General features: G+C 43.2%; 1 protein-coding gene across 6 annotated transcripts; it reads left to right on the plus strand.

Annotated features, from left to right (window-relative positions):
• Positions 1-1437: 1437 nt before the first annotated feature.
• Positions 1438-58873, plus strand: LOC141783830 (formin). 6 transcript variants are annotated; one of them, XM_074661378.1, is made up of 19 exons: positions 1438-1596; positions 2855-4470; positions 10833-11002; positions 16039-16159; positions 18251-18312; positions 20807-21573; positions 24127-24268; positions 30681-30768; positions 34178-34239; positions 34524-34612; positions 35681-35810; positions 35896-36042; positions 36169-36228; positions 36313-36433; positions 44057-44149; positions 49872-49923; positions 54722-54871; positions 56839-56920; positions 57014-58873. In XM_074661378.1, the coding sequence occupies exons 2-19, from the start codon at positions 2943-2945 to the stop codon at positions 57056-57058; spliced, it is 3909 nt and encodes a 1302-aa protein (XP_074517479.1). In that variant the 5' UTR covers positions 1438-1596; positions 2855-2942; the 3' UTR covers positions 57059-58873. The 6 variants fall into 6 exon arrangements, with proteins under 6 accessions (XP_074517479.1, XP_074517480.1, XP_074517475.1 ...); XM_074661379.1 differs by having other exon boundaries at positions 2855-4071; positions 4297-4470; positions 36169-36433; XM_074661374.1 differs by having other exon boundaries at positions 36169-36433.
• Positions 58874-59151: the final 278 nt, after the last annotated feature.

Consider the following 59151-nt stretch of genomic DNA (forward strand, 5'->3'; position numbering starts at 1 on the left):
CACAAAAATAAATCTAATTTTACAATAATATTGTGGAACAATGTGGAATTATATATTAATTCATATATTACAATTATTTTTATTTATATTTATATTATTTTTACAATTATATATTTCAATATTACAATTATATATATATACATACATACATGCAGGCATGCATACATACATATATACATGCATGCATACATACATACATACATACATACATACATACATACATACACGCACAACATACATGAATATAGTAATCTTAAGTAATTAAAATAATCCAAAAATATAATATGTACAGTAACTAAGGTTACAAAAGCAATTCCACAACCCTGCATAACTTTCCACCACATTTCATTGAAATCTCTGAAGTATAAATAAATTGTGTATCTCTGTATGTCCTTGAATATATGTATATGTTTTTTTTCTTAAACTATTTCCCTTTTTTTCTGTCTGAAATCTAGGTTAATATGACAGTATGCCACAGTATGTAAATAAGGACAAATTCAATAAAATATTATTCACCACAAAAAAAGTTTTTTTGAGATATCCTGCTCCCTGAAACACAAATATAACTGGCCTGATAAGATAACGTCCTATAGGCGGAGATTAATATATAATTCCAAAAAAATCCTGTTATGAATTGAAACAGTGTAGTGGTATACAGGGTCTGAAATAAAGTTTTTTCCTCACCTACCACTGTGGCAGGTCCCTGAACATTTCTACCGGCCACTCAATTTTCTACCACTTCTGAAATGTATGTAGAACGCTTTAGAATTGTATACACTGAATTAGTACCAGACAGTATAAATATGGAATATATCATGTAACTTTAATACCTGACTATTTCAAACGTAGGAATTGCTTTTTTTAAATAGTATTTCTTGATATAAGGAAAACATATCTGCCATGGTGGCAGGTGACCTGTAATTTCTACCTGCCACAACCAACATTTACCCTGTATTTGGCAGTTGGCAGGTGCTAATGTCATTCCCGCAGTATGTAAATAAGGACAAATTCAGTACAATATTGTATTGTATATCCTGCTCCCTGAAATGCAAATATAACTGATAACATAACGTCCTCTAGGCGGAGATTAATATATAATTCAAGAAAATCCTGTTATGCATTGAGACAGTGTAGTGGTATAACAGCAATGCACATGTTGGCCACTAGATGTCTCTGTTTCGTAGGAAATAGCACCACCTCGGGCCTTTAAAACAGCAGGTACTTTCACATGCACTTATCTCTCTGCTTGTACAACAATATGCTAATGTTTGCATGGGAAATACTGGAAACTGCTACGACTTGTTAAATTAAATTATTTTGAGCCATTACCTTCGCCCCCTCTCTTTAGGATGCACAGACTGAAACACCATCACATGGCCTACCTGCAAGCTGCAGCTGCACTGGCTCAAATATGTGGGCTGTGGATAAACACTAAGCAACCAATCAGAGAGCAGCAAGCCGGCGCTGAGTTCATCTATTGGACCAAACTCCTGTCAATCACGACAGACAAGCCCTGTGAAGCAGCTGTGAGCAGCACAGGCAGGCTGCAGCACAGAGAGAGATGTGAAGAATCATTTGCCAATGCCACTGAATCGGGTAAGTAACTGTTTATATTTTACAAAAGTCCTGCTGTGCTTTTTTACCTGCTGCAGGTGCAGTTGACTGTAACATAGTTTCAGCCTCCAATTAGATATATATGACATTGAAGTGAAGCTTGACATGATGCTAATGCGGAGTTTTATGCATTACATTTTAATTTATAATAGGATATTTCTTCAGTTGCAGTGGGCTGCATTAAACTCGCAGGATAGTGCAACTATGCTGCCATTTTAACATTGACAACTGTACTAGGGGCTTTGTTGCAAGGTGACAGTAACCCACGGGATTATGTTATGATGTAAACAGTTCAGACATGTCGCCAGATGAGGGAATCCATTGAAGCACAAGTAAAAAAATGTGTGCCTGTTTGTTTTGCTTGTAAACATCATCAAACTGCAGCCATGGCACTGGGCTCTCTGCATGTGTCGTCACCTTGTTTGACACACTCAAGGTTTTTATGCGGCAGCAGCTTGTGAAATGTTGATGAAATGCGGTTTAGAAATGTTTCATCTACTCATACAACAACGGCCAGAGAGGAGGATGAAGATGAGATACTGTTAGGAAGGTGAGTGTGTAATAGGATCACTGTGCCAGTGCTGCATTTTTGTTTAGCTTTTAATTAACAAATGGGTTTGACAGTGAAATATGGAGGGCCCATATAGGGATAGGAGCAGTTTGTATTGGTACTGTATGCTTCAAAAGTAGCTCTGCATTAGTATCCAAATACTATGTTGAAAATGTAAAGATTATATTTGATCTAAACCTTGAACTCATGCAACAATATAAACAGTCTGGCATCAGGAGTGCATTAAAGTTGCTGATTAAAGTTTGATGTATGTATGTGTGTATGTATATATATATATATGTATATATGTATGTATGTATGTGTGTGTATATAGATAGATAGATAGATAGATAAAGGATATGTGTGTATGTATTTTACCAGGAATATTTCAAACGAAACATGGGAAGGACCCCTGATTTGTCTTTGTGTTCAACTATTCGGCTTCTCTCCTGTGCTTGTTTTATGCATGTCAGTGCCCTAGATGATAGGGTGTATTGTCCTAGACCTCTAACAATTTATCATGATTTATGTTTATTTTATTTATTTATCTATTTATTTCTATTTATTTTTGTACACTTGTTTTTTTTGAGTGCCCTCTGGGTATTGTCATGGGTGGGGGGTGGGGGTGGGTGGGATATCTATTATGTTATTGGACGTGTCTTCAGCTGTTTGCTACTTTCTCTCTGACAGTGTTTGGACAGGCCAGGTGATGAATAGCCAGAGAACCTCCCCTGCAGTCCAAGCCCAGTCCCTCTGTCTGGGGGCTTGAGTGATTACCATGGCGCCCATCATGGAGGGCACCCACACCGTGCTGCTCCTATATGCACCCATCCGTGAGCTAAGCACCATCAGCCTGTATTTCCCCAAGAGGCGGGCCCCAGGGTTCAAATACAAGAGCCGCGCCCCTCATTCAGGAAGGGCCGGTAATGACCATGACCGGGGAAAGGAGGATCTCGCGGCGTCCGAACAAAGAGGCCAGTCTTCAGGCTCCTCGGGCGAACTCCTCATCTCCCAGCAGGCAACAAAGGAGGCAGTTGCAGAGCTCTGCTGGCTGGCGGCGGAGCACCACCAGTTGCTGGCGGACCTCTTATCGCTGTGTAGGGATTGCTCCGTCAAAGTCAGGATGGGTAACCAGGACGGGAAACTCCAGGATTACATGGAGGGTCAGGAGGTTCACCTTGGAGGTCAGGTTCTCAGCAGCAGCAGCAACAACTGTTCTCTCACTGTGTCTCCAGAGCAGAAGAGAGCTGCATCCAAGAGCAAAAAGCTGAAGAAGTCGGGAGGCAAGAAGCTCGACAGCGCCGAGGATTTCCTGCACAGCAAGATGAGGAAGAAGGTTACGAGTGGATCTACTCAGCATCCTGCTCGCAAAAATGCATCGTCATCTTCAGCCTCAGTAATGCAGCAGATCCCAGGTACCCCGGCCTCTGGCCATGTCACTGACAGCCCAGTCACCGGCTCCTATGTCAGTGCGGTCAGTAATCCCATCCTGCCCATGGAAGAACCCTTCCGTGAAGGTTGGGACTTCATGGAGGACAACCGGACATTCGACCCCGACAGTGATTTCTGCTTCTCCGAGTACGACGGTGAGCTGGGTTATGAGTCGTCATTCTGCAGCCTGATGGAGGGTCTGACCCGACGGGAAAGCGGCAGCAACCTTCGACCGGTCAAGAGGTCTGATTCCTTGGTTGAGACATTATCTGGGAACGTGTCAACGGTCAAATCCGCTCAACAGCTGTATGGTGAAGTCAGCCGGAGTAACACAGGGGTCAGGGTGGTGGCCAAAGTGCAGGATGTGGAAGGGAGAGTGCAACATGTCAACCATGCAAGCCAGGACAGGGCCGGGCTGCATCCTGGGACTAGCAGCTGCCAGCAAGGGTATGGAGAGTGGAAAGGACCAAAGACAGGTAACAAGCTTTCGGAGGGGCTCCGGTTGCCCCTATCCCACACCTCCACACCTTACCCCCCCGCCAAACCCCACACAAAGAGCCCTTCTTCACCATCCCTCGCCGTGGTCTTCAACACATCCTTCCCCGCCTCCAACAGTCTCCAGAGCATGTCCCCAATCCTGTCCCCTCTGTCCTCCAAGCAGGCAAGCCCACAGCTCAACCACCGCATTGTTCTGCTCTCAGATAAGGACGTGGACAACGAGCGAGACAGCTCCAGCAACACGGACGAGCCCAAGATCTTCACCGAGGTCATCGACAAGAACGGCAACAAGCGGACTGTCACCCGTCTGGATCTGAACCTCAGCAGGCGGCCCAGCAGCTGCAAGTGGAACTCCTCCAGCAACTCCACAACAACAGGTGACATTAGAAATCACATCGCTTCCTACTACTTTGAACACACTGATTCATGTTGCCTTGATGTAAAAGTTGACACAAGTGCTTTTATCATCTTAGTGGCATTTGCTGTTGCTGGATTTCAAAGAATAGAACAAGAAAGAGATGCCTTGAGAGAGATTCAAGTGCGTGTCAGCAATTACTCTGCAGGATTGTAACTGACAAACATTTTCTTTTACTTTGTCACCCAGGCTGTTATCTAATAACCTTGCTACTCTATTAAATAAGCATTGCTTTCCAGAATGTCCTCTGCTAGTCCTGTGCTGTTTAGTTTTTAATTGCCGTGTTCTCCTCTTGGCTTAGACGTGTGACCACAAATTAAAAAGTACCCAGCAGAGTTGTACAAGGGGCAAACAGGGCCTGAGAACACTCTCGCTGATGATCCACTTTAACCCTCTCAGCACCGCCGTCAGCCGGGGAAGGCAGAGATTAGTGGGAGTGTCCCAGATCAAAGGCTCAAAGTTGACACGGGGGTTCGACCTGACCAGGGTTCTCGTGAGCGCCGTGTTAACTGAAGCATTGCCAATTTGAGGGATCTGCTGTCTCTCCCCTTAAACCCCACATCCTCTCCAGTTCACAGGAAACTGACAAAAGGATCAGGGACACAGGGGTTACAGAGAAAAGGATTAGAGTTTCCTTATTTGCACAACTCTTTTCCTCTTTCCATAATCTGTACCATTGTATGCACATGTATGACAGAGTAAATGGTTTTAAATACTCATACAACATCCAGAATGTTTGCAAGTCACAAGCATTATTGCATTATCTACCTCTGTAGTGTAGTTAATCATCCCTTTCAGTCAGTGTGACACAATCTGTGCTTTAATTTGCCGCAGCAAACAGATGGCCCTCCATTGATTATGTAATTTACTAATAGACCGTGGATAATGGTTGGTGTAGTAGACAGTTTTACCGCTAACTCAGGAGCTGCGCGGCAATGAGTATTTGAGTTGTTACATCATAGACCAGCACGCCAGCTCAACCGATGCTCAGCTCAGCAGCAGCCGGAGGGAGGAGAGCCAAGCTAAACTAACTGGTGGCTAACCCAGCTTTACTCATGTGGAGATGATTTGGATCAATTCCCATTGAAATGACACTGTCTCTGACACAGATGCCACCATTAACATTTATGCACACACATCAGACCATGCCTCTTTTTATATTAATTTCAGTGTTCTTGTGAATGTCAAAAGTGACCATATGAGCACTGTTTGTTTTATTTCCTGAGCATGGGCCCGGGCAAATATCCCGAGTCCTCATCAGATGTAACTGCATGATATTATAACCCATAAACTGTCTATATGAGACTCTGACAGAGCAAAACACACTCACATTGTTGCCTTCATCATATTAACCAAATGCTTCTCAGTGAAGGCTTAAACCTTTAATCTTAAAACGGATCCTTTCTGTCGATTTTTCTGTTTAGTAGATGCCGCTTGATCATTGAATACACTTCAGATGTTAACACAGATAAATGAACATCACAGGGTCCGGCCGAAAGAGGCTAAGTGGGTCGGTGTGAAGCCCCGGCCCATCATGGTTTGCAAATGGCGAACTAATTATGATCCAGGCTCTTTAATCTGCGCTTTCTTATTGAAGCTCAGTGCTTATTAATGAGCGTGATTATGCAGACGGGGATGGTCATTTTAAAGTAACATATTCTCTTTGTTTGCTCCATGTGGAACAGAATACCCTGTGCATTTACTAAAGCGTGGATGTGGTTGTTTCATGTGTGTTTACACGATAATTTATGACCGTCAGCATTTGTGTTGCTTGTTCTCGTGCTTTTTTTAATTTGAAAGCCACACAAGAAACTTAAAACCTGCAATAATAGATTGGGGGTATGGCTGGATGATAAGGAGAAAATCAAATATCACAATATTTTTTCACCAAATACCTCTTTTTGATATTGCAACGATATTATAGGGTTGACTATAGATGCTTTCACAAAATCTTCACTTGATCTTCAATGAGATTTCTGATAAATTATTATTAGTAATGTGGGTAAGGGCAAATAATAGAACAGCTTGAACAGTCTGGTAAGTTCAAAAAATAACATCACTTTGTTGTCATACAGCCTTTAAAACCAGGAAAAGACACTTATGCGTTATTACAATATCCAAAATTGAAGACGATATCTAGATTCATATCACGATATCGATTTAATATCAATATGTTGCCCAGCCCTAATTGGGGACAGCGGAAACAAGCTGCAAATACACTGACATATTATCACCTTTTAAGTGGAATGCAACCTTGTTATTGCAATATTCACTTTCCTTTTAGCTCTGTTTTGGTCCTCACCAGTTCCTGATGGAACTGTTTGACTTTTAAGCAGCTAAATGCTCCTCTATGTTCACCAGCAAGCCACTAACTTTGCTATTTGGTGCTGAGCAGGTAGTGTAATGGGTTTATAGAACAATGGGTTTTTTAGAGCTTTTACGTTGGCCTGCGGCTGAAAATGATGATGAGAGCGGTGAGACTAAACCAAAACAGTAAAGTTGTGGGCCAGAAAACCAAAACAATAAGCTAAGAGACACTATAATGCTCTCTAGAGCTGAGTAAGGGCAGCGGCTGCTATCTGTGGGTTCTTCACTAAAAGCAACATTTTCACATCACTCTGATCCACTGTCATTTTAAAATATTGATTATAGCTGCTATTATAACATCACTTTTCAGTCCAATCAGCCATTAGTGTCTCTGTTTCTCTCTCTATTTATCCCCCCTCCCTTCATTCCCTACTTATTTTATTGTCCGACATATGGCAGGCGGGCAACACCATAATCAGATTACCCGATACGTTCCTGCAAGGTCATATGAAACTGATCAGTGCAGACTGCAGAGCAAGAAGAGTAGATCACCCCACTCTCCCTGCTAGCTGTCATTCAACACAAATTGCCCTGCCATGCAACATTGTTCCACCCGGTGAAGACAAGGGTCAGCTTCATCCAGATAATGAAGTGGATTCTGCATAAACAGGCTAAAATAGAGTGTCTCTCTCAGTCTGTTGCTCTGAGCTGCATACTGCATGCAGGGAAACAGGGCACAAAGGTCCTTCTCATATAACGCATAACTTGTTTACTTTAATAAATGACTGCTTGACCTCTTTGTCAAATGTTAGCTACGTTCCATCTCATGCGTTTCAGTATGAGCAGCTTTAAAAGGCTTCTATCCTCAGTGTCCCACTATTTTAAGCATGCACTAACCAGTGGACTGGAGTGAACTTAACCAAATTTTCTGTCTCCCAGTCGTTGGCCCGCCAGGCCCAATGAAAGCACTCTTCCCTCTTCCTCAGCTCCGTATATCCCATCAGCCTCCAGAACTGCATTTCAACTGAGTAATGATGACTCTGAGTCTGTGTCATGCTACCTTTACAGTGCATGGATCTTATCACTGCAAGCCAAACCAGTCAGTCAATCAGCCAGCCTGACAGTCGCACACGGCCCGACAAGCCAGCGTGGAAAAACGTCCGTGACAGGTGCAAAAGAAACGGGGTGATTTATAAATCCTGCTTTTTTAGTGATTTATATAAAAGTCTATGATCCTTCTTCTAGGCTAAAAGTGATGGAGGAGGGGGGGGGGTTGGAGGCTGCCAGATGCACTCAGCATGCCACATGGCCCAGTTCTTTTCCTTTGAATGATGAGGTTATGGATTTTTAGTGGATAAAATAGAGCAGACTAAAGCTGTTTGAGTGCCTGTAATAAGAATGACAGCCTGTACTGTGAGAGGAGATAGACTATAGTTCGATTTTGTGAATGTATTTATAGACATGCATATAGATATTTATGCTTTTTCTGGCCTACAGTAAGTATTGTATTGACATCAAAAATTCACTCGTGATCATTCCTGCTCATATTTGAAGAATAGCTTTGCTTTAAGTGATTTCATGTCTGCGTAGTTGTGTTCAATACATTCACCACACAGCGTTCTCTGACCACTGGATGAGTGATGACCAGCTGACACAGCGAAAGGTGGATTAATCAGCGCCGACAACGCCCACCTGTCAGGATCAGACATTAGACGGCCTCTGAGCCGTGCCAAAAACATACATACTTTATTGTTAAAAATCATAATGCTTACAGTAGCACAGAAACATCCATTGCTGTCTGACAGCTGCTCACTCACACACAGTGATATTCACTGTCAACACCTGCAGGCTTGCTCTAAGGAACCACCTGTATGAAAGTCTCTATTGAAGTACACTGTTAACTCTGCTAAAGGGCAGTGTATTATGTGTATATAGACTCAGACTGTATGACAAACACAATCCCATCTGCACCCTGTGCCCCCTCAGCTATGGACAATGTAATTCAGTCTCAGCTTTTAGAGCAGCAGGGGGGGGATTAAACGGTAATAACGCAGTTTTCCCAAGGGCCAGATAACTTAACCTCTGTCTGTGTGTGTGTGTACATGTAAGAGTGCAGTGTCTTCATTACCTAATGCATCTAAGAGTTCCTTCAACGTATCTATTTACTGCCATTACATTGCATTACTTACTTCACTACGTCTCATTACTAGCATACAGATCAGAGCTTCACTGCAGTGTGTTTGACTACAGGGAGAAACTTTTCCCCTCCCTGTCCAGATGGGGGCAGTGTGGGCCACCGTGCACTTATTTAATTAAGTGGCTGTCAGTCTGGGGAAGCATAGGCACACATGTGCAAGATCAAGACTGTTTAGCCATAAATGGGAGTCATGAAATGAATGAACATAGCAATCATAAATCAATAGGTGTTCATTGTTTGACTATTTCATATATTTAGTAGTTCAGTTTGAATTTTTTAGAGAGCTGTTTCTGATCACTAGTCTCTTTCCTTGGCCCGGTCTGGGCTTATCTCTGCATTTGGAAGCGTCCCAACTTACAGTCAGCAGTTCCCACTGCGGGAGCATGCAGCGCAGCATTATCATAATGAAAAGTTATTAATCTAATCCTTTCTCCCCCTGCTGTCCAAGTCCTAGATAACTGGAGGGACTCACTGCAGGCATTGCTGCTGTCTCATAATGACCGAGTGTGGTAGAGTACTGAAGCTGAATTTCAATGCTTCCATTTTTTAATGAAGACCCCACCCAGTTAGTTTTGTGTGTGTGGGCTCATAACTGAATTTGGCTGAGACTCAGACTCTGTGGAGCTATACAAGGGGACTTTAGAAGTGGCTGCTGGGCAGGGATACAGTAATACTGTATGTCCTCTTCAAGGATACCCATTACAAAGGGAGGTTATGGGATATGTTAGCAGCTTATCGAACAGGAAGTTATGTACTTTTCCTCAGTTTACGCCTCATAATTCAGCCCAAACAGGTCAAAGTGTTGTCTTACAGCTGGAGGAAATTGAGGTCAACAAGCTTCAAGATCTTTACCCTCCCCCCCTCTCACTCCACCTCCTCTTCTTCCTCCTTATTCTTTCACCTCACTGTCCCTGCCTTATATCTCCCGACTTGCACTTTCCCCCCTTTTTCTTGTATGACCGACTCTCTTTAGACAGTGAATGCATTCATCATGATGTATCATATTACTTACACGTGAGATGAATTTGAAATTGCATTTCAGCTTGTGCGACTCGACTGCCTCCTGTGTGAGGCACTAGCCTGGTTTCTGAAGTTAATACCATGTGACTTGTTCGGGGCATAGTGTAGCGCACGAAGGAGGTTCTGCAGATTGATGCTGAGTCTGCAGTGTGTCGCTGAGCAGTAAATATTAAAGGCCAGCTGCTCTGAAATGCACAGAATGAATCCAACCCTCCCCAGCATACTGCATCATAAACAGTACAGAGGGAGGGAGGGGATGTACTTTTACTCTGTTCTCGCAGTCTTCATCATTACAGTGCACTCATGGTCAGGAGAGGGCAGTCTTTCTCAATCTAAACTCCTATCTTTTCACTCCTTCAGGGCCTTTGGACAACTTAACACATCTGACCTTATTATAGTACATTGGTAGCGCTGAGCAGCGCCATGGTTCTGGTACAATGCACTGTCTTGAATGCAAATCAATAGTGGTATCTGCTTTTGAGGCCAGCGCTCTGCAGCCATTTTTCCTTATTGGATCAGTGTGATTTTCTGCTGGCGTTGACGATGGGAACGGGTACGGCTAAGTGCAGATAAAAATAGCCGTGCGCCCTCAAGCCTGCAGCGAAACAGTGGTCTCTCTTGGCTTGATGCTAAAAGATTCTGATGCCTGCTTTCTTACTGGTTCCACTTTTATTACCCATGCTGCTCGTTTAGCCCTGTCACACATGATCACACCTGTTATGCTGTTTTCCCATGCTAATGCTTCCTTGCACAACATGGAGTGCTAATTACCCTGTGGTGGTGGTGGTGTGTTTGTTTAGATGATTCCCTCTTGCGTCAGGATGACATCTGGATGCTGGATGGCGACGACCCTCAGGAGCCCCTTTCCCGCGTTCCACGCCCCGATCACCTCGACTTCCTACGCATCACGCCGCCCGAGGACGACATCCTCGGGGACACGCCCTACTACTGTCCCAAGCTGGATTGCACGGTGAGGGCCCTTAAGCAGCACAAACACAGCTGTAACGTGTATTATCACACTCAGATCAGTGTACCATAGCACTCTTTTTTTTTTTATCCCCCCTCGTGGATTTCTCTCCACTCGGGCATTTAACCACCTGATCATGAATTCTTAGAAATGGATTAGCAGGTCATGGATTCTAATCTTGTAGGCCGGGGTCTTAAGCCAAAACTGACTGAGATCACTCCACTCAAACCTCTTTCATTCAGAACAAAGACTTTCTCCTTCTCTTGTAACACTTTTTTTTAACCTTATTAGGAGTAATTAGCTTGATTTCTTTTTGTTTTTGAGTAGAAGAGAAGTTGCAACACAGGGTATTTTGCTTGCCACATAGCATGTGAGTGATGTAATCCTACTGTGTTGTGTACAGTGTGTGTGTCTCCTAAAAAAAAAAGCCTGCAGCAAACAATGTGTTGTGTGTTTGCAGGTGTTAATTATGCTAATAGTGTGACTAAAGAACTGCCAAACTATCAATCAAACTAAATCTATCAATGATGACGTGATAGAATGAAAAACTATTTCCAAGTCTTTCCACATTCCTTCATGCTGTGTGGCAAAGACATTCATTCCTGTGGCAGATGAGGCAGATCACCTGGGTGTGGTTTTTAGGTGGGTAGTGTATCAGCGCAAGCCACAAATTGTTTTCCCCAAGACACAATAACTGTAACCCTGTGAGCATGATCAGCTAAGATACCAGAACAAAGGCCATGCTGAACAGAATTAGACCCTCTGTATTGTTGTGAAAGTGACAGACGTCTCACACACGTCATTGTCACCGTCCTCTATTTTCATATCCTTAGAAAGACACAAATCTCTATTGTGCATGATGTGTTCTCAGTGTCTTACCAGCTGAACACACAAATAGAGGGTTGTGAGAATGACACAATCTGATTATGTGTGTTAGACTCTGTGTTTGCATGATTTGCAACTTGTAAATAAATTTCACCTCTATTTTGAGCTCAGATCTGTGTTCACATCATCAATCAATGGTACCTCTTTCTAGTACAACCACTGGGGGGGGGGATTTACTATGTGTGTATGAAACACCTATGCTCTTACGTAACTTAATTCCTCGACCACAGTAGCCCCCATTCTATTGGTGGCTTTCTTCAGATGAGGGGAAAAAAATAAACCCCAATCCTAGGAAAAATGCAATTATGATTATTTTTTTTCACTTGGGTTTTTATTGGCAAGACATTTCAGATGTGGAATTAAAACAGTGACAAAGAAATACTTGTTTTGGAAATACTTATAATAGTATTTACATTCATGCAGTTCTGTTGCTGGGTTCATTACGTCCATTTCACCATTTTGAATCTTGGAAAAATGTCAATTTCTCCTATTTGTCTTCCAGTTTTGTTTCTTATAGCGTCCTATTTAATTATCAGTCATTGGTCTTGTGTCGGGGGAGACAACATTTGAGAAGCAGGCCTGTAGAGGTGTGCCCTTTCATCCAGCTCAGTGCTCCATCAGGCATTCTGAAGGAATGCAGTCACAGAGGATGACCTTTGGTTGCTAAGGGCAACCACAGTTGGAAGAATGCTGTGTTTACCTAACCACTGTCTTGAGACATTGATTTAAAAATGCATCAAAGGTTAGCTAGAGCAAGTCAAATCAAGGATACGCTGTTTTCCCAAACAGACACACTGTATTGCATGTTGTTAGCTTGTAAACTTAAGCTAACGTTAGCTTGCAAACTTTTAAAAACTTTTTTCTGGAGAGAAATACTGTCTTCAAAACTAAGTTTGCGTATGGTAAGTGAATCAATATGTCTCTATGTATGTTTCTTTAAAACTGTTCTTTGTGCTTGTTCATGAGCTGCTAATCACACATTAGCCTCTTAGCATGTTGCTAAGGCCAGGCTGACTAATCAGCACCACTAAGCCCTGTATCACAGTAGCTCAGCGCTTAATGGTGCAATGCTGGGTCTAATGGACCTGAGCAGCTCTCCCCTTGACCACAGACCGACTCCCACTCTGTGTTTACCTCTCTGTTACCTCGGCAGCCATTTCACAGGAGTGAGCAGAGGTAATCAGACACCTGCGGTGCCGGGCTGTTCAGGTCCCCTCCCAGGAAGGGAGGAACCTGAAGGGAGGCGTCCTCAGACTGGGTAGACCAGTGAGACACATTTTTGTTTCCCACACAGCAGCACACAGGGATTTCCTGTAAACTGAGAGACACAAACAAGCCTAGTCATGGACTCCAGTATGTTTACCAGCACATAGAGAAGGATAACCGTCAACTTTATGGATACTATACCGCTCAACTTGTCGGAGCAGTTGGGAATGCTTTTGTGAAAGGCAGGTGAACTCTGCTCTCCCAGGGAGATTACATGCTTCCAGCCACTGAACAGCTTGACTTCACTTGCAGCGTCATGGGAATCTTGCTCGCACAGAGGGAGGCTGAACTGTACTGCTGACGACATACAGTCAGTAGTAGATATGATGTGATACTATGAAAGTACTACTACGTGGAACCTGTTTGCGTTTCACTAAACAGGAATCCAGGATAGTGGTAAGAGGAGCTGGGGGAGATTCGTCCATACAAAGACCTTTTTGTCCCCAGCCAGCGGTAGGTAGAGGTGGAATAGGAGCAGCTTGGATAACTGGAGGTGGGGACATTTTCGATGGACACTTTTTGCCGCTACCTGTTTTTCGCATTGCATCTCTTTGCTCTCAGTTGGTGTGACACTTTGAGCAAAAATGGACAGTGCGAGTAATAGCTCAGCTGGACCAGGGAAGTATCCCACTAGTTCCCTTTTGAGTGTCTTCAGCAGTTTATTCGGCCGAGAGAGACCTTCCTCTTCAGACACAAAGTCCGCCGTGCTGACGTCTTTCAAGGGGCTGCCGGATGAGAATCCTCTTCCTGAAGGCGGTCAAACTACTAAGAGTGAGAACAATGTGATTGTTTCCTCACTGGAAACCTGCAAGGAGTCTGACATCCAAGATAAAACAGCAGCGGGAGCCTCGGTTGACCTCGGCCTGGTCAAGGTCACTAAGGTGGAAACGTACAGTGACAATGAGGAGGATGAGGAGGCGGACCAAAGCAGCACTAGTCTGTCGGAGAAGCTTGCCAAGACCGAGGAGCCTACCCTACCTGAGAAGGATGATAATAAATTGGAGCATGGTGATGGAAATAAGCTCAAATATGCCAGTAAGGCGGAGTACAAAGCGCCTGCGGTCAAGACAAACAAATTTACGGAGCGATCCCGCATAGAAGCTATTCTATATTCAGACAGGTTCCTCGGCAGGACTAACTCTAAGACAGCTCTGGTCTCTTCAGTTTCCAAAAAAGGAGATGGCAGCAGTCCCAAGAAGAGCACCACCAGCACCACCAAGTCTTTGGATGTAGAAACATCTGGTGCTGGAGACAACAGTAAAGACAATGTTGGAACAGATGAGGGCGGACATCTGGCTTTGGAGGCCTCAGATCATAATGCTGCCACGGCCTCTTCTCTAAAGGAAGACTTGGATAGTATTCAGAAGGAGGACACACATGAGCAAAAGGCTAAGGAGGGGGCTGAGGAACCTCCCTCCATCCAGGTGTCCTCCTCTGTTCCCTCCAGCTCTAAGACTTCTGAAGTTTCAATGCAATCATCCTCCAGTCCAGAGGGACAGTCAGACTCTGCTGTTATCACAAATCAACCGACAAAGGTTAAAAAACCCACGTCGCTGTCATCTAGTCCTGAAAAGTCCCCAGGTGTCATCCAGCCGAGAACCAGTCCAGCCTCGCAGCGCACAACTGCTCCAAAGACACCAGGAACACCTCCATCTTCATCCACTGCACCCTCCTCCTCCACCTCATCTCCATCACGGGGCACGGCGCTCTCTTCGCCCCCTTCCTTCCAGATGCCGGCTCTCTTCAGCGGGTTGCGGGTGCTGAAGAAAGGAGCGGTGGGGGAGGACAGGGAGACGGTGTCGGAGATCAAGCAGAGTGAGAAGGATGCTGACCTGGCCCTGCTCAGCCTAAAGAAGACGGTGAACAAAGCCAAGCTCTTCCCCGAGCAGAAGGCAGCCACTCCAACTAAAAAACATGCAGATCCTAAACCCGTTTCGGAAACTAAAAGCGCCGTAATGGGAAACCTCAGTCAGCTGCTCAACCTAGACGACCAAGATGAGACCAAAAAGTCAGACGTCGGGCCGGATCCTGAACGCAGCAGAAAAGAGTCTGAGAATGGAGAGGAGGTTGCGGGAGAGAAAGTTCCAGACCCAGAAACCGCCACATCCCCAACGGAGATAAAGAAAACCACAGACCTGGCCTATGAAACCTTCAGGAGCATCTTTGGCCCCAAAACTGTCAAAAAGGACAGAACGGAGGAAGTGGATCTGGAGGCGGTGAAGAAGAAAATCAAGAATGACAAGGAAAATCTGAGGTCTATTTTTGAGAGAGTCTCCAAAACCCCTGTCAAGGAAACCAACGGCACCACAGAGGCTAATGTATGAAATCACAATTATTTTAAAGGGCCAGTGTAACATTTCGGGGCATCTGTTAGCAGAAATGGTAATATTCATAACGATGTTTTCATTAGTGTATAATCACCTGAAATTAAGAATTGTGTTTTCTTTAGCTTAGAATGAGCCCTTCATATCTACATAGGAAGCGGGTCCTCTTCACGGAGTCCGCCATGTTGCTCAGCCATGTTTCTACAGTAGCCCAGAACGGACAAACACTGTTTTTACGTTACCCGAAGGCCACCATAGTTCTCTGACATGAGTGCAAAACCGTGGTACTGCCAGCCGCCGTCTGACTTCCATTGCTCCTAAAGTAGTGTCATTACAGTAAGGACTCGGAGGGGTACTCAGTTGGTTGCATCTGAAACCACACTTTTAGATGCCACCAAATCCTACACCCTGTACCTTTAAATCTCATCTGTCTTTATTTATTGGAAATTTAAGTTGCACATGTGGTTTGTACAATGATAGGGGGAAATGATGAGATATGAAATGCTGTATCATTGCAATGCCACGGTCCACGCTGATGTTTTTGCATGTTTTTTCTCCCTGCAGACGGAGCTCACGTCTCCTACAGACAGCGAAGACCGGACCCCAGGGCGGCTCCAGGCTGTGTGGCCCCCGCCCAAACCTAAAGATGAGGAAGAGAAGGTGGGGCTCAAATACACCGAGGCAGGTAAGAACCGCACGCTTGTCGCTTTAAACCATGTTGTCTGTCTTTACATCTTAAGACCAGGAATGCTGACCGAGTATCACCAGCTTACACTGACACACGTCTCACCTGTTTGGCTTTGTGGATAACGCTGTGAATGGATCTCTATTGTGAACACAGAAACAAAAGTAGAGCCACCACTATCACAACTTTTAAGCACTCACACTTTGCTCTAAAACTCTGAGACAAATCATGTAATACATCCTTTAAATCCATTTAAGAACACAGCGAGGCTGTGTCTGCACCTTTAATGCTGCTGTTTGTGTGGTCGCTGTTTCGTGGCACCACAGGATTGCGTGTGTGGGCGTTAGAGGTTAAAACATTTAATGAAATCGAGTACACACTCTGGGCAGCACGCCATGTTTGGCCCCTCTTGTACTCTAAAGGTGTAATGACACACAGATACTGTAGGTTAAAAACACACACGGCTGTCAATGGGCTGATTGAATTACAATTTACTTTCATGTTCTGGGTACAGTGAAGTTGTTTTGTGTACATTGCATTATAGTAGCAGCAGTGAAACAGCTGTTGGATGTTCTGCGTGGTGCAGCGTCATCCCAGAGAATAGATTAAGACTAGCAAGTGTGGATTATTCTGGTGATTGGAGCGCCGCGATGGAGCTTTGCTCTTGTATAAGAGAAGAGTGTGTGGAACTTCAGAATCAGAGCAAAAGTCCAAGTGAGCCATATAGATAAACCAACACATTCATATCATCATAAGCATTTCTTTCAAACACTTACACGCTACAGTACAATGCTATTCATGACAGCAAATAGCTTATGTGTGGGTCTATGCATAGTCTATGCTAGTGAATCAGTCCCATCTTCCTCATGTGATCTTGATTTTAGTCTTAAAGCTGATGTAGGCGAGATTGGAGCAAATATAATTTTAAAAAGTTATTTTTATATTAATGGTCGTTATATCGTGACAGTAGTACATGAAACAGGTAACCTGAAAAAAATCATGTGCCTCTTTGTCCTCCGGTGCTCCTAATGGCATCTGCAAGATTTCACAGACCGGAGGAAATCAAGCAGTCAGATCTGATCTGAGGTCTGCTGTTTATGAGAGCGAACTACGGTCAAACGGTCAAACTAGGCAGCGCTGATCAAATATTAATCAATATTACGTTACATTAATGTCTATTTCTCACCTCAAATGTTTTCAGAATCATCTTGTAGTGCACGGTTTAGCTGTAAAATTAGAAAGTTTGTGACGCAGCCGCCATTGTAAAATCTGTTGAAGGAATGCCAAGTTCAGGTCACATGACCGGAGCACAGCCAATAGGAACACTCTCTCAATGACATAACCTGTGATTGGTGCAGAAGTCTAGTTTTCTCTCAGAACACCTGAATTACAATATGCTGAAAGGTTATTATGGAATTTTTGCCCAATGATGCCAAAAACATACTGCCTACTTCCACTTTAATTGTAAATAGGGATAAAGACTCAACAGTCTAGTCCTCAAATAAATTGCTTGACAGCAGGTGACAAACATTGTAATGAAGGCGATGTACTATATAACTTGGTAGTGAAGGATACCAAGTCACACAGGATAGGGTAGGGAACATGTTTTCCAAATACTACCGTACCATCATGGACGTTGGGTGAATTATGTTGTGGGTGATGCCGTCATCTTATCAGAACCAACACATCAGCATTCTTCAAGTGTTTTGGCCTGACACATTATTTTGTTTAGGCTTTCATTTGAGCCAGCTGTATAGTTTAAAACCGGTTGGTTGGGTTATAGATATGGCCCTTTCCTTTATTGAAAGTGACCCACCCTTCTTTAGAATCTCACTACTAACCACCAGTACATCTTGTTGATATGTCTCTTGTCTTGCATATTAGCTTGATAATGATTTACCAAACCAATCTTAGCTCAAGAAAACATAACTCTAACCTTGTTTTCTCAATCTATAAAGAATAAAGAACCAACTGTGAGCCGTGAACTGAGTATACACTCCAGTGTATATTTATAATAAATCAAAACTGTCAGCAGAATGAGTTTGATTGTGTCGTCAGTCATACAAGTGTTGTTGGTCTGCCTCCTTTCAGAGCACCAGGCTGCCCTCCTGCAGCTGAAGAGAGAGTGCAAGGAAGATCTGGAGAGGATGCATGTAAGTTATCATAAGACATGTGAATAACACGCTGACTGAAAAAAAATATTACACAGTGGAGAAAACTATCCCAGGAATCTCTGTGAGGGCACACTAGTTAAAGAAAGTTGAGTGAGGAAATTCTGACAAATATTAAAGGGACTATTTGTAACTTTGTACGCGCATAAATGTAGCGGGTCGCCACACATGCGCGTTCGCATATGCGCGCTTGCGTGTGGCTGGAGCCTCGTCTCCGCTGCATGCTCTCCTTCACTCAGAATGCGCGCGCGTCCTCGCTGTCTCGCTCCGCCTCTAGACGTGAACGCGCGCTCACTACACACTGCAGAAGAGTTTAGCTCTGAGAATATCTAGTGAATGCACATGGGACGTTTGTGCAGAAATAAATTCTGCAGTTCCTCCAGACCAACAGAGCTTTCCCGTGTCTTGTGAAGTGACGGAGCTCTTCAGAGACCCTCTCGTTACCGACCGGGTGCCGGTGTCTCCTCTGCTCTCTCCGGCTGCGGGCGGAGAGAGCAAGAGGAGACATGCTGCAGAGCCCCGCTGCATCAGCCTGCACTTAGGCAGGAAAAGCCAACACTAGGATCAGATCTAAATCATGTTCATGGAGAGACCTTCGTCTGGTCAGCTAACATTACTGCCAAGCAGCTGAAATATAGAGTGATATTGTGCTTTTAGCTGACGTGTGTAACCTCACTGTTTTGAGCGATGCTCGTTCAGGTATATTTAGAGCGAGCAAGCGCGAGCCCGACGCTGACTTTCGTTGATTTCACGGCCACAGGTGTCGCTGTTAAGAAGCATTTCTGAAAGTTACAAATAGTCCTTTTAAACAGACACAAACTAACATTTGTGAAATAAAATTTAGCAATAGATTTGTGACAATAATTAATGTGTGTGAGACATTTAGCTAAATGTATAAGGCACTTATAACTTAAATATGTTGAAATATCTAGTCTGACATAGTGTGGCAGTTGACTCTCCTGAACACAAGATGGCACTAAGTAAGCACGAAATACTTAAGTGCAGCAGCCGGACTGGTGCTGAGCATTTACTTACAGCAGTAGAAGCTTTGACGTCACAAGTTTTGAAGTTGCCCAGTATTGTGTATAAAATGTCTTTTGAATGTAAATTGTTAGTCAACCTGTCCATTGAGTTAGGTTAAGTTTTTAAGTTTATTTTGTATATTTACATTTCCAGAGAAACAGTATAAATAGGTTAGAATGAAAAAAAAAAAATTCTATTCGACTCAAATCCCTGTTAAATGTTGTGAGCATTAAGTTCAACAATTAGTGAGTAAACCATTAAAAACATAAAACCTTTGCATTATCAAACCATTTTTTCACAATGGCTTAATGTCCTAATCTGTGACTTTTATGTCCAAATGTGACTTTTTGCAGTTTTATACAAAAAGTGAAACTGAAGTTCATTAGTCATTCAGTGAAATAAAATATATAAATAGAGCCAAAATCTTACATAACATGTTAATTTAAAACTGCACTGTTTCAATTTAAAAAAAAATCTAAAAGAGACCAGAATTGCATGTGTTATGTATAATATGTCTTCCAAATGTCTTCCAAACACACAGATTTCTGGGATGGTCTCCAATACGATTGCTCATTTCAAAGGTGTCTGTTTCATTTATCAGAAGGTTACAGGAACAAGTTTCAAGTTATTTGTTATCAAATGCACAACAATTACAGAAGCAGTCGTCGATGAAAATCTCAAGCTCCTTCCAACCGTGCTAATGAAATTTATATTTAAAAAAATGCATAAGTAAGACATAAAATAGTGTGTAGCAGTTTTTCACAGGTGTTTTTCTTTCGTCTGTCAACTAAATCAAGAGTCAAACTAATTGTGTTCCCTCGGAAAACTAAAGGAACATAGTTGTGGCCGTGTTACATAATTTGTACCACTGATCATTTGCTTTATGGGCTGTTTCCTTGAGGAGTCTGACCTCAGAGTTGGTTTCTCAGCCTGTCTGCTTAAAGCCTTTAATTTGACGTCGACCCTTTTTAAAGGACTGATGCTGACACTGAGGAACACGCACCGCAGTCGGCCCACAAGAGAGGGAGGGAACGTGCTTAATGCTATTTCTAAACTGACACCAGCTAATAAGGAACATGTGTGAGATTTATTGCAAAACAATTTCCTTTCTGTATCAAATCAATACTTTGCTTTGGTGGGATTGTTTTCATTGTTATAAATGTCAAATGAAAGCTGGACCAGATTGTCGCTGTCAGATATTAATCTCTCCGATTTAAATGGGAAAATTTAATGGGCATGAAATTGAAAACAATGCTGGAAAAAAATAATGTTGTTATTTTTCAACCAGGAGTCACGTACATGTCTACGCCTTAAATCCAAGTTCATTCAAGGAAACGTATTGTCAGTCACCTAATATGATCTTATTATATTATATTATATGATGGGAAGTGACGGAAGTTTCTGATATTCTGCATTTGTTTTGTGCCTGGCATCCTGCTCTTGTTCCTCACAGTCTGACTTTGAGCTTCAAACCTTTCAACTGCGAGGTGAGCATGCCGTCTCGATGTCACACATGGAGGGAGTCATTGCTAAGATGCAAAGAGACAAGGGATATAATACAGGTCAAGAGCGGGGCGAGGTCCACGACGTTGCCGTGTCCACTGCAGATGACCTGACACCCAAGACCTTCCGCACCGTGAGCATCCAGACGGACAGGGAGACCTTCATCAAGACCTCCGAGGGCGACGATAGCGGGATAGCTCTGAGCCCCAACCAGAACGTGCCGAAAAAACTCAACTTGGACTCCATCGGACTAAATCTAAAAGCTGAAACAGCCCCAGGGCCCTCTGGACCACCCCCACCCCCGCCACCTGCTCCCCCTCTCCCACCAGGCCTCTTAGGACCACCACCCCCACCCCCGCCACCTCCTCCCCCTCTCCCACCAGGCCTCTTAGGACCACCACCACCTCCTCCTCCTCCTCCTCCTCCCCCTTTGCCAGGCAGCACTGGAATACCGCCAGCACCCCCTCCACCTCCAGCGCCTCCACTCCCTGGAGGTGGTCCGCCACCCCCACCACCTCCCCCTCCCCCTCCTGGCCTACCTGGAGCTGGTCCACCTCCTCCTCCACCTCCTCCAGGCGGTGGCCCGCCACCTCCTCCCCCTATGGGGGGCTTCAGTTTCGCCCAGAAGGTGGAGAAGGCCCCACGGAAACTTGCCATGGAGCCGGCCTGTCCCATGAAGCCTCTGTACTGGACCAGGATACAGATACAGGACAATAAGTACGTGGAACATTGTTTAAATTCACTCATAATGTGGTTGATTACAACATGGGTCTTATTTTCAGAGTTCTGGCCATCATTTCAGTTTGTAATAATAACATTATACTCAGCAAGTTAATGAGAAATTAAAGGATAAGTGTAAAATTGCTCCCCAAACTGTCGGTTGTAAACATGTATATCAGTTTACAGGCTTACTTCCTGGTTCGACTTTGACCTGCTGTGCTTACCATAATTTTATGCACACAATTTTCCTGCGCAATGAGGGATTATTACATTTTGGCAGTGCTCACTTTAATTTTTACCAACAAATCAAGTAGTTTAGATAATCTGGTGTAACTATTACAACCTCTCTAATCGTCTGACCACTCATTTCTTGCCCCACTGGACTTCAATGCAGAGATGTTGCTGCGTTCCCAGACATCAAGAATTACTCTGGTGAATACCATGTTGTTATAATTTATAGAAATGATGGCCAAATTCTACAAAACTAAGACTCAAATAGTGACGAACTGGAATTATCCTTTTTTAAATTCTTTACATTGCAGTGATTATGCAAAAATAGTTAGAATAGCACACAAAAAAATAATTTAACTAATTTAAACCCCAGTAGGGCTTGTTGTCATTAATCTGTCAATTATTTTCTCGATTAATCGATTAGTTGTTTGGTCTATAAAATGTCAGAAAAACATGAAAAATCTTGATCAGGGTTTCCCAAAGCACAAGATGACATCTCAAATGTCTTGTGAGTGATGAGTGAAAATAGTTGGTGATTAATATATAGTTGACAACTAATCGATTAATTGTTGTATCTCTAAACCCAAAGCTGCAGGAAGCCCAGAAAAGCCTCAGTTCACGTTTGTATTTATTATTTATTACCGTAATAATCGATTGAATAACTTGATTTTCATTAGTGATTATTGCAGAATGTCATCAAAGTGAGGTTTAGAAAGTCTAATGGTGCTCTGGACTTCACTGGCCCTGGTGTAATGGGGTTTTAGTTTAGCCCTGAACACTCCTATTCAGAGAGTCATCAAAGATACAGTTGGTTCACTCTCTCTTCTGCTTGCCTCATTGAGATACTCTGTAATTGTAAGTGGATTATCCAGCCCATTTACTACAGTGGCTGTGGTTGTTGCCTCTGAGTGCCAGGGTTCCAGCTTTATGGCCTTGTATTTCCATGGTTGGATTAGTGCGGGAAACTGACTGAAACGGACTCACTGACTACACTACAGCAGCTTCATGTCAGCTATAAATTTAACCGTAAAGGGCCAAGTTAAGGGGCATTAAATGGGTCAGATGTTTAACTGTAGCTGGATCAGCTGTGTGATCTCTGTTAATGGTGTGAGCTTCTGAGTTATGAGGGGGGGGGGGGGAACAGTGAAAGGATGCCAGGTGTCTAAATGTAAAGTACGGTTGGCAGCGCGCGGGGCAAACTTTCTTGGGAAGCTGCATAAAGTAAAGCACATTTATAGCCGTAATCCAGTCAATTAGAAAAAAGTTGTCCAGCATGGAAATATTCCTTGGGGTTTGGATGCTGTTTTCTTTTCCGAGCTAATTTCCTGCACAGTCGAAGGCTGTTCATTGGTCTTATTTTCCTCAGTCTCTCAGAAAAGAGTGTAAAATCAAAGGCGGATTTTGGGACAGTATCATTATGCCTTCAGCAGAAAAACCTCTTGGCTGCCTCAGATGAATACTCCCACCACCGCCAACTGCATGCAGAAACAATTGGACTTACTCGACCCTAATTGAGTCACTGGCAGTGCGGTTGATTGTTCTGGTATTTATGCTGCGATAAGTCTGCCAGCGCTTGTGTTAGTGTGCTGTGTCCGAGGTTCTCTTTCTCGCTGTAGATGGGCCTCGACTCGGGCGGATTGACCTGCCAGTCTCACAGATGAGATGTCATTAAACGATGACCTGTGACGTGTGAGAAGACAATAGGAAACCAGTAGTGAGGCATGATGGCATCATTCCTTTCTTTTGAATAAGTTTATTCGTTAGCAAGCCGTTTACTGCGTCTCTTGTTTTATTAATAGACTCAGGGAAGGAAAGCAGAGACAGATGTGATGGTAACAGCAACAGAGCGCTTAAATCCTGAACATCCTCTTGACTTCAGACACCTCTTGTTCCCTATTTCTGCCTCTGTTTGTTTTTTCCATGTTACTCAGCAACTTCTGTAACACAACATCGCCTCCCGTGTCCTCGTCCGTTTGCTGGAAATGGTCCTTTATTACAGAAACAAGCTTGTCTTAAACTTTAGTTATTTTTATCACCTAGCTCATAAACAGTGCTTTTTAAAGTCGAGATTGCGGCGACTCCTGCCAAGTTTTTGTGGGACGGCGAAATGGAAAATGAAAACCAGCGGGCAAGTTGAATAAACATCTAATCCACAAATAGAACACACGATTTGTTTAGCTCGAGGAAAGTGACCTCGATGTTTCTGGCCTGCCCTGCTGTGAGACGCTGTCATTGTGTGGCTCAGTCTTAATGCACAGATTTAAGTTTAAAACAGCATCAAATGAATCACAAATGAAAATCTTCACTTCTCTTTTCCAGCAACAACACACTGTGGGGTTCTCTGGAGGAGCCCAACATTGTCAACGCTAACGAGTTTGAGGATCTTTTCTCCAAGGCCACGCTGCAGCCCAAGAAGAAGCCGCTGTCGGACACCTTTGAGAAGAAAGCCAAAGCTAAGAAGGTACATTCTGTTGCTCCACTCACTCCTCCTCAGTTTGGATTATATCTTCTCAGTAGGGGTGGGGGAATAAATCGATACAGCATAGTATCGCGATATTTTGCGTGGAAATGTCGTAGCGATACACGGACGTCAAGTATCGGTCTTTTATTATATAAACTATTAACCTCTTAACAGTCCGGCCGCTATTCTGTCTTTCAGAGATTTAAGCGGGCTCAGTCTTAAGGCTAGAGTGAGGGTATTGGTATCATATGACACTAGTAAACCTAAGGAATCAATTGGTACCAACCATGTAATGTTAGCTTGTCGGAAAGAACGCTAAATAATACTCCAAAGTTATGAAAAATTTGGCGAGGAAAGATCTCTGACCTCAAGATGTGTGAATGAAAGCTCTGAGATGAACAGAGTGAAAACTGTATCTCATTAGATTAAACAGATGTTGACAAACTGAATCATTTGCAGTTGAAAAAATGTAATAAATCACAATATATCTTATCGCAAAACTCAGCATATCTCAAAATGTTTAAAATCTCAATAAGATTGTATCTTGACGATATCATATCGTGGGGCCTCTGGTGATGCCCACCCCTGCTTCTCAGTGTCTTGGTTTTTCCTTGACATTGGTTGGTTGGAAAGCGCAACCTTTTTTTTTGCATTTGATGGTTATCTTGTGCACTTTGTCTCTCGCTGCGGCCACCTGAGGGCGTCGTTAGAAGGCTTTTATATTAAGCTTTGTTTTAAAAAAGACATTTTGTATGCTGTCATGTTCAATCATAAATCAAAAAAAAGAAATAACAAGAGGTTGAACCGGGAAGAAATGGATTGCAACTCCAAACTGTTGCCTGCAGTTGCCAGGTCTTGCACTGGGCCAACGCCGGCTATCAGTTTATGAGTTCACTCCCTTGTTTTTCTTTCTGTGCAAGCCAAGCTCACTGTGCAAGATTGTAACGTCGGTAGGACTTCAGAAGTATGTTGTTGAAGCTTCAAAGTTTAGTTTTTATAGATGAAATCATTCGAGAAAAGTCAGCGAAGGGGTGCCAGATTGATCTACCGCCCCTCCCTAACTGCCTAAGACACACTTGTTGGGTGTCTTGTCAAATGCTGCAACGCTGCACCTCTGCTGCAGCCAGCGCCGTGTCAGCACCTTGGCCGCCTCGTGGTCCTCACTGTGGCGTCCAAGCGGTTAAAAATCGGCCACTGCCCCAGACTGTCCCCTCTAAATCCATACGCATCCCCTATTCTGATCAATTTGTGAAGGCTCCACTCCGCTCCAGAGGGCCACAATGTGTGTGTGGTTGTGTGTATGTGTGTGTGTGTGTTCTTCTGTCCTTGGTCTCCATCCTTAGGTCTCTCCGTTCAGTCTGGTCACTCTAAACTGTCCAACACTTGATCCAACTCAGACAGCCACATCCAGACATAAATCTTGCCAAGTGTCTCCTGTCTGGGGGCTTACATCAAAAAAAACTCCATCTCCAACATAGTATTTGGCTTTTCTTTTTTATTTGAGAGAATGACTCATATAGTTTAGATATTGTACACTGGCTGTGGTTGATATCTATGTTTAGACTTTTTGTGATTAGACAGGAGTCTCATATTTAATATAAAGGTCTGTGTTTAGAAGCCAGCGAGAGCATTCAGAGTCCAACTCCACGATTAAAGAGGGGAAGTGAACACGTGAAAGGCATGGTTGTTTTCAGCTCGCTCGCAAGTCCAACTCGCTGGAAAGGTCGTCAAAATAAAAGAAACTTGTTTACTTAATCATTTTTTATCCAAGTTGAAAGTTTATACTCTGGAGTTAAAGGGAAAGAAATCATCTGAATCATCAGCGGATGGTGGCTTCCAAGAAGCTCAGCTGGTCAACGGATGGGAAGGAAAAGAAGGGAAGCGTAGAACAAAGATTTTTTCGGAGGAAGGGACAAGAGCAGTAGGGTTAGAGACTTGTTGCTACGGAGTGGAGGAGGAATGGATCATAAAGGTGGACTGAATGAGGGGTAAAAAGCCAATAAGGACTAGTAGCTAATTGCTACTTGTTGTTAATTTTAGGGGAAACAATTATATTGATTAATCTAGAGGTTATTTTCTCAATTAATCAATTAATTATTTGTTCTATAGGATGTCAGCAAATAGTAAGAAAACAGCCAATCCCAAGTTCCCAGAGCCCATGGTGACAACTTGAAATGTATAGCTTTGTCGGACCAACAGTCTAAAACCCAAAGTTATTTTATTTACTATCATAGAAGACGAAGAAATAAACAGAATATTAAAAAAAAGACAATTCAGAAAATCAACTTCTTGATTAATTAACAGCTCAAGTTAATTTCTAGTGTTAATTGTCATTTGAGATATTGAATATTTAATATAGAGCTGCAACAATTAACTGATTAGTTTTCAACTATTGAATTAATCACCATCTATTTTGATAATCGGTTTGAGTAATTTTTAAGGGGAAAAAAAGTTTAAATTCTCTGATTCAAGCTTCTTAAATGACAATAGTTTCTGGTTTCTTTACTCCTCTATGACAGTAAACTGAATATCTTTGACTGTGGACAAAACAAGACTGGGCAAGCCAAAGTGGGGCCCATAAGGTTTGGTTTTTAGCACGCCAGATGTTTCTAGCAAAGATTTAAAAAAAGAATAATAATCATTTAAAAATATATAATATAAATCACTGTTTATGCTGTTTTATTTTTTTGTAAGGTAAAAATGCTCTTTAAATCATTTATTTTTCATAATCTGAGCACGGCGGAGCTGAGTGACACTTGGCACTTAAGGGAACTTGATATCCTAGTACCATGTTGAATCTTAACAATCCCTTGGTCCTCCAAGGGAAAACGTTTGGGCACCCCTGCTTTAGAGAGTCTTTACTCTGCACAATCTGACCAGACAGTGGTCTCTGTCCAATACCAGTGGACACTGATGCAGACTACCTGCCTGTCTCTGTCTCTGTCAGCACAGGATTCATTTATTATCTTGCCGTTAGATCTATGTATGTATCTGAGTGTGTTTCAGTTACCTTGTTTGTTTGTTCCTGCGTGTGTTTGTGTATGCACCAACATACGTTTCTGTGTGCGTGCGTCCCTTTGCTTGAACGCACGTGTGTGTGTGTGTGTGTGTGTGTGTGTGTGATGACGGCACGTCCTCCTCGCGAGTCATTATGCACTTGCTCAGAAAGTGTTGCCAGATCATGCTAACACCACGGCCCGGGGCCGTGTGCGCCGGCGAGAGGAGAGGAGATGAGTGGGAGAGAAAGGAATGTGTGTGTACATTATGCATATGAGCCACTTCCCCGCTTTTCCAACAACTCCACAAGGCAGAAGTTGAAACTAGTGAGGATGCAGCCGATGCCTACATGAGCAAGTTAATCTCTATCATGTGTGCCATAGAAAAATCAAAGCTCTTGTTTACTCTGGAGCCCTTTTCTCTCTCTCTCTGCGCTGATTAGCATATCAAAGCAGAGGAGATGACATGGAAGAGAGCTCTCCCACCCGAGCAGACCAGACCGGACCGGGCTGGACCCGGGGTGTAATTGCAGGCATGTGGCTCCGCTCGACTGGCGAGAGGAGGCAATGAAGACAGGGCACCTATAGGAGTGTGGGGGGGCGAGGATGGGCATGTCGGTGCATTCGTGATTGAGATGGATGAAGATGTGGAAATCAATCGAGCCAAATGTGCTGTTTGTGAGCAAATATGCAACACAAAAACAGCAATTTCCTCTCTCCACATAAATCAAACTTGTATCAAGTTTACACATAGCGGATCTCCTTAAACTAACAGCAGCTTTAACCAATTTCTGGGAATAACTTATGAGCAATCATATTGCGTTTATTAAAGACATATTTGGAGCTCTGGCTGTGACGTGGGAGAGTGGGTGTAAGATTAACACCACTGGGTGAGACTGAGGTTGCGGAGTGTGTCGTAGGTGGTTATTGATGGGAAGCCTTGATCCAGTTGTTATTGTAACATCTGCCTGGGTGACTCCAGACAGATAGTCAGACAGACAGTCTTCTCGGAGCAGGCTGGCCGCTCAGCCGTGGTTGTGTAAACTATCCGAACCGGCATCACCCTGCCCACCTCCTCGCCTAACATCAGCCACCTGCTTCGGCTCAAACCGCCGACTCTCACAGTGTCTCCCTCCATCATTGTGTTTATTTTCTTAGACCGCTTGCTTTTTCTTCTTTCTCCTCTTTCCTTTGACCCGACTGTGCTACTCCACAGCAGCTTCAAATGAGAGTTGTCCGTTTGTCCACAGGAGGGTGCCGTTAGCTATTGGTGTCTACCTGCCTCAGCATCAGCATCACGCGCTTTAACCCAAGCTGTTTGCGTGTCTGAAACCAAGCATCCAGCATCAGTTGTCTTTTCTCATTAACGTAACTGTTTAGGCTAATTGGCGAGTTCTGCAGCCAAGGTGCTGCTTTTAGTGTGGCCCGTCCAAAGTGGTTAATTAGAGGTGTTGGGAAAGCCTGGTGCTCAGCCGTCTCAAGTCCCCAGAGTGGGAGATCCCCAGTGATCCAGGTAATAGAGCTGGAAGCAGCATGGCACCCACTAACGCACTGTAATGCAATACCCACTTCTAAGGCTTCTGCTCTCCAGCTCCCACTGGACAGCCCAGTAGCCGACAACGCCATAATACCTAATGAAGAAGCCTGACACATTAAGTTTTAGAGCGGGGCTTTACCTTGCCAAAACTCTCTCTGGCTTTACGGCTAATTCAGCCATAAGTAATTGTGACCATGTGTAGGCACAAATAAAAATCCTGTGAATTTATAGTTTGTTATAAAAGCTTGCTCTTCTAGACTGTCCTTTTATGGTGCCACTTTTTGCCTTTGTACTTTCACTGCGACTTGATATTTTCTGATTATATCTCACACATGTTCTTCGGTAAACTGGAGGAGGAGCTTTTTTCTGTTCAGACTCTGCACCCTTCATTGATGTAACTTTGACAAAGTGCGTCCCGGCAACGTGTGTGCTTGCTCCGCATTTCACAGTCATTTGCGTCACGATAATGGGTTATGACAATGTGTGTTGATTAGTCTGGTCGTTTGGGTCAATCCAGATGATTCCCAGGCGGCTGCTTAGACAAAGTGGGAGCTTCAGGCGCTGTGTCTTGGCTCATCATCTATTGTCTGCTTCCAAGCCGGGGGAAGTGACTAAGTAGTTTTCACACGCAGAAATGAACTTTTTAATTCACCATCTGTTCCTCAGTTTGTTTTATGTCTGTGTTTGAATAATAGAATAGATGATTAACGTAGGTGTGAAGAAATCTGAGCAATAGCTTGGAGTCAAGATGTGAAGATTTTAAAGTAATTAACAGAATTTGAAACCAACGTCATACAATATATATACATACATACGTTATATATATATAAACCTGCAGGAGGCAGAATAATTTTGGCATCATTGGACAAAAATTCCATAATAACCTTTCAGCATATTGTAATTCAAGTGTTCTGAGAGAAAACTAGACTTCTGCACCTCCTCATGGCTCTGTTTTCAGGCCTTAAAACATCTAGCCCGTGACGGAAGACTTCGGCCAATCACAGGTCATTCCAGAGAAAGAGAGCGTTCCTATTGGCTGTTCATTCAAAGGCAGCTGTCAATCACTCACAACCTCTGATCAAACAGTCAAATTAGGCAGCACTGATCAAACATGAATCAATATTCTGTTACTCTAATGCCTATTTCTCTCCTTAAATGTTTTCAGAAACATCTTGTAGTGTATTATTTAGCTGTAAAATGAGAAAGTTTACTCCGGCTGGTGGGCGGTGCTTGGTATTTCCTCAACTGATCTCAACATGGCTGCCGGGTCACAAACTATCATTTTACAGCTAAACAGTACACTACAAGATGTTTCTGAAAACATTTGAGGAGAGAAATAGGCATTAACGGAACATAATATTGATTAATATTTGATCAGCGCTGCCTAGTTTATTTATTTATTTAAAAAGGATCCCCATTAGCTGATACCAATGGCACCAGCTAGTCTTCCTGAGTTTGATCGTTTGATCAGAGTTCGTGAGTGATTGACAGCTGCTCAGAAATGGCAAGGCTCCAATCCGGCTCTGATTTGGTTGTTTTCCTCCGGTTTGTGAAATCTTGCAGATGCCAGTAGGAGCACCGGAGGACACAGATGCACATGATTTTTTTTCAGATTACCTGTCTTATGCTCTTCTGTCAGGATATAGTGACAGTTTTATAAAAATAACTTTTTTAATCATATTTGCTCTAATTCTACCCACTGCTGCTTTAATGTACATACATTATGTTGTTCTCTTCTAAATAATGAGTCATATAATTAATTTATGATATGGCAATCAGTTTAAGCCTTATTAACTGAAATGCAGACCGTGGGTTTTACACTGAGTCCCACTAATATTCTTGCAGTTTAATAATATGAATTTGTTTTCTGTTTTTCCAGATTATCAAGCTGCTGGACGCGAAGCGTTCACAAGCAGTCGGCATCCTCCTATCAAGCCTGCATCTGGAGATGAAGGACATCCAGCAAGGTGAAAAATATTTTCTGATGCATGCACACGCTATGATATCATTTTAATCTCTTTCACCAAAGGAGCTCCTATTTATATTCAACATCAATAAACTGGATTTACAGTCCCGTTTAACCGTAAATTGAGGACGATTCCTGATGAAATGCAGATGGAGTTATTTTTAGAGATGAGATAGCGAGCCCTGCAGCAGAGGATAATTTCCAACCTCTTGACAGCTACTAATTTGTAACTAGAAACACTTTTTATTTGATTAATTTGCGTTTCAAGTGGATGATTTTTCCAGTTACCATGGTGGGAAGGAAAATGCCTCGATTTGTCAGAATGTGAGATGGCAACACTGGGATAAAAGCAGTCTTTAAGTTTTTCCGTCAGGCTGCCTGAAATCCCGCACTGGTTAAAATCAAATTGCCATCTAATTCATTTGAGTAGCCGCGTGGATTGATTGCATGCTTGGTTGTTCTGTGGAAAATGCAGATGTGTGTGTGTGGGTGTGTGTGTGTGTTAAAGTGTCTGTATGTGTGTGTAAACACATAATATGTGTGTTGGGGACAGCGTAGAACCGGTCCTGTCCTGGGACTGTGGCGGAGAGTGCCTGCCGCCTGCTAGTCTGAGCATGCGGCCAGCAGATCTGTTTATTGTAGCCAGTGACGGTTTCCACAAGCCTAATGGGACTGACACCCCACTAATGATCTAAGCATGTACAAAACCACCTTCCACAGTTAGCAGACACTGCGCTACCACATAAAACTACCTCAAACAGCACCAGGACGCCCATTTTGTTTGGATTTTTTTCCCTTTTCTCTCTGTTCTAGTGTCAGTTTGTAGAGGCGGTTTGGTAAAACACCCAGCGTGAGGCTGCTTTCTTGTGCCTTTTAATGGGGGTTGTATGTGAAATGGACAATTTGAATCTGACAATGAAGGACAGCACCTTAATAAGCAGTCCTAAGGGCTCCAGTCCCTGGACTCGCCTGCTTGCCTCCCCTTTGTTGCCAAATTAAAAGGACATGGGACATGTAATGTAATTAGAGCTACTAAGGAGGGAAGGTAGGACTCTGGTCGAGGGAGAGGGGGTCAACTGCACCCACCGGAGTGACTGGGGGACCTCAAGGGCCACCATGGTTCAAGGGCAAAGGGAGGCTCTCTCCCACACACCACCACACGCACACATACACATGTTCACACACCACACATGCCCTTCCACACCAAAGCCGATGAGTGAAAAGTGGAAGGAGAGGGTGTGAGGCGGTCGGGAGGCAGGCTTTGATCTGTCGGTGTGGAGAGATATCCGGCTCCCCTCGGATCAGAGTGCTCCTGTGCACACTGGAGCAGGCCCCCCTTTGGTGTGTGATTGACGGCTGCATGGCTGAGGGACTGAATAATCCACTCTAATAAGATGTAGGAAATGGACCTCCAGCGTTCTCTCTGATCCAGACATTGGGACCACATTGACAGCTTCTCTGCAACGGGAACAGCTAGGAACCAGAATGCAAAGTATTACCTTGTTAGCTGGAAGCAGTGAGTGTTTGAAACAGAGGCCTGTGTTGTTAAAATAGCTTTATTTACCTGTGTCAGTGCGATACAGGAAACATGGTACTGATACCAAAAAATTAACATTTTTATACTGCTACAAACAGGAATTTCTACCTGAAACTTTTTTTTTCCAAGACTCAAATGCCTTAGTCTTAGTGTTTAAAGCACCATAGGTAACATGAATTTTGGCACTATAGAATTTACAAAATCATGATTTTAATCCTAATTTAAATGAAGACAAGATAATTATTAAAGCAAGGCTATAGCTACTAACAACATGAAATAACACATTTTCCCCTTTACAAATTAAACGTTTAAGCAATAAAATACATCCTTCCTCAGTTCAACACACTCAGGGGTTTTACTGCTAGATGGTCTTACTTGGTCTGGTATGACCAGTAGTTTATAGTGGCTAATATTTTGCTGTGTAACTGACATTGTGCTACTGCTACAGAACATTTTTACCAATTACTGTCAATAATCGTTACTTCTAGTCACATTGTGCTAATGTTACAATACATTTGACCATCTAACGCCATCACATATTTGCCACTTGTACCCACGGCTGTTGGCCAAAACGTTACCCAGTTTTGCTTTAATTTGATGTTAAGAAGCTAATTAAATTTTGATTTACTTTTGTTAGATTTTGTGTAACTGACATTGAACTACTGTTACAATACATTTTTACCATTTACTGTCACTGAAAAAGCATCACTTGTGTCCACAGTGGCTGTTATTCAGCAAAAGTTACCCAGTTTACATTTTTCTAATGTTTAACGTTATATGTTAAGAAGCTAATTTAATGTTAGCAAACTTAAGCCAGGTTTGCAATGACATTACTAAAGTCAGTTTGTGACTTTTCTCTACTTGTGCTACTGTTACACTACATTATACTATTTTGCAGTCATGTTGTAATTGACATTTGTGGCCATATAGTGGCTGTTAACCAAAAGTTAGATAGTTTCCCTTTAAGTATTTCTATCCAATCTTTAGTTTTGGATGTGTTTCGATACCTGTAGCTGAAATCACAATATGATCTCTAATCAGAAAGTTCTTCTTGGTGACATTTAGAGATGTTTTGTCACATTGAGATTGACTGATCTAAGAGCAGTAGGTGGTGTGTAGCCCTCCTCAGCTGACACCAACCAGACAACTGTCAGCTAATCCGGCAGCGCTGGAGCCATCCCTCCCGTCGTGTCCTCCTCCTCCACTCCTCCCCTCCTCCCTCACTGAGCCATAAACCTGTGACACCTCTCAGACAAAGAACAGGAGTCACTTTCTCCTCTTGTGCCGTCCTCTGCTTTCTACCTTCCCTGCACACTTTTTTACTGTTTGAGTCAAGCTGGACAAACATGCAGCCTGCAGACGAAGCCGGTCAAGAAACCTCAGCCTTTATTCACTCTTTTCTCTCTTTACCTCCTCCTGCATCCTCCGTTTCTCGCTTGGCTCACCTTCTCCTGCCTCACTCTAAAAAGGTTAAGCAGACTCCCTGTTTTGAGCCAGTTTGGCCCAGCGTCCGTGGTCTCAGACCCAGTCTAACCCACACAGCTAATAGTCTAAATGAGGTGATAATTGATTGATGTGTTGTGGTTGTCGGTGCAGGTGTGGTGTAGATGTGAGTAGACACAATTGGCACTTTTCTTTTGTTTCTTTCTCATAAATATGTAGTATGTCTTATAGTTGTATAGCCACACCTATAATGTTCTATTAACCAAAGTTAAACAAAATTACGGGGCTATCATGAGTTTACATCCCTAGTCGGAAAAAAACGGTTTGTTCTTCGAGCACTGGCAGCACTTAAAAGGCAGCATGCTTTGGCCAAGATCTTATCCATTTATAAGACTGACTGCTTATAATGAAAGATCTTTTACTGTTCCAGCTGTTCTTACCGTGGACAACTCTGTGGTGGATTTGGAGACCATTGAGGCTTTATATGAAAATGTAAGTATGAAGGAGCGGCCTGTCTGAGGTAATAAAAAAAGGAGAAACATAAGACTGTAAAGTCATCTGACAGAACCTTATTATTTTTATTGCTACAAATTGGTTTTACTATAGTAGGTGTCCTATTGTCAGTGCATATATTTTGTATTATTGTGCAGCATCTTGCACTGTAACAGCTGCAGTCCCCGTTCAGATTTCTACTGCATGTCATGTCTTTTTCTGAACATATTGAACTGTGTTTATATACATTTTGATTTTGGACTTTGTGTTGTGTTTCTTCATAGAGGGCCACCAGTGATGAGATGACCAAGATAATGAAACATTATGAGACTTCAAAAGAAGACGAAGTCAAACTGCTGGACAAACCTGAACAGTAAGATCACTGATAATGCACCCACAAAGAAAATTATTAGTTCTGTCAATCGATTGAAATATTAAATTGCAAATTAATCGCAAATTTTGTATCTGTTCAAAATTTAGATTTGTCAAGTATTAAATACTTTTCTCAACAGGGGAGTGGGCAAATATGCTTGCTTTATACACGTTCTTATCGTGTTAACTTTGACGGCCCTTAAAAATTATACATTCATATATAGTGATAAAGCTGCTGTATTTGTTAGATAAATTGAGGTGAGATTAGGTATTGAGTTTAGTGCTATCAGTATTTATTTGCCTAATATTTCACCCAGTATTTTAGTTAAATTTAATTAATTTACATGGGTTGACACATCAATCAACAATTTATGAAAATAAACATGAAATGATTCCAGTATTCATTATTTATTTGAAGTTATCGGTCATTTTGGCCAACATTTTGGTGTATAAGTTGTCCATTCCCTCTTTATTAAGTCTTTATTTTTTATAAAGTCTTCTCCAACTTTGTGTGTGTGTGCCAACATATATGCATTAATGGACATTGGTTCAGTAGTTCCTGTCAGGGTTAAGTAGTCCGGGCCTGTTAACGAGGCCTGGACCCAGCGGTGCCGCTCAGCCTGGCCTTCCTATTTCCATGTTTGACCAGAGCTGTCACTACGGCTGCACGAGTCATCCCTACTCAGCATCTACCTCCATCAGCGAGGCCTAATCACACAGAATGTTACCGCTCCGCTCCCCTCTGACACGCCACTGTTTACACAAGTCGTCCCGTATCAGGCCAGAGCAACCTTTGATCAACCTCCGTGCGCCGCTCGTTGCTCTCTCCCTCCACCCCGACCCCGCGGACCTTTCAAACCCAGCCGAGCAGCGCCGCTCATGACTATTTAGCTGCCTGCGAGCAGCAACGTTGACTCAGCCGGGCCTGCGCGGGGAATCGCAGCCTGCCAAGCACCCGAAATAGTTCTTCCTGTTAGACGTTTTGTTTAATTCTGTCATAACACATCACACCCCGTTCTCCTCCACCACCACCACCACCTCCTCCTCCTCCTCCTCTTTTGTTTTCCAGGTTTCTCTATGAGCTCTCCCAGATTCCCGACTTCACGGGCCGAGCCCACTGCATCATCTTCCAGTCGGTGTTCCTCGATACCATCTCCTCCATCCGTCGCAAGGTGGAGATCATCTCGACTGTCAGCAAAGTAAGAACATCACGTCAGTAAACTTGAGAAAAGTGTCTTTAAGCTGCGTGAAGCTTTACTAACCCAAAGGCCATGTGTGTGTCAGGAGCTGTTAGAGTGTGATAGCTTGCGGGATGTAATGGGTCTGGTTCTGGCCTTTGGGAACTACATGAACGGAGGGAACAGGACAAGAGGTCAGGCTGATGGCTTCGGACTGGAGATCCTCCCCAAACTAAAGGACGTCAAAAGCAGGGTAACACTGACAATTTTACTCTGAAAATCTGCCATGATTCCCTCAATAAATGTTAGCTAAGTAGGCCTATACAATGAAATCACAGTGATGTATGAATATGTAATGTAAAGTATGATTCTTCCTCAGGACAATCGTAGCAACCTGGTGGATTACGTGGTTTTGTACTACCTGCGTAATTTCGACGAGGTAAGGCGCTGTCAATTGTATTCACACAATTTTACACTCTTGAAACATCGACGTCACTCATATACTTTTATGTTTCTGTTCCAGCATGCCGGCACAGACAAGAGTGTGTTCCCTATGCCGGAGCCTCAGGATTTCATGAAGGCTGGTCAGGTTAAGTTTGAAGACCTCATCAAGGACTTCAGGAAGCTGAAGAGAGAGCTGACAGGTAGGACACGCCCTGTTGTAGTAGAAGTTAGGGCTGTCAAAGTTAACTGACACACTGACAGCTGTTGTTGCCTTTTGGGCTTCAGTTTGTCATGTTATGATTTGAGCATATTTTTTAGGCTAAATGCAGTACCTGTGAGGGTTTCTGGAGAATATTTGTCATTGTTTTGTCTTGTTAATATATTTCCAATAATAAATATATACATATATTTGCCTAAAGTAGAATATTTGTCCACTCCCATGTTGATAAAAGTATTAAATACTATACAAATCTCCCTTTAAGGTACATTTTGAACAGATTAAAAATGTGTAATTAATTTGCAATTAATCACAATTAACTATGGAAAATTACGCGATTAATCGCAATTAAATATTTTAATGGATTGACAGCTCTAGTATAAGTATATTCATTTTCACTGTGGGTATTGAGGCTTAATCCGCACACCGCATTGTATTTCAGTGCTTATAGGTCACATTTGTTTCATTGTAAATCAGACAGTGTAATTGTATACAGTACCATCTTTCACCAGAGCAGTTTGAATGTAAATGTACATCCCATGCACTCTTCCCGCCCTGTGCAGAGAGGTTTGTGGGTGTGTTTAGGGCGGCCTCGGATGGCCTGAGGCGGCTTTTCCCAGCTTCCAGACGTTGTATCTCTTAACAGCCGTGTCATCATAACACCAAAACTCTCCTGTTTCAGCACCAGTGACGGGAGTAAAATCCCCCAAAAAGCAGATTCCAGCTCATTGACAAAACATCAGAGTGACAATTGATGGATAAAAACACAATGTTGGTGTTTTGTGCTCAAAGTGTCGTGGGCGCCGAGCCACTCAGCAACCCAGCCAGTCAGTCTTGGCCAGGGCCATGCGGAGGTTAAAGGCGACGCCCCCCAGTGCCCCTGGTGTCTGTGGTTATTTAAATCAACCAATAATACGGCATATGAAAGCAATTAGATATGCTCCGCAGCTCTCCCCGACGTTTTTTAGATCGCTGTTAAAGCCCTCTCCTCTCTGACCCGGGGGAGAAATACAAAGAGTCTACTAAAGCGCCCAGACCCACCTCAAGCTGTCACTCATTTATTAGGAAAAATGGAAGACCTGAAGACAATAAATGCAACACAAGGGCCCTCGTATTTGATCTCTGCTGCAGCGCAGTCTGGCACGGCAGTCCTCGGGGGTATTGGCATCATAGGGCGAGCGTTGGATTCTGGATGTTTGGCGAGCTCCACCTCTGACTCCCACCATTTTTATCCTCTCCAGCCGCCAGGAATAAATATTTATGCCTGGCTATTATAAACCAGCCTAAAGAAAGCAAGTGGTCTTAATTATAACGCTAACACAGATCACTTCCATCCACATTGACACTGAGAGGCTAACACTGGATCACACTTCGCTCTGCTTGACTGAGACGACTGCCCCTCACCTGATCCTGAGGTGGCGACTGCAGTGGTCGGCGGTGTCTCGCCCTCCAGGCTTGGGGTCAAAGGTCAGGAGACTCGGCGCTAGCTTAACCTCCTCCTTCAGACAGCATCCACGGGTGCTTTTTCTCATACGAATCTTAACATACTGTATTTTAACTGGCACAGGAGTGTGTTTGCAGACGTAGTGACGCTTTCCTGCGCGTGTGTGCAGCGTGTATCCATCAGTGATGGTCTCTCCGTCCGCTTGGCTGCCCTCTGCTTCACTGGCTTGTGCAGAAACATGATCCTCATTTTGATGGGGCTTCCTGTTTGGGGAGAGGGTGATGACCTCTCTGTGTGCTCCTCTCAGGGGGGAGAGGGATGAGTGGGAGGCCACGAGGACCCAAACCTACTGTAGGACTCTCGGCTCCCATAAAGACGAATATCTTCTTTTCTTTTTCTGTTTCAAATCATGTATAGTAGTGCAATTAGCTGCAGACATTTATCTTTCAAATCTTGTACAACTGCAGCTCTTCTTCGAGGAGTTGCTAATCAAACTTGAAGTTGGATTCTCAGACCAGCGAGCACCTTCATAAAGATCCCTTTAACTACCGCGTAATTGGACTGGACAGAGAGTCAGGGACGCTACCGAATGAAATAGGATCAAATAAAAAGAAACAGTCAGAGCTCATTTGCTGCTCAGGGGAGTTTAGTGTTTCACAGAAGGCCTGGCCCGGGTTAGGCATCCATCACCGTGGCAAATCAGACAGTGTCCTGATTTTAAATGGCCTTTAATGTCAGGTTCAGGCAGGGCCTTTAGCCTGAGCTCTGTTTTACGACGGACGGAGGCTCCGCTCGGAACGGCATGTGTGAAGTCGGCGTGCTTGAGGTACGGTCACTGCTCCTCGTCTGACCAAATAACACAAAAGTAGTGGTAAATTTTGGGATATTTGTCAATGATTTTCTATATATAGGTAGATAGATAGATATAGATATAGAGTTCCTTTTACCAAACAATACTCTTCACATATTAGTGAGCTAGTATGACGATTATAGATAAATATTACACCGACTAATCGCAGCATTCTCTCATGAGGCAGCACCAGAGTGATTTTGATGAAGTCCTGCCTCATGTTTCTACCTGTCAGCACAGTATTCTCCAGCTAAAATTTACAAGACGGGTTACAGTTTGATGGATACGGGTTGATTTATGAGGAGTGGAAAGGGGAGAGAGTGTCTTACGTTTCCCTACAGAGGCAGTCTCCTGGCTGGCCTCACCGAGGGGGAATAGCATCCCGTAGAAAGGGGAGCTGGAAGTCTTACAGTCTGCTGGGATTGAAGATAATTGGGGATCAGTGAGAGAATTTCCCTCTCCAGGTATAAATACTAGAATATGTCAGGGCTGGAGAACTGTACTGGTTTAACCTCTGATAAATACAGTTTCCAAAGTACCTCCAAAAATGTTTCTTTTTTACAACAGGACTTAGCCATCTGATTCAACATGCATATTTGTAAAACTGAAAATAACAATTGGAACAGTTGGAACTGTATTTCAGCGATAGAGTACAGAAGCAAAGGGACGAAACTCATGTGTTTTTTGACAACAGCCGCTGCCGCCATTTTGGACTGAAAATGCTTATTGTATTTATAATATTTTATTGTTCAACAGAGGCCATTTCGGTAGAATATGACAATAGAAGAGAAACTATTTTGTTTCACTTTTGTACGGCACTTTTTAGGCGGACGTGTTACTGGCGTCCGGTATTTGCTTTCAGTCCAAAATGACGGAAGCGTAGCTTTACTGCTGGGCGCTGATGTTACATTGACTTTCACTTCTTGGCAATACACGTTCTTTGGTTCAGCTGGCAACTGATCTTTTTGAATAACGGGGGGAAAGTTCCTGTGGTCGGAAATGTGCCATCCATTTTCGACCACAGCAACTTTCCCCCGGAACTAGGAAACTTTTGAGGAACTTATTGCGTTTCGACGGCAGGTTCGAGTGTTTATATTAAGTTCCGGGGACATTTTACCACCTTAAAAGGCCTTGGGTGGAGGGGTAGTACTTTCTTAAAGTACAGGAACTTTCAGGGTGTGGTTTGCAGGGATGACCGTCGCTGATTGGTCAAACATCAGACTAATTTGCCTAATCGTTGCAGGTCTTTAGGCCACTATGGAAACGCAGACAACAATGGGCTGAAGGAACCTTTTAGATCCTTGAAAGGTAATCGCGGGGCTAAAATTACCAGGCACATCTTGGCGGCTAACTTACAAAACAAAAAGGAATCGCCCGTGTGTTGTTAAGTGTTTATCTGTCTGCTAGTGCAGTGTTTACTTTTAATAATGATCCAGAGCTACATAGACAGAAGGTGGCGGGGCGTTTTTTCCCAGACAGAAACATCCATCACACAGCTTCTTCGCTCATCTTGCGGTGCCCCGCAGGCTCCCCATCCACCATTTAAGCATTTTCTCTATTCCACATTCACACAGTTGTGCATTGTCTTGGTGTGCTGGGATTTCCTGGTAGCTGCAGTGGGGGCTCTCTTGCTCACTGCGGTAAAATCCTAAGTACATATTGACATCAAAGTCTTTTTTGCAAACCACACAGGGTAAATCCTGGAGCAGAAGTCTGGCTTTCTTGTTTGTTTTTCTTCCCGTTTACTCCACCACCGCCGCCCCCAGTTACCCACAGCTGTTGTTGTATTACCTCATATTACACAATAGCTGGTCGACTCGGATTAGATGGATTGAGGCGATGATTCCTCTGGAGAAATAGATGCATGTTTGTATGTGTTGCAGTCCCACAGTGTGGCAAACACTACCTGTGGCTCTGGTTAGATGTGTTTGCACATGGAAGCTCAAATCTAGATCAGGAGACGTTCTAGTTTCCTCTGCTTTAGCTGGTTTAACACAGTCCATATAAAACACTTGTCAATGTCAATCAGGACGCTGGTTTTACAAATTACTACTTCTAGCCACACAAAAATTCCCAGACCTCTGCTCAGTGATGTCTTGATGGAGAATACATTAGCACCCCATTTTTCAAAGATGCTGAGTTCACTGCCTGTGATCTCATCTGTTTTCCCCGGCTTGTAGTAACAGTGGAAGGGCTTTAAAGATCGGTGCTGTGGCTCCCATCATGATCCTGTCTGTCTGTCTGCGGTGGGAAACCAGTCCTCTGTGGCTACATGACTGGACAGAGAGCCAAACGGGACAAACTGTCCCAGCAGCCAACAGGCGACACTCTGGTGTAGTCATTGTAAACTGGAAAATCAGCTTCTTCACTGGTCACAAATAGAGAAGGGAAGCTATTTTAACTGATAACAATAGGAGTTATACAGTATTATTTTATATTATATATAGTATTTTGACATCAATTTTTAATCAGACGTTACATTAACTAAGACAATCTATGATTTGCTTATGACATTTTGTATATATTAATATTATTTATTGTACATGTATGTAATTATTGTCTGACTAGGTTGATTGGTCATTTTGGTATCTATTTCTGAATGGAGAGTCACATCAAAATATGAATTCTAGATATGCATGATTCAGGTTTGATTAGCCAAAATATGAATGCTGTTTATTTCTAACATTATTGTGAGAATTAAGACAAAAACCATCGCTGACTTTTTTTCATTTATTTTTATTTTGCAGATAATTTCACAAACAGTTTGACAAGTAATAATTGGCAATAATTGACAAAGTAAGAATGTCAATAATTGTATTGTGACGAATCATGCTACTATTTACTATTGAGATATATCTACAGTATATATGCATTTGAATTATGAGTCTAAACATTTACCTATGTATATATATACCATAATAATAATTTGAGATATCTAATTTTCAGTGAATTTTCCTTTTAATTCTAACTTTTTTTTTATAAACACATAAAAATGTAATTCCACTTTTACTGAAATATCAAAGGCTGCTGTACTCAGTAGTTAGAAAGCAGTTTTAGGTGAAATTACATGCTTGGTCAAAATTTTAAGAAATACACAAAATAAAAAATACTCCAAACAAAGTGATGACTAATAAACCCACACGAACAAAGGACACAATTTGTTTCTCATCATTTTATTTTCTCCATATTTATGCAGCACATCAAAGCTGAAATTATGTACAATTGGTTGAAAACAAACATTTATTACAATACTTTTTAATTATAAAATAATTTGAGTGTGTCATTGTGCGTGATTAGCTAAGACATAAAACAAAAAGTGTAAGACATAAGAAAACAAACATAATGGAATCACCACAACTTTTTCCTTTGCTGAATCGGATTTCTCTTGTTTTATCCCACCAAAGTTTGTGGGACCTTTAACCAACCCACACTTTGGCTTTATTTGTGACCAATAGAGAATTATAAACATTTCAGACAAAGGTCTTCCATCTGACCTGACATATATGGCGGCAGTCGTTTACTCGCAGGAGAATCCTCCTTTTGAATGCCCTCCTCTGAAATATGTATCATCTCTTTGAGCAAATGTCTCAAACTGGAGCTTTTAGTCTTTATTCTTTACAGCTGCTGTGTTTTTGTGGGCTTCCTTCTTGCGGCCGTTGCTGTCTGGACCACATTTGGAAGAGAGCCGCCTCTAAATTGTAGACTTGCTGTTTTGAACACTGTTTTAATGGCTCCTTTTGAGTTGGGGGGATTTCTGGTAAGGAAACGCGGTTTGTCCAAACAGGATATTTTGGTCATGTTTGTATGGTTTCTGTTTTTTATTTTGATCACTGCCGGCTCTCACTGTATCCATGAAATGTCCTGGAATCCAGACTGTGAGGCTGTACGTAGTTACTCCTCAATTTTAACTCGCAGACGTCCCGTTTCCTGTCTGATTTATTAAGACAGCCAATAAATAAAAGATGTAATAGACCGAGTTCACCGAGGTGCAGGTGCAGCGGCTCCGCATGCAAACATATGAGAGCCAAACTCTGATCTGAGAGCCGTGACGCAGTGAAATGAGACAGCGGCCAGACCTGTTAATGCTCTTGTTGTGTTGCGGAACTGTTACGCCATGCAGTCATAAGCAAGTGAAGGTATTTATTGCAGCCATTAATGAGTTACAGGTCGGAGGAATGTGCCAAAGATCTTTCAGCAGGCGTCTCTGTGTATATTAGTAACCTGGGCTTACAGTTCAGAGCAAATGAAGAAGGTTCGGCTGTAACACGCTCAGTCACGGATGTTCCCTCCTATGAGCTTGTGTGAGTTGGCTAATTTGGCTCAAAGCCCGGCAACAAACGGCAAACACATCTGCTGCACTCACACGGACAGACAGGTCCAACCAGGGCACAATACAGAGGGGAAATTTATATTTGAAAACACTTTTACACAATACAATGTTAACACTTTAGACACAGCAACAACAGAAAAATATTACTGATTCGTAAACCATGGGATGCTCTAGTCTCCACCAATAGTCAATCAGTTGAAAGGAGTGAATTAAGGGGGAAAAGACTAACTAATTAAATAACTAAAATACAAATAAAACTAGTTTTGTTTTTAAAATTTGAATTGAATGCACCCACTGTTTGCTGTTTTGTCTGTGGCTTTCCATTGTGGCATATTTAGTTTTGTGAGTATGTTAATTTTGAGTGTCTCAATATAATTTACAAAACAAGAAAGAAGACGGTCACAGAAAGAGAAGATAATGACAATATAGAATATGTTAACACAAAATATTTGTTTTTTAGATTAAGATATAGTTAGAAGTTAGATATTGTATATACTTTTTTTACTTTAATGAACATCCTATATGTATAATCACCTGCAAATATGAATGGTTGTAATTTCTTTACCTTAGAATGAGCCGTTTATATCTACAGAGGGAGCAGGTCCTCTTCAGAGTCGGCCGAAATGTTTTTACAGTTACCCAGAACGGACAGATCAAACACTGGCTCTAGATAGGGCCATTCACGTTTTTGCGTCAGCCACTGTAGTTCTCCTACACGCTTGGCACATGCAATTTTCAGTATGTTGCAATCTTCAACCTCACTGCTAGATGCCGCCAAATCCTACACATCCTACAAGCTTGTTTCAAGTGACCTTGTCTTTGTCCTCACCACGTTGTGATGAACGTAATCTCACAGTGTTTAACTACACCATGTTATTAATTAGTTTTCTTCATTTTTGTATTTGTCCTCCATTCCCTTTATCAAGTGGCATTTATATGACTCATCATTTCCCTCCTTTGTCTCCTCTGCTCTCTCTACCAGCTTGTGAGAAGAACGTGCAGACGGTGTGCGCTAACTCAACAGAGGAAAACCTCCAACCCTTCAAGGACAAGATGGAAGGATTTATCTCTGCTGGTGAGTAAAACGACTTTATATCTGTGGCTAAACTGTAGGCACAGAAACATTGTTGTCAGGGTTTCTGTGGCTGGACCCAAATACAGATACTGGACACACCGTTAGGTGTAAAGGTAAGTACTTTATTGCAGGATTTTTTTTGATATTGTGCTTTGGCGTTGGCGGTGGTGAAGGGAAAGGGGGGTTCCGGGGATGTGAGCTGGCAGGTGGGCTGGATGAGGAAGTGTCGGGTAGGTTTTTCCTGGTGGGCGGAGAGCAGGCAGGCAAGGAGGGTGGAAAGAGGTGTCATCAACTCGTCATATCTTTGGGGTACAACACATGCGCAGTAAGAACACATGTGCAGTAAGAACACTAGCAGCAGCTGGAAGCGTGGCACATTGACAAACCCTGAATGGCAACGATCCGGCAGAGCAGGGTTTGTAAAGTAAAGTGGAGATTGCTTGATTGGTGTGCTGATTGGAGCGTTAATTGCAGATTATGTCCAGGTGAGTAGTGAGAAAGAGAGAGAGGACAAGAGGGGGCGGAAGGAAACAAGGAAGCAGAACTGAAACACACCAAGCAAACGTCAGTCATACTAAAAGGCAGAAAAAATAATAAAAAACACACTCACACCAGGCAGGCAGGTGTCACAGAGGAGGGGCCTTGACAATTGTGGAAACATTATTCCACACATGGTTTGCTAGTTATAAATTAGTATCAAATTTTTGGGAAAATCCTCACAGGAATCGATGCATTGCACATGATGTAGAAACAGAAAAGTGCAGTGCAAAAACAACTCAACATTGACCCTTTAGCACCAAAAAAATAAACAAAAAATGATGAAATCATTAATTACCACGTATTAAATCACTGATTAGAGAATGGACGCCATGTTGTGTCAGTCAAGAGGACGCATCTTCTCCCACTGCCCATAAATCACGTGCAATGACACACTCAAGTCCTCACCAATGATAGTAGGTGTTTGTCCTGCTCAAAAGCTGGCATGTCTCGTGAAAAATTGTGAAGAGGACCTTGAAAACAATTCTCAATGTCTTAAAGATGAGGCATTCATTTGGTCAGAGGATTTATAGCTGAGGAGATAGTTGTGAAAACAGAGCTAGAAAAGCCCCGTTTTCACCCAGACACGCAGCATGGGACCTTTAAACAGAGGAAGGTATAATTATGTTTTTTTGCCATGTCAGACAGTCAGCTGGGTGGTGCAGAATCTGCCTCTTAGTGTGTGTGTGTGTGTGTGTGTGTGTGTGTGTGTGTGTGTGTGTGTGTGTGTGTGTGTGTGTGTTCTTGCTGGGAGAGGGCGTCTCGTTGCGCAGTAAGGAAGCTTGAGGACAGGAGTCTACAGGCCTATAGAAGGGATCACATTGCCTCTAACACGGTTCTCATGTACTCTCGGCTGTCATAAAGCTGGCAGGACATCTCTGGCCGCGGCCTTGTAAAGAGTGGCCGGCCTCAGTGGATCAGGTCTGGGGACCACCGGGACGGGAGCAGAGCTTCCCCTCTGACACACTCTGATCATCTCACCGTCTGGCCCCTTTCTGACCCAGACACTGGTCTTCCAACCCTTTTGTATAGTTGTAGTAGCTCCCACTTTACTGGTAACGCACTGTTAAAATACCCCCGAGGTGCCCAGAGTCCCTCCTCATCTAATGTCCCTTTCAACCTTCATTACTTTTGTTCTGAGTGTAAGAATTTAAACACAAGTACTTTGCTTGGTTCATTAATGAAGGTGACTGTGTACACATTTACATGAGTTATGGCTCACTTATCATTAAAGTGACGGTCCATGCCGGCCATTAGACACCCTTATGCCGCTCTACGTTTGTTTCACCAGAGCTTTATTATACACAAACCGTCCACTGCATCCGAGTGAACGCCATTAAGGCGTCTTAGTTTGCCACAGATGGCTCCATCTCTTTCTGCTGCTGTCACATCGCTTGATTCAGTTGTGCTTGGATAAACAGTAAATGTGGCACCAGAGACTGGTCAGTTTAATCAAACCTGCTTTCAATATCTGTCCTGAAGGCTTTGCACTGATGCCTATGGACAAGAATCCTCCAGCATTTTGTGCACAAGCTGTTGATAAAATCCGGTTAGCCTGTAGGGTCTGATTGGATATCAGTATACAGGCATTTATAGAGAATTGTCTTGGGCCAACACCATTGATTTTACCTTGATGAAGTTTTCATTATCATACAAGTATACTGTATATGTATGTCAACTTTTACAGCAGCCTGGGGACCAATGCTCTCAGAAATCTGCAGATAAGTGGGGATCACTTAAAGTATCTGCAGATTCGTAAAGGGTTTGTTCGCACAAATTAACAACAGGAAATGGTTTCCCTGCTACTCTAAAAGATCCACGGACCTCACATTGAACAGCTTTCATTGGATCTATTTTCTACCAAAGAAATAGTCACTACAAAAAGTGCAAACAGCGAGATCTATGGACTGTTTGAGTGGCTGTTAACTTGTTTCTGGATCTTCTGGATGAGATGTTGCTGTACGGTCTTTATGCCTCCTCGCCGTCCGTCCGGGCCATTCTTGAAAACACAATATCTCAGGAATGCCTAGAGGGAATTTCTTCAAATCTCAAGAATGAATATGCTAATTATGATGATTTCTAATGGGATAAAGTGATGAAGTAATGACATTTTGTACAGACATGGATGTAAACTGCAACTAGTCTGGTTGGCGGAGGAATACAACCACAAGGTGGTAATTATAGTTGTTTTTTTTAAGGTTATTTTTTGCATTTTTCCTTTTGTTAGTTTATTGATGGATATATAGATTTATAGATTTCTATATGATGGCTGGAATTGAACTGTTCAGTTATATGTTAAGCAACTTAAACCATTAGGATGGCTTGAACATTGTGAATGTAATAATCAAAGTTGTGAACACCACGGACAAAATTCTGTTCACCTCTATTGTATTGGCATGGAGGCAGACATCTGAGATGTGGAGGTCTCGAAAACTTGGGCAAAAAAGACCCCAAACTGTCTAGATATCACTAGAGGCAAGTCACAAAATGTGCTTTTTGTAATTTATGGTGGAACAACCCTTTAAGCACAAGGACTTATGCTTCAAGTCACAACATCTTTTCCTGTCTTAGTGGCAGAGGAAAGTGTGACTATGACATTAAGGACCAGACTTCATTAATTAAAGCACTAATTGCCTGCATGGTTTGCAGCAGAAACAATGGACTCCTTCCATCATAAAAGAGTCAAATGAAGTATCTCACAGGGAGATTGTAGCCACATGTTAGAGTGCAAATTTGCGGGGGAGTCCATGTTTGCAGTACAACTCCTGAAAAGATGTTTGTTATTGCATACAGAGCTTGTGCTGGGATTACGTACTATTGTTGCGATGGAAATGTGCCATGACATTGTTCTAGTTAGTTTATCCACTTTAACTACTTCTGAGCGCTAAAGCCTCCCCCCGAGCTCCGGTCAGTATCACAAAGCTTTCCGAACCACTGCGGTTGCCACTGGCTACAGAGCGGCATTGATTTGCAGAAGGCACATCTTGAACATAAACTTTTCCAGTGGGATACTTGTAAACCTCTCTTTCATAAACAGAACTCCTCGAGCCGTTGGCCGCGTTTCGGAAGGAGCGGCGTGTGTAATCATCGTTTCGTGATGATTCCATGGCTTCAAAAGGCAAAACAAAGCAACAGCTCCTCACATCAAAGAGCGGCCGAGACTCTTAAACTGTGACTCATCGGTGAACGAGTGAATTTCTCACCCAGGTAGACGCTCAGGAGGCTGACCACAGATGCATGTGTTTGACACATGATTTTACATATTGAAATGAACCCTTATACCGAGAGGATCAAAGTATAGCAGTGAATCAACAGATAAAGACTTGTGTTTCCGAGTAGCGCTGACCCGTAACCCGGCCTGTGGAGAAGCTCACAGCGGGGCCTGCAGGTGAACCCAAACGCCCTGCGCTCTGCCTCTTAAACTCGCCTGTGTGATCTCTCCCACATCTAACAGGGGATACCTCTGAAATTCAGTGATCCGTCCTCTTGTAAGGGTGTTCCTGTGCTTGCCCTTCGCTGCTTTTGCTCTCCTCTCTACCCCCCTACAAGTTATTTCTCTCTATTTTCAGAACTATTCTCTAAGGTAAAACAGCCCCGTAGTGGTTTAAACATTTAGTCAGCCACCTTTTCGTTTCCCTTTTTTAATAGGAGCTCTTTGAAACCTCTGGGGATACTCTTACGGGCATATTTTTCCTGTTGAATACAAGCCGCGACTAATTGAAAACAAATTCCTGCTTTTAATCTCGGCTCGTGTTCGTCTCATTTCGCCGGCTCTCTTTTAGGAAATACATGTGTATCATCACATCCTTTCTTTGTTGCCAGTGAGTCAGAGCCCAATAACCAAAAATTCCACTTGTTCACATGACTGTGAATTACGTAGGCCGAGTAGAATTTGCAGATAGCGACTGTCCAAGGAGGCTGGTTTTGATGAAGTCTCTGAGATGCTTTCTGTGGTGTAGGGAAACAGAGAGCTTTGTAGAAATCCTCAGCATCCCTCTTAAGACTGCTTTCCATCTCTTTGTTATCTCGCTGCTAGGTGTAGCGGCGGTTTGGAAAAGTGTGTCAGAGTTTTAAAGCCCTAATTTATTGTCCCTCTCAGCATGCACATCTCATAACTTTCTAGTTAGCGACTACTGGTTTCATGTTTACACAGGGAGCGGAGGAAGAGAAACTTCACACATCCTCTCTCTCCAGTCCTCTCTCTCTCTCTCTCTCTCTCTCTCTCTCTCTCTCTCTCTCTCTCTTTCTCTCCCCCTCAGCCTCTCGGCTCCAGTGCCACCTCTGCACAGTCGCACCAGAGGGGTACCTCAGGCGCCAGCCTGACCCCCACTGAGACTAACGCCATTGGTCACGGCCCCTCCACTCTTCCCCCCCTCCTCCTCCTCCTCCTACCCCAGACATGGCCACAACCTTCATTCATTAGGTTTACCTCAGCCCCATTGCCCACATACATGTAAAAAAAAAAGTAAAAGGGGTGGTTGGTCGGAGGCTTAAGCTCACCTTCTCCCAAAAGACCCCCAAACCTGCCTTTGAACAATTTTTTGGAGACTTCCCCCTCTTAAATCTTCAAGTAGGAAAGGTCCCCCATCATTGTAAAAAGGATGAATCTGGAAAAATGCAATAAATCTGAGATCACAGGCACTCTCTGGCCCTAGATAAATTCTTGCACCTCGGCCTGGCCCGCCGCACACATCTGCCTTGCATTTAGACACTTTTACATGGCAGGAGTCCACAGGAGCCTCCAGTTCCCAAGCCTCTCTCTGCTCTGCTCAACCCTGCGCCCCTGCTTTAGCTCTGCTTAGAAGAACATGCACACGTATGTCGACACACATACGCAACCTCCACAAACAGACCGCCGCTCCCCGCCCTGAGCACAGGCGTCACAAGCTCACGCTCTCATGCGTCAACACTCAGAAGCATGTCAAACTTTACAGTGTGTTTAACTGTCACTTGGATAACGTGCTCGCCGTGTCACTGACATCTCAACCCAGAGCCCCTCTTCTTCGTCTTCTTTTCTCTACAATTGACAAATGTAAGGAGGGCTAATGACCACAGCGACCCCCTCTGGACACGCCGGTGTTCCTGGGATCACTTCTCAGTGGAAACATTTGGTTGTCCGTGTCACCAAAAGTCCCATAATCTGCCCCATGAGATATCTTAATCCAATATTTTCTCTTTTTTACAGCTCAAAAGGAGCATTCAGCTGAAGAGGATCGACTCGACGCAGCACAGAGAAGGTAGGAGACCGACTTTAACAACCCCAAGCCGAGATGCATTCAAAATTATGAATGAAAGATTACGTTTAGATAATGATATTTACGTTTCCTCGACAAGGGGAATTCTTGTATGCTTCACATAGATAACATAGCTGGTTTCTGATAGCACTAATGCTCGCTGTTTGTATAGTTTCGTAAATTTTGAAACTGCACACCGACTTTGAGTAGACCAGGAATGTTGGATGTGATTTGGAAGCAATTTATTTGGCAGGATTAAGCATAATTTTATATATATTTTAAAGGGGAACTACAGACATTTTAAAAATTCATACATGTTATTCCTACGGTCTAAAGCAGTCCAAAAAATATTAGTAAACATAAACAACTCTCTCCCAAATCCAAAAAGTAGAGCGCTCAAACTCAAACTTGTGATGTTATAGGGTATAAAGTGTGGAGCTGCTCCATAGACAATGAATGGGGAGAGATGTTATAGATGACACTAAGAGCACCCAGAGGAGTGATCTGAGTATATGGGAATACTTTCTGTTTCACAACTGACAACACAATAGAATAACGCCCATTCACTCCACAAAATCAGTCTCCCATTCATTGTCTTTGGAGCAGCTCCAGACTTAGTACTTGATGACATCACAAGTTTGAGTCTTACTTCTCTGGTTTCTGGCTTTCAGAGAGAGGAGCACATGTTCACAAATATGGATTGAACTTTACTCGGCCATGGAAATAACATATTGGAATTCCTAATTTAGGTGGTGTTCCCCTTTAACTATATATACACTAATTTCTAGGCCTTTTGTAAAAAGACAGATAAACATTATTACAGCGTTGGATTTCCACACACTGATAACGTGCAGCATGCTGTGTTTTAAGCCTGAACGCCCTGGGCTTCCTCCCCTTCAGTTCCTATCATCCTTATCTGCCATGTTTTGCGCAGAAGACTCCCGAGAGTTTTCTGAGAGATTTATAGGCGCGAGACACACTGGCAGCCGCCGAGCTCGCCGTCCGAGCGAAATCATATCTGGAACATTTCATATTGGAAAAAGATGGTGGGGCAGGCAAACAAAGCAAACAGATTATTTTTGCCTTGTTTGGACAGAGAGCAGAGTTGTTTGCTTTATATCGCAACTCTTCCACTTCCAAAATAAATCACGAAAGGACAAAGTGAAAGACGCCGGACGCAGGAAAATGGAAACTATAAACAATTAGGAAGTTGATTGCTTCGGACAATTACTATAACTCAAAGTGCTCTGTTTCATGTTGCTGTTTTTAAGCCAAGAGAACTGCTGAGGAGCTGCTGCACCTCTCGCTTTCTGTCCTGGTCCCTCACCCCCGCCCTCCTCGCCATGTAGTGATATCTCTACCTGTTGAACTGGACTGACACATGTGTGTGTGTGTGTGTGTGTGTGTGTGTGCGTGTGTGCACGAGTGACACCACTGTAATGAAGGCGTTGAACTTGGAGGGGAATATTGATCAAAAGGGCCCCGCAGCTGACAGCACCTTTGCCTTTTAATGAAGTTTTCCTTTAATTTCATCTAAAGAGGGGGCTGGCTGACTGGCGCTAGGTAGAGCAGGAGGGAGGAGGAGGGGGGGGGGGGGCTCTTTCTCAGGTTCCCACAGAGCCACCTCGTAAAAGTGACACGCTGTTGATGAATATGGGCGTCAGCGGGCTCACATGGCCCTGGGTGGGCTTTCACATCTGCGCTCGATGAGGGATCCTCGCACAAACACACACACAACAGCAGCAGCGGCCGCAACGTTATGGTGTTAATAAAGGAAATAGACAACACATCCTCGGTGCTACCTAATACCTCGGCCTCATGAGGAGTCAGTGAGTTTAGATGCCTGCGAGTCAAAGTCAACCACCAGGGAGAAGGGCCAGGTGATATGAATCAGCATCAGGATACTGATGCAAATTAGGACTGAAACGTGTCTGAAATGTGTCCATCGATTATTTTCATTGATTAATGTGACGATTATTTTCTCAATTAATCGTTTCTATATAAATTGTCTATATATATATTTGTAAATATTTGTAGTTTTTTTTTATCTTTTCAGATATAAATTGGACTTTTTGCCATTTTAATACTATTTTATTCAGACAAAGTTTATTTACGGCTTCTTGGCTTGATGACATTAGAGAAGCTTGGCTTCTTTTTTTTTTTTTAATTAAAAAACAGTTTGTAGAAAAACATTTTTATATTCCTCAAAGTAAGTATATTAAATATTGGTATCGAAACTCTAGTATCATATTTGCACTAGTATCAAGTGTATATATATAATTTGACTCTAAATGGGACCATAATTTACTCAATGAACGTCATGCTGTATTGATGAAGACTTGAAACTAGCGATTGAGATCATAAACTCATGTTTACAATGTTTACTGAGGTAATAAATCAAGTGAGAAGTACGGGTCATTTTCTCATAGACTTCTATACAATCAGACTTCTTTTTGCAACCAGTCGTCGCCCCCTGCTGGCTGTTAGAAAGAATGCAAGTTTAAGGCACTTCAGCATTGGCTTCACTTCTCAGACCCGGAGTTAGCCCAGTGGCGTCATATAGCTGTAGTTTGTGTTTAGTGCTAACTTGCTAATTTTACATGCTCGGGATGCTAAGCTAAAACGTGAATATGGTAAATATTATACCTGTCAAATGTCAGCATGTTAGCATTGTCATTGTGAGCATGTTGCCATGTTAGCGTTAGCTGGAAGCACTGCTGTGACCTCACAGAGCTGCTAGCGTGACTGTGGACTTGCTCCAATATTGATACATAGCAAATGTATATGAGAAATGTATGCAAAATCACATGTGACATAGTTGATGTTAGTGTAGTGACCTAATGCAGAAACTATCACACATCTTTAAAAGCTAATTTTGTTCAGGATGTCCATTTAGACAACAGATAGCAATTAGAGCTAATATTAAACTATCGCCCAGCCCTACCAGTGAGTAAGCTCTTTGTGACACACTGTACACACATTGAGCTTAATTGTAATTAATTGAGATGTCATTCTAATGAGACCTTTTTGTAAAAAAAAAAGTAACTTGGCCCATCTGCGGCGAGCGCCGATGCCTTTTCCCTCAACATGCAGTTCTAATTTGTCTGCTCCATGTTTGGGTTCACTGAGGTTTTCTGGTTCTGTCCTCGGTTCCGTCTCATTAAGTTTCCTTCTCCCACATCATGCTCAATTTCATTTGGCCCAACCGCCTCCTCCACAGTCACCATGCAGTCACGGCTTCATAGATTCTTAGCTCGTAAGTTATTCTACTCGGGTGTTGCATGACGACGATGGCGCAAAGCGGCTTAGTGCCTCTGCTGAATCAGCCAACAACATGGAGTTTACTCCTGTAATCGTTTTACTGGGGAAACAAAGGAATGCAGGGTTGCCTGACCAAATATTTCCCAGATTCTCACGGCTGCTCATGGTTTTGTAATGGGCCTTTTTTCTTTTTTTTTTATAGCTGTCAGTGAGGAATGCCGGCTATGGGTGCTGCACTAAACCCTCTCACGGCAATGGCATCATAGCATTACAGAAGTGTGTGTGCATGTGTAATTGTTCTGCGCTCGCAAACGAACAAAGGTCCGCTTGATTTTGTTTATGTTTCGTAGGTGTGCTCGCGTGTGTGAGTGCATCTGTTTTGAATGAAGCTTTTTTTGTGTATCTGCTTGTTGCACATGCTCGGTGGGGGTGAAAGGAAAAGCTTGATTTGTGCGCGCTTTGACATGATGACCCAGGGGTCAACAGAGGAGCTGATGGAGAAGAGACCAGACCAGGCAACAAAGCTACCTGGAACAGTTTGGTCAATCTAAACATCCCAGAGCCTCTGATTTCTTTTGTACCGGATGATCTACAGCGCTCTCCTTCTCTTTTGGAGCAAAAATGACGCATCACTGGGAAATGGGAAGCAGGCTCACGCAGAAGCCCCCCTATTTTTTCTCAGCTTTTAGCCGGCCGTCTGGGCAGCATATTGCACCATTTCGCCGAACGTGTCTTCGATTAGCGTCGCGAAAAGCCACCTAGCATCTGGAGGTCAAAGCCTATCTGGGTGTCAATGGGACAGGGAGCATCCCTTGAATCATAGCCCCCCTTTTATCAACGCTTTGACAGCCACGGCTAGAAAAAGTCTTTCATGTTTGGGTTAGGGAGGGAATCTGAAGCAGCGGGCTGCTTTTCCTGCCTTGTGTGTGCTGCTGGGAGCCTCGCAAAGAGTTCAGATTTGGTTACAATTGAATTAGGCGGAGGAGCTGGCCTGCAACGGTGCTGCAGTGAACAGAAATCTATTTATTCACATAGATCTGATGCGTTTTTTTGTGTGTGCACACCTGTCTGTGTGAGCTCACACGTGCATATATCATATCATATTCACATCTTTGATTGTCTGCCAGATAAAATGCTGCGTGTGTGAGTTCCACAGTAGTGTGTGTTCCTGGAGGAGGAGCAGCCTGTTCTTGGCTGTCTCCGTCTCCTCTGGCAGTCTCCCCCAGCAGGCCGTGGAGGTCAATGCGATAATGGAGCCGCCGCTACTGGCTCTCCCCCGTGGCCCAGCAGGGTGGACACTCTCCTTCCAGCTCTGTTTCTCGCCTCCCCGCCTCACTCTACATCCATCATTTTCCCCCCCGTGTGCCGTGTCTGTATCGGACTCTTTTTACCCTCCCTTCGTCTGTGTTTCTCGGGCACACACACACACCTTAGCTTCCTTGTGCTTAGTTCACTGGAACATGTTTTATTATTTATAAGTGTGTTTATGTGTGATAAGACAACACTATTTGTGCCTCTGCTCTGTTTTTTTCCGATACAGTTTCCAGGACACGGTGAACTACTTTGGGGTGAAGCCAAAGTCCGGGGAGAAAGAAGTGCCGCCGAGTTTCGTTTTCATGCTTTGGTACGAGTTTTGCAACGACTTCAAGAACACGTGGATACGACAAAGCAAGAACGTCTCCAAGGAGAGGTGGGTTGGATTCTGGTGGGGTTTCTCTGTCAAAGACACATGACGATTAGTACACTTATCAGGAGGAGGGGTCGCTCAACTTGTGAAAACAGTTTTCTGGGAGCTTTCTGGAAGAAGAAAAAAAAGTCATCAGTTTTACTTCAGATTCTTGAAACTTTTTAACAGTAAGCCTGTGTTAGAAATTTAGGATATGGAGTTTGAAAGACACAGGCATTTACAAATCAGACAGGGTTTAACGAAAGATGCTATTGAGTTGCATTATGGGAAATGTAGGATCCAGTATTTTTGGAGCTTAACCGATCCTAAGGACTAAAAGTCGGGATATCGCTGCCTCTTCTGTGTAAAATTTCACCTTTTTTTTTTTTTTTATCTGTCTTGTCCCCCAATTTAAAGAGGACCTATTCTGCTTTTGTGCTTTTTTCTCTCTTTTTTTAGTGTGTTATATAGTTTTTTTGTGCATGCAAAGGTCTGCACTTCACACCTTGCTTGAAGTCCTGCCTTTTCTTCCGTAACGTGGTGATGTCACCAAGTAACACATTTGCATAATATCTGCTTAGCGGCTGGTTTGTCACGCCCACAAACAAGTCTAGTTAGAGCGGAGCTAGAGTGGAGTCCGAACAGTTTGGTTCGGTTGACCAATCATAACAGAGTAGGCCAGCTGACCAATCAGAGCAGACTGGGAGGCGGGGCAGGAGCTCAAACAGAGCGTTTCAGACAGAGGGTGAAAAGAGGTGCTGCAGCACAGCTGGTATGAGAAAAGTAAAGCGTTTTTTAAACATTAAAGCATGTAAATATGTTCTAGTCGAAACCCAAAATACAAGTATGCTTCTGAAAATAAGCATGATAGGTCCTCTTTAATAGCATGCAATGCTAAGTTGCTGAAGTTCCCCTCAAAGTGACGGTCATAAAGAGCTGACTGATATCCTCTTTAAATCCTGATGTAAAATATCTTGTTTCAGTAGATGTACCCCTCTGCAGAACACAACCTTAGCTACCAAACGGAGGCTGAATCAACTCATCCTCGGGTCAGACTTCTTGTCTCCGTCACCTTCAGATAGGTGCTTAACGACCTCATGTCAAAAGAAGCACTAATTGTACAAGGGTGATATGCAGATGCAGAAAAATTAAAGCAGAGAGGGGAGGCCTTCAAAGAGGAGGCAAACGGGAGTAACTGAGGCCTCGGCCTTCTGTCTGAAGCACTGGGACCTGAATTTATGATGTTTCCTCTGACCTGAGGCGTCATGTTGGGGCGGGGGGGGAATTCCAACGAAGGACAGCAGCAGACCCTCCTGGCGGCCGCCTGGCTTTACTAGCGAGCGTTATGGGACAACTGATAAACACTGTAATGATGCTGGACATGCAGCCCAAAGGGCAGGAGGACTGCACAGGAGTGAAGCTGTTCGTTACCGCGTGGTCATTTGGGGGTTGTAGCTTCAGGTATCATGCGGTGCCTTCACGGCTCTTCACACTCAAGATGTCGTCATATCATGAATGTTACATTTCATGTCCTCCAGCTATTGCGATCCAAACTCTCTCTGTGAGATGGAAGAGCTTTGTCGGCTCCGCCGCGGATCCATGTGCTCTCTCTTAATTGTTTACTAGGTAATCGTGTCTCACATTACTCACAGCTGATTGTGCTTATGTACAATTAACTGTTTGGGCACTCATAAAAAGCCAAGTGTTTTTTAAAGGCTGCCTCATTATCTCATCAACCCACTGTCATTCTCTACTGCTTCTCACTTAGAGGGCTTTCACTGACCGCAAACTCCTGAGAGGATCAGTGTGTGTGAGACTCAACATGACACAGGGCGCCGCAGGGAGACACTTAAATGTCTTGCCCCTTACAGACAACTTCACGAGGACACAGTGACGAGACGCTTCTGACTCTATATTGTTTTCACAAGTTTAGTTTCAAAGCTTTCAGTTTGTGCTTCAAGTTTTCAAGTGGATTTTTTTCTCCCCCGCAGGTTGAAGGAAGCTCAAGAAAACATCAAGAAGATCACGGCGGAGAAGAGAGTCGAAACCAAGAAGATCAATGCCAACAGCCTGGTAAGAACTGATCTATGAATTTCCTAAAAGCTGCTCTTTCTTGTGTGAAATTGATACACTACAGTTTGTTGTTTTTGCGGTTCTTGCCAACAGAAAGAGAGGCTGCGGCAGAAGGAAGCCGGTGTGTCTTCCAGCTGAGTGAACGACGCAAACAAAAGGAGCGGTTGGAGCAGATCAGAAAGTGTGCAGGCCTCATCTCTCCTGCGTTTCCCACCTGCCGCAACAACAGCGGGCTTCTGTCTGTGCCCCAAACAGACTCACAATAAAACCTCACCGGACTCCTACTAACTACTCCCACTGCCGTATATCTCTGCCCTCTACTAACACCCTGCCCTCCTCCACCCTCATGTCGAGCCTTTTTCCTGTCTGCCGTACAGATAGAAGCCGGGGCCTGTAGCGAGGATGCACGGCTGACACGGCCGAAGTGATGAGAGTCTCAAAGGCCAAAGGTTGATCTCATTCATCCGGCGCGGTGCGACCTCTGAGTGCCCAGCTTGTGAAAGGTCTCAAGGGGTCAGTGGGATTCACAACAGCTGACACATCCAAGAGGCTCCTTCTGGATCTCACAAGAGCTGAGATTTCTTTTTCTGAACCGTAGATGTTAAGACAGCAGAGCGATAACGCTCCTGCAAAGTGTTAAGTTGCTGTTATGTGAACAGATACGGCTGCAGGAAGACGAAAATCTCTGTTGACAAAACAGATCTCTCTCTCTCTCTCTCTCTGGAAGCGGTAAAACAAAAAAGCAGTTGCTAGTGTTCTTTGCTGTAGCGAATAGCTTTTCATTCACCACGGCTCATTAAAAGTCTTGTAAATATGTCATGTGGTAGAATCGGCAGGGACCGAGCAGCGTTGAGGAGTATGATGAATGATCAGCGCCGGGTGTCACGTGCATGTGTGCGTGGCGGTTTCACTGTATTGTGTAGCACTGCACCAGACCTCTCCTGGGCGACGGCCAGAGAAGAGCAGGAGCTGGCAGCGAGACTCTGCCCCCCTCACGCACACAAACATGTACTTAAAAACATCGGAAGAACACAACAAGTTTTGCACCCAAAATATTAAATCTACATTATGCAATCCCTCATCACATTGTGTCCTTTTAAGCACTTTACTGCTTGTATAGCTGTATGTCGTAGCTCGCTATAAGCCACACTCCCCTGTTATGCTTTAAGTGTGTGCATTTTTCAGACACACTTTTTTGCACCTCTTTTCCTATGCAAAGGTTCCTTGTTAGAAGATTTATGAATTGTATTGCTTCATGATGAAATCCCTTTATTAGATTTTTTTGTTTTTCTAAGAAAGAGTATGTTTTATTTTGGCAAATGTAAGATGTAACCACGCTCCTGTAACATTCAAGAAATGTCTATTTATGTAAATGAAAGATTTATTTTCTGCCAAAAAGCATCAGCTTTGTTCCCTTTGAGGCTGTATTTGTATGAGTTGTAACTGACTGAGAAGCTGCCTGATGAGAGATATATTTTCACTTGGATATTACGTGTATGTTGTGCCCGATGATTAAGAGTGATGATATGTGGAATTTGAGTAATTCGCTTAGAGATGATACTTTTAGCTTTGGAGAGATGAGGGTTGTATTTTAGGTATTGAGACCATTTTAAGCATATCACCTGAAGCCATGTGAGTTGTTATACCTCAGACAGACTTCCATTATCAGAGTATCCTTAAAACTGCACCTTGAATTCCTTTTTTTTATTTACCCTCCAAAGTCTTTCACGTGTGCCATTTATTTTGTTAAAAAAAATCTTTCATAAACTGCTGGTTTACTTCAGAGGGTTTGAAAAGCAAAAAAAAAAAGAGCTGATACTGACCCAGGACCTGCTGTAGCCTCTACCGTGTGTATGTCGGTCGGTGTAACCTTCAGTAGCTCTCGTATAGGTGCTCTGTAATTTTATGGAATTGTTTTAAATTTCAAGAATAAACTACTGGATGCCGAACAAACTGGAGCAATACGTCTGAATTTTCTCCTGTCAACACCTCCAATTAGGCCGGCTTTTAGAAGCACGGCGGTGCACCGAGGAAATGTGATATTTATGTAAGAAACCTGAGTCATCAAAGAGGATTTGATGATTCATAATTCAGCTGTGAGTCAGAATTAAATCATTCAATCAAGCCTCAGATTTTAGACATTAAAAGTTGTTCCTGGAAGACTCCCAAAGTAAAGTGATTAGCAGTGTTAACATGAGCAATTTGTCATGTGTCACTTGAACTTCGTTTGA

This window comes from Sebastes fasciatus, chromosome 15 (genome assembly GCF_043250625.1).
Source record: "Sebastes fasciatus isolate fSebFas1 chromosome 15, fSebFas1.pri, whole genome shotgun sequence".
Lineage (NCBI taxonomy): Eukaryota > Metazoa > Chordata > Actinopteri > Perciformes > Sebastidae > Sebastes > Sebastes fasciatus.

Bases quoted from the DNA above. Each gene is read 5' to 3' on its own strand.
- LOC141783830 (XM_074661373.1), top strand. From the start codon at position 13,735: ATGGACAGTGCGAGTAATAGCTCAGCTGGACCAGGGAAGTATCCCACT. The intron at 36,434-44,056 runs GTAGGACACGCC...TCTCTCTACCAG, and splicing joins GCTGAAGAGAGAGCTGACAG to CTTGTGAGAAGAACGTGCAG. The intron at 56,921-57,013 runs GTAAGAACTGAT...TCTTGCCAACAG, and splicing joins AGATCAATGCCAACAGCCTG to AAAGAGAGGCTGCGGCAGAA.